This window comes from Thamnophis elegans, chromosome 1, assembly GCF_009769535.1.
Source record: "Thamnophis elegans isolate rThaEle1 chromosome 1, rThaEle1.pri, whole genome shotgun sequence".
NCBI classification, from domain to species: Eukaryota; Metazoa; Chordata; class Lepidosauria; order Squamata; family Colubridae; genus Thamnophis; species Thamnophis elegans.
This window is the reverse complement of record NC_045541.1, coordinates 146,631,082-146,703,170: the sequence shown is the minus strand read 5'-3', so window position 1 is coordinate 146,703,170 and position 72,089 is coordinate 146,631,082.

Genomic DNA, 72,089 nt, shown 5'->3' with positions numbered 1-72,089 from the left:
AGATCTTCTTCCCTGATTCTTTTGCCCATGAAAATACCCTGAAGTATTTATTATATATTCTCATTTAGCATGACTTTTTAATTTCTACTTTCATCCAGGAGCTCAAAGTAAGGTAAAGGTAAAGGTTTCCCCTGTCCAGTTGTGTCCACCTCTGGAGGGATGGTGCTCATCTTGGTTTCCTAGCTGAGGGACCCAGCATTGTACAAAGACATTTTTGTCGTCATGTGGCCAGCATGACTAAATGCTGAGGCTCCTGGAATGCTGTTGCCTTCCCACTGAAGTGTATTTCTCTACTCTCATTGGCATGCTTTCAAACTGCTAGATGGGCAGGAGCTGAGGTAAGGAATGGGAGCTCACCCTTATCGTGTGGTGCTTGGGACTTGAATCTGGGCTGTCAGCTTTCTCCCTAACTCCTGGCAGTTGGATAGTGGAAAAGAGTTTCTAATGGTACAAAGTGCTACATCTGTGGTACAGTTGACATATCTGTGGTATAAAAGTTCAATCCTGACCAGTTCAAGGTTGACTCAGCCTTCCATCCTTCCCAAGGTTGGTAAAATGAGGACCCAGTTTGTTGAGGGCAATAAGCTGAGAGCAATATAAATCATTTAGAGAGAGCTGTCAAGCATTATGAAGCAATATGTAAGTCTAACTGCTATTGCTGTTACTATGAGAGTGAGGCTCCAAGTCTCATCAAATCTTAAAATGCTTGAATATTGTTCCAAAAGTGCTCCAAATTTCCATAACTGTAAAACAGGGCTGGATTACTTATTTACAGCTTAATTATACTAATTGTGTTTTGACTCCATGCTTTGGACTACAGCCCGAGCACACCAAGATGGATTTGGTCCCCCAAAGGTACAAAGTAGAACAATCTGCCCAGAAAAGCATTAGATTCTTTTTTAAAAAATATTTTTTTCCGAATGGGGATGAATGATGATCAATCAAGGAATGCGATAGCAACACATTTCCTGAATCAGATGTGCCTAAGATTACACGATCTTTGTGGTAATTTTAGGATTTATGGTTTTAAAATTCGATATATCTTCCTCGGAGAAGGATTTTTTTTTTCCTGAGGAAAAATGCAGCAGGTGCATTTCTTCAGCAAAGAAGCAGATGGTTGAGGAAGAAATGCCTGTCTAGGAAGCCCAAATTAAGAAAATTCTAGCTCCTTTTAAAAGGATGGGGAATGAAAGAAAAATCTTCCCTTCACACCATTCAACAATTCCCTCCAGTTATTTTTCATTCTATACATCTTTCCCTTGTGAAGAACTCTATGGTTTATGCATAGGGAAAGAAGGGTCTATTTGATGCCAAAATAAGCGATAATGAATTAGCTGCCTTAAAGTCAGTGCTTCTGCTGTGCTGCTCTGAAGATGAGAGATCTGCTAATTTACATTTCATCTCCCCTTGGGTAGAGATGGTGTTATTCTGCTAGCACTCTTCCTCTTGTCTTAACCCAGTGTTTCCAAAGTTTTGCCTTCAGCACCTAAAACCTCTTATCAGAGAGGCCTTTTTTATGGCTTATCAGAAAGCTATTCACTTACTCATTCATTTATTATCAAGCTTGTATACTGCCTATCTCACCAAAGGGGGCTCTAGGCAGCTTACAGACAGTGAATAAAGTGCCCTATAAAATAGGAACAATAAATTTCAAATTCAATTAAAATAAAGCTAACCAGGATGGGGAAGAAGGGAGCAAAGAGCTCACAGGGAGGAAATGGGATGTTATCTACTCCATTACAGTGGTGGGTTCCTACCGGTTTGGACGAATAGGCAGTAAATCGGTTCTATTGGCCATCTTGTTTTTTTTTTAATATTATGCATGTGCGTGTAGTGTGCATCAAGCATGTGTGTGCCTGAAGTGCGTCCCTGAGAGAACTGGCAGCAGGAGAAGCCGGAACCCACCCCTGCTCCATTAGCCACCTCCAAAGTGACACACACCCCATTAGGACCCCCAGCTGGTTAGCAGAGCCATGTCTTCATGGCTTTTCGGAAGGCCAAAAGAGGAGGAGCAGATCCGACCGCAAGGAGCAAGATGTTCCAGAGGGCTGGAGCCTTGCCAGAAAAGGCTGTTTTTCAGGACTTCACCAGCTGGAATTCGTTGGCTGATGTTCCTTGGCAGCATTCCCCTTCTGCCAGGGGTAGTACAGACTAATCCCATTGGGTGAACTAGTTACACAAATAGCCTGCACCCATATCATGGAGGGTTTTAAAAGTGATAACCAACACCTTGAATTGGACCTGTAAGTAAATTGGCAGCTAGTATTTGTGGAACAAGTGGGATGTGGTGGCTCAGTGGCTAAGATGTTGAGCTTGTCGATCAGAAAAGTCAGCAGTTTGGCGGTTTGAATCCCTAGTGCCACGTAACGGAGTCACAGCTTCTTGTCACAGCTTCTGCCAACCTAACAGTTCCAAAGCATGTAAAAATGCAAGTAGGAAAATAGGAACCACCTTTGATGGGATGGTAACAGCGTTCCATGCACATTCGGCATTTAGTCATGCTGGCCACATGACCATGGAGATGTCTTCGCACAGCGCTGGCTCTTTGTCTTTGAAACGGAGATAAGTTCCAGCCCCTAGAGTTGGGAACAACTAGCACATATGTGCAAGGGGAACCTTTACCTTTACCTTACTTTTAGTTGGGGAACAGGGATGTAACATAGGCCACCATAGGGCTACTCAAAACTGTTTTCAGGTTTCAGGTTTCAGGTTTCATTTTATTTATATGCCGCCCTATTCCCAGCGGGACTCAGGGCGGCTCACAAACCCAAGAGGGGAAGGGAAACACAAGAACTACAAATACAAGCATTTAAAATAACTGACAGACACACAATCGAGAGGGGAAGGGAACTCATCAACCCCAGGGCTGCTGACACAGCCAGGTTTTAACGGCTTTTCGGAAAGCCTGGAGAGAGGTAAGGGTCCGAATCTCGGCGAGGAGTTCATTCCAAAGGGCCGGCACTGCCACAGAGAAGGCCCTCCCCCGGGTAGTAGCCAGATGGCATTGGCTGGTAGACGGAACCTGGAGGAGGCCAACCCTGTGTGATCTAATGGGTCTTTGGGAGGTAATTGGCAGCAAGCGGTCTCTCAAGTACCCAGGTTTTCTGCACCAGCTGAAGCTTCCAGATACTCTTCAAGTGTAGACCCATGTAGAGGCATTGCAGTAGTCCAAGTGAGGTGACAAGGGCTTGAGTGACTAAATGCAGGGTGTGCCAATCCAGGGAAGGGTGCGACTGATGCCCAACATGAAGTTGTTCAAAGTCTCTCCTAGCCATCACTGCTTCCTGCTCATCATGCATGAGTCACCAGGTCAGCAGAACCCCAGATTGCACACTGGATCTGTCTGGGGAAGAGCTACCTTATCCCGAACAAAAGATGTTAAAGTCCTGGAGCTGGAAGCTCCATGGACCCCAAAACACTTGGGTGTTACCAGGGTTAGCCAAAGTCTGTTGTCTCCCATCCAGATCCCCACAATCTCCAGGCATTGGGGGTCCTCTAAAGCTGCCAAGCAACCACTCATCTACAATCTTTCCTTAAAAAAGGAGATGGGACGTTGGATGGAAGACAGATAGGGTCTAGATTATTTTTTAGTAAGAATTTTTAAAGCAAGAAATGTCTTATTAAATGTACCTGTTGTGACTGGATAATAGGTGTCACCGAAAGATAAAGCACTTTTATCCAAATTTTGGATAATTTACCCAGGTTTACAAAGCACTGCTTTAACCCTTTACTGGCTGAATCCATGAAGTCACATTGACTGCTGAACTGAGCTTCAAGCAAGTGAAGACACCTGGGGGGGGGGAGATTATTTTCCCAGGAATTGCGAATCCTTAGTAAGATTTGCTTGTTTCTGAAGTGGAGGGTTCTTGTTTTTCTGCCCTTGCTTTCTCATCTAGAAGCCTCATCCTACATTTCGGATGTGGAGGGATGATTTTTGGTAATCGAATGTCCCCTGGCAATGATGTTGTCACCGGCAAATCCTGTAAATTCAGAAGCACCTTTCGGGCTAGCTTTGTAAGTATTTCTGACACGAATACAGGCAGCCATCAGAGGAGAAATAATCCTTTTTTCCTGGGCAAAGGCTTTTCAGATACAGCCTTTGAACAAGTTACTATGTTTGTCGAAAACAACGATTAAGGATACTTTTGGTAGTACCTATAAGCTGAACTGACTGAGAGCTGCTTCAGCTGCCAATGTCCTCAAAGCTATAGTAAACCCTTCTTTTTTTTAACTTGAAATGCTATAGTTTTGGAGACTGCATGTGGCCAGTCTGTTTCACATTTGCAGGAGCTCTGTCTCACTATGCCTCCTGGGAGCATCAGATCTTTTCACATAGGAACTACTGAGACCTATTTGCATTTAACAAGATAAATATGCACAACCGAAAGAAAGACCCTGGTGGAGGTCGCACATGCAATCTATTGCATTTTTTTGGTGTATGAAATGAGGAAGAGGAAGTTTTTGTTACTGCAACACTTGCAGCAGCTTAGGCAACAAGAGAGAGATTTACGCTCTTTCCTCTTAATAGATTTGCACATTATCTTTTGAAGGACTGGGGAATGTTGTGGATGGCAGTGCCCTATTTTTTTTCTTCATTTTCCCTTAAAATAGGATAAGGATGGTGTCAAGTTCATTGAAAACATTCAATGAAGGAACTACCAACAACAAAATAGCACCCCCATCCTAGAGGTGGGTTCCTACCAAGTAGGTAGTAAGATGGCCTGCTACGCTTCCAAACTGGTTCTCTCGGCAATGCCATAGGCACTGCCATCTTCTTTTTTGCCGCATTACATGCTCAGAAGCATTTTTAAGTACTGCACATGCATGTGGAGCACACATCAAGTGCGCATTCATGCATCCTTGAGCAAACCGGCAATAGGAGCAGCTGTAACCCACACCTGTCCCATCCCAACAACTACTGTAGGATAAACCCCTGTATATAAACAAACTCTGCTCCCTTTTAGCACTAAAAATGTTACTTGCTCTGGTAATGAAACATCTGCAAGCAAACAACCAACATTGGAGAACACCAAGGATTCTGCAGTTGAAGGAGCCGAGGTGGGCGCAGTGGTTAGGGTGCAGTACTGCAGGCCACTTCAGCTGACTGTTATCTGCAGTTCAGCGGTTCAAATCTCACCGGCTCAAGGTTGACTCAGCCTTCCATCCTTCGAGGTGTGTGAAATGAGGACCCAGATTGTGGGGGCAATTTGCTGACTCAATTTGCTAAAAATCTGTAAACCACTTAGAGAGTGCTGAAAGCTCTATGAAGTGGTATATAAGTCTAATGAATGAATGAATGAATGAATGAATGAATGAATGAATGAATGAATGAATAAACCCTGAGCTACAAACATTCTCATCTATTGGTAACTGAAACATTCTCATCTATTGGTATACCTGAATGTAAGTCTTATAAGAAGCAGATTCACCGATCAACTGATTAGCCAATGGTAGAGTTACATGCCTCTGTCCAAATCTCAATTCCAGCCTGCACTTTTTGGAGAGAGAGGCATTTAGGATTTTGCAGTTTCACTGGGTAAACAAGGAAGTTTTGCTACGGAGTTGAATACAGGAACAGAACACAGACCTTCTACTTCTAGGATCTCAGTATCCAGGCAAATTAATAACTGAAGGAGGAAGCCATGGTTTTAAATTCTGTAAAAATACAATCCTTTACATATAGTTTTAAATCTGACAAACCTAAGGGAAAAAACAACCCCAAGTTATTTAACTTCTATGAAGCTAGAAGGCTAGAAAAGGATAGAGTGCATTCCAGTTTACTCACCAACTATTAAATGCATTACTATTTGCCCACAAGCTGTGCTTGGTGCAATATGCTCCTGGCTGTCAGGGAACTAAACCATACCATTGAAATTTGGGGTGAGGGGGAAATGAGCTAGAAATGCTTAGAGAGAAATACATAGATGAGACTGTCTATCATGAAATAGCTTTATCTCACTTCCAGAATGATAGCTTACTAGAGCTTGTGGAAAGAAGACATCACTTGGAGGATAATGGAAATAGACCTTTAGAAATAGCTCAGTCCTTTGGTTGTAAACACATTTCATTGTATCAAAAGTAGCTAGAAGATGGAGGGATTTGCTTGTGGGTGATTTAGAGATCTACAACAGTATAAATTACATGTGACTTGCTTGTCTGATGTGATGTCCTTTTCCATCTAGGTAAATCCTATTTATCTAGATATGCTTCCATCTAGATCAGGGATGGCTAACCTTTGTGATGTTGTGTGCCTAAAGTGTGCACATGCGTGACAGCCCCCCTGCACCTATAATGCAATGCACGCACAACCCCCCTGATCTCCTAGGCGTGCATTGCATATCTGTTCTCCTCCTCGACCATTTTTTGCTTCCAGGCAGCGTGCACGTCTCCCCGTGCCCCATTTTGGGCCCGCATCAACCTGGGAGCCAAAACGGGGCATGGGGGGGGGCTGTGCAAAGCCCCAAAATACAATGCGAGCACCTATGTGCCCTGCTCCCATGCATGCATGGCAGACACCCGAAGAGAAGCTGGTTGGCAGGAGGTGCGCGTGCATGCATGGGCTGGAGCGATGGCTGGCGTGCCTGCAGAGAGGACTCTGCATGCCACCTGTGACATGTGTGCCATATGTTCACCATCACGGATCTAGATAAACTAATTCTAGATCTAATTCTAGGTATCCTGTTTCATCTAGATAAATAGTGAAGAGTAAGAGGTTATAGGCCAGCAACATTAGGAAACCTAATCAGCTAATCATGGAAGCCAACATTTAATTGCTAGGAAGCAGAATAAAGTCTAACTTTTTCTGAGTATAGGAAGCTCAACGAAGGATCAGACAGTGATATTAGGTACAGGATATGTTAGACACTAGAGAAATTTTCGGGAAAAGAAAAATAATGGGGTCTGTTGAAATTGAAGTGAAATGAGGCTATTGGCACATAATATCAAAAGGATGGCAGAGAAGCTATTAAACAGATCTATGTTCAGTTCAGAGCTATAACCACTAAAATATTGTAGGTATTTTTTTAGAAAACATTATGAAGGAAGAAGCAAACATTGGAAGTGGAAATGAGACTTAGGGGAGGAAAAAGCGGAGAGAGAGTGAGATGAAACAGGCTAGCATAAAATTTAAAAAAGCCAGTGTGTTATCAATATTTCTTGGGAAATGCTAGGAATCTCCAAGTCAGGATGTAGAAATATTATGCTGGATTACAACTGTAAAAAAATTACAACATTTTTTAAAGTGGTAAAAAAGTAAGTACTAAAATTGTTCAAGGACTAACATGAACTTTGGCATAATCCAAGTAGCATTGTTCTTTGGCATACTGCTTTTATAATACGATTGATTGATCGATCGATTGATAGATAGATTGACTAATTATGTGCCATAAAGTTGATAATAACTCTTAGTTACTATATACTGTAGGTAGACTTCTCTAGGATGTTGTAGTATTTATAATCATATAATAATACATTGTTCAAGATGCTGTTACTGGGTATCATTTATGGAAGACATCAATTAGAACATCTCTACCTAAAGGGAAACAATACTGAACTTGACTTTTTTCACACTATATTCATGGATGACAGAAGGACTCAAATTCATGCATGCAGACAATTTTAATTTAACGTTCTTGATCTATTCTATAGCATTTAAGTATTCATATAGGGAAGTAATATAAAGGTGGTCCTTGACTTACAACCAAAATTAAGCTGAGAATTCTGACAAAATCATGCATGTCATTAAGCGGGTCACCATGTGACTATGCCCAATTTTATAATATTTTATACAGTGATCAATTTTTTTTGCCAGAAAGCAGAAGTAAACACCGTTTTCTGGAAAAAAAATTATTCATAAATTGCAGTCATGTAACCGCAAGATCCTGCAAATGGACCTAAGTTCAGGTCAGTTGCCAAGGATGAAAATGTGATCACGTGATTACCGGGTGGGGGTGGGGGTGGGGAAGGGGTTGAGCTGCGGCCATCAGAACTTCGAAACTGGGGTGTAAGTAACTCTAGAGAGATCTGCCGAAGTTTTAAACGGTTGTTATGCTATCAGTTGCCAGGCAAGGACTACCTGTAACTTGAAATCTGAAAATTACCTTAAATTTAATAAACTTCAATTATCCTGTTTGTTTTTTTAATTTGCAAACTTAATAATACCTTTTGAATTGCCATTTCCTACTTCATTTTAAAATTTGACATTGGAGATAGGAAACTGTAGGTCTGTTGTACCAAAAGGAACACATGGGCCTGCTAGTTAGAAAGGCTTTCTGCTACGCAAGTGCCTACATCGCTTACTTTTGATTTTTCAAAGACATTAGTTAATGCACATTATAATTATGCCTGTCTTAACACTATTCAATTGATGCCTAAGCATACATAATTATACCTTTACTATAAGGTTCCTGCTTGCAGTAGTTTTTCCAGCAGGAAGGCCACTGCACTGCCATCAAACTCTCAGATGGGAAATTAGGGTTAGCAAGTCCTTATTTTTATGTTAATTTGATTTTTTAAAAAACTGAATATTCAGTAATGGTGCCCGCTCCTATCAAGCAACAGACTGTTAACTGCCTTGGAGAGGATAAAGATGTCCATACTGAGCTATAACTAATTAATTTTTTCTTCCACTTTGATCAAGTTAAATCTTCAAACGACAGATTTTTCTTCCAATATTTTCTTTTTTCTTTTTAAAGATAATCTGTCCACAAAAGGAGATTTCCAGAATGACTTGGTGGTGTGGCCATCCAGTAAAGAAGTATATTAAGAAGAGGATAATACACTACACACAAATGATTTGTGAATGACTTGTGACTGGTTTTTATCACTCAGCTGTTTATTAGCAATGTACTCACCTTTAGATGCAAAAATAATGCAGAATTTATATAGCTTTTCATTGATCAATTGCTTGTTAGCACCCCGGAACAGGACTAATGCTTACTAAAGTGTTACCTATCACTAACATTTGTTAGTGAAGCTACAGTAATGTGTTTTTAGACATAGGTGCATTTTCCTCCTTAATAAGTAAGTTTGACTTCCCCTTAGACAGAGGCCATGCTAAATATTTAAATATTTGGATGTCTTTTTTAAGGGCAATACAATGGTTTACGTTATGTGAATTGAAAATGATATCTGGGTGTTTTATATATGACAGCCCCCCTAAGCACTCAAAAAGATGATAATTAACAGAAGGAGTATATCTGTATTTCTCTCTCCCTCTCCCTCCCTCCCCTCCCCCCTCTCTCCCTCTCTCCCTCCCTCTGCCTCCCTCTCTCCCTCTCCCTCTCTCTCCCTCCCTCCCCCCTCTCTCAGATTTCCTGATTTGAGAAAACTCTATATTTGTTAATGAAGTAAATATGTGAAAATCACATATTTTTGCAAATCTTTGAGAAGCTAAACAATGCATTTACTAAAAATGTATTCAACACAATTCAAATGAATTCCAGGATGGCATGATAAGCATAAGAATTCCAGGATGGCATGATAAGCATCTCCTCTTTAATAATCCAATTTCCAGGAGAGGAAAAACCCAGCATTTTTAGATTTAGATGCACATTTCTCTTTGTTTTGGGTTAAAATCTACAACATTACCAATAAGCTTGCAATATTAATACAGTCACATGACATTTATTCAGAAAATTTAGACATTAGGCACAGTACAGGGGATTATAGCAAATCAATGGGATGAGACCCTAGGTTTACTTTTTAAAAAAACGCTAATAAGAGCTTATATGTTTTTTAAATGCCTGATTTTCTAAGTGTAAAAAGGTAAAGGTTCCCCTCGCACAGATGTGCTAATCATTTCCAGACCTCTAGGGGGCAGTACTCATTTCCATTTCAAAGCCAAAGAGCCAGCACTGTCCAAGACATCTCCTGGTCATGTGGCTGGCTGACTAAATGCCGAAGGCGCATGGAATGCTGTTACCTTCCCACAAAGATGGTCCCTATTTTTCTACTTGCACTTTTACATGCTTTCAAACTGCTAGGTTGGCAGAAGCTGGGACAAGTAATTGGAGCTCACTCTGTTACGCAGCACTAGGGATTGAACTGAGGAACTGCAACCTTTCTGATTGACAAGCACAATGTCTTAGCCACTGAGCAGCAAAGGCAGAAGTGGTTTGCTCCCAGTTTGGCCTGGATCAGCCGAATCAGTTAGTAGCAGCAGTGGGAGGCTCCACCCACCCACCTGGACGCTTCTGCACATGCACAGAGTGTCGTGTGCATGCCCCGAACCGATAGTAAAAAAATTGGCAACCCACCACTGAGCAAAGGGCTAAAAGATCAGAACAATATAAAATCTGTATAATCTTGAGAATGAAGAGATTGAAAGACTGATTGTTGCTGCTGAATTCCATTCCCATTATTTGCCAATCAATAGAATTTCTTCTATAAATAATGGGTGTATGGGATTGTGCTGTCCTAATTTTTGGGGGGCAGTATGAGCTTCAATATACAATTCAAAGGCCAAATATGGTCCTTGACTTGAAAAACGGTTATACATTCCTAGTCCAGACTTGAATAATGGCAATCAGGGATATTGGGAATTTATATCTCAATTTGTTTACTTTGCTTGTTTATTTGATGAGATAAACTTTCTTGGTAATCATATGCATCATCCTTGATTGGGACAGTGGAAGGTCTAAAGCAATCACTGGGTTTGGGGTGGGGGGGTCAAGATGAATTCCAATTTTATATGGCTGAAATGGCCAGTTTATAAATGGTCCTTGAAGGATGATTCAGTTAATTATTTTTCATAATTGGAATGTGCATCACGGTTTCTCTTTGTCTTAACTTTCTTTCTCTGGAACATGGCGGATTCAATGAGAAATGAAAGCAGATTCTTTGATGTCTCTACCAAGATACCTTCTGAATGCTAACTAAAAACACGGCACGGTACTAATTTTCATCTCATTGATGTTCTTCTCCTTTTTAACGAGTGACAAAACAGTTCTAGTTTAGGAAATATGTACAAGGAGGGTGTGGAGGAGGGGGAAGGAAGGAAAGAAGTATTCAAAACCTAAGCACTTATTACTGAACACTGCTTTCCATGTAACACAAATTGAAGATGTACACTGAGGTTTCCTCCCCATATATTTACTTTAATTTAATTTAATTTAGAGAGAAGGAATTGGGATAGTGCTATATGTTTCTGGTTTATATGGTTCTGATCTTTTAGTTTCTCATCTGTTTGTCCTTGAGGTGGCCTTAATGGCAAGATTCCCTCCTGTCATTATCATATAATTTTGTGCAGTGGTGGATTCAAATAATTTAACAACTGGTTTCTGCCCTAATGATTTCTTCCAACAACCAGTTCACCAACTACTCAGAAAGTTAACAATTAGTTCTCCTAAAGTGGTGCGAACTGGCTGAATCCCCCACAGATTTTATGTATCAAAATATTACAAGAGCTGTTACAAAAGCAAAAGGAGGAAGAAGGTAACCCTCCTCCCCCTCAAAAACCTGCCAGCCCAATCATTAGCATTTGCTGGAAAAGAGCTGCTATACAAAAGCAGATAAAGACAAATTTGTCTATATTTTCTGCTTAAAGCACTCTGTTCATGAGATATAGATAAGAATCATGGTGGCGCAGTGGTTAGAATGCAGTACTGCAGGCTACTTCTGCTGACTGCTGGATGCCTACAATTTGGCAGTTTGAATCCACCAGGCTCAAGCCTTCCATCCTTCCGAGGTGGGTAAAATGAAGATCCAGGATTGTTGGGAGCCTGTAAACCACTTAGAGAGCCTGTAAATCACTTATAGAGGGCTGTAAAGCATTGTGAAGTGGTATAGAATGTTAAATGTTATTGAATGCTATATGAATATATCCAATGGAGGAATACATAGAGTCTCCCATTGCATGTTCAGCAATATCAAAAGATGGAATCATATTAAGATTGTGTACATTTGATTAGGAAAGGTTATATGCACAAGATTTGCAATAGGGCAGGAACAGAACCAATGTAATCCTGGAAAAAAGTAATTATATCTAGAGAAAATCCACATATTGTTTTCTAGCACGTTTTCATTCAGTTTGATGGAAGAGTACTCACAAGAGCAGGAAAGAAAAAAAGAGAGCCACCTTGAGCAAGGTGGGCAGCATACAAGTTTGATAAATAAAATAAAATAAATGGAAGAGCTGAGGTTTCCTTAATACATTCTTGGTTAAATAATAGTCAAGTGGGTTTTATTTTATAATGATCTCTCAGTCATCTGCAAGCCTTTCTAGCTTCTCACACCATTCAGGCATGAGGAAGGACATCAGAAGAGAATTCCTTCCCTAGTGGTTGTGCTATTAACACAAGTAAAGGGGATTTCTGCTTCTGAGACATTATTGGAGAATTCTGGAAAAAATGGCCACTCCATTTCTTCACCACCATTTCAGTAGAGCACTTCAAAAGACAATGCACAGCTCAGGGGTGAAATCGAGCAGGTTCTGACAGGTTCTGAAGAACTGGTAGCAGAAATTTTAAGTAGTTCGGAGAACCGGCAAATACCACCTCTGGCTGGCCCTAGAGTTGGGGAGGGCATGGAAAATTTGCAGTATCCTTCTCCTGCCATGCCCACCAAGCCACACTAGCCCACTGAGCCACATCTATAGAAAAAAAATTGAATTCACCACTGGCACACTCCCAAGAAAATAGGCTTTGGAGAGATTTAGAACCATTGTATCTGTGCTGCATAATTCAGATAATCACCGAATGGCAACAATGGGTTTTTCTGTATCTCCAGCCCCGATGTGATAGTCCTACATTATTAATGCTTTCAAGAGAATTTGAGTAGTTCAGTTCTTTGGGTTTTTTACAAGTTCACCGCTGGGCTATGTTCTCTTCTCTGAAATGAAATCCAACTATATTTTAGCCGTTAGTGGAGAAGAAAGTTATATTTCCAATCAGAAAGGCATGTAAATGGTATGATTAAGATGGTGGTGTATATAGTATTGTGTATGATACTCGGAAATGGACAGGGAGATAATCACCAACTAGAACAGGAAATTGGAACATTGACAGAGGATAAGCCTCCCTCTCCTTATTATCCAGTTATTCCATTTTATCATCTTCTCAGAGCACTCATAGTATTATACCTAGGCATAATCATAAAATGAAACCACCACTCTCAACATAAAAGAGCATACAATCCATGTAACATATGTAAAGAATGCAAAAAAAATGTTCTCACATATCTTTAAGTTGCAGATCAGTAAAGGAAAATAACCAATCAATAAGTGAAATTTATTGTCCTTTCCCATTATAGAAAGGCCTGTCAAGAGTTAAAGGTTGGCAAGTCTTATTATAAATTGAGACATGATGTTGGCATTAAAATGATACAACTACTTTGGCATGAACTACACTGAACAATACTCTATTTAGGTCCACACGACACAGAACTATTATTTTTAACAATTCACCTCATTTTCTGTTTCTGGTGCAAGCAGAGAAATGTTATGACTCACCTATGTTGAAAAGGTATCATTTAGCCCAATAACATCTTTGCTGGGTGGGGGGGGAGGTGGAGGAATAGATTGTGCCACTCATTCAAGGCTATCATTCATGAATCATTTAAGCCAAAACTCTTAATCCTATTTTCTTCTTTTAAAAGAAATCAAAATTACAGAAAAGAAAAGAATAACATGCTCCAATGATTATACAATGGCTAATAGTAAAATTTAATTGCCCAAGTCTATGTGCTCTAGCTCAGAAATAGACATATGGCTCAGCTAATCTTTCTCCCACTCTATTTCCCTCTTTTTTTCTTTCCCCCTTCCTCTAGAATCCCCTGCCTTCACTGACTAGTTTTTGTAGAAACGACATACAGTTAAAGAACTTGGAGTCCAGGCATTTACTTTGAATATCAGGAGGATTGGAACACTATGCCCTTTTATGCAAGAATCTGCTTTTGTTCATGTCACACTTTTTCCACTTAAACTATATTGTTTAAAGGTGTGCAGAAAGGGATCATTTTCCTGCTTTTATTATTCAAAAATGGCGAATCAGAAATTTTCCCCAATCTGCATTAAACTATCCAGATAGCTTGCATTCTGTTTATCTTAATATTACTCTGACATATTTGACTTAGGGTCAGGCTGCGTCCTTTCTATTTACTGGTTAAACACTTAGTGTTAATTAGTACTGAATAACCGAATAATAGAGTTGGAAGGGGCCTTGGAAGTCTTCTAGTCCAACCTTCTGCTTAAGCAGGAGAACCTATACTATTCTAGATAAATTGCTGTCCAATCTCTTCTTAGAAACCCCCAGTGAGGGAGCAACCACAACGTCTGAAAGCAAGCAGTTCTACTGATGGCTTGTTCTTATTAACAGAAATTCCTTCTTACTTCTAATTGGATCGCTCTTTAACAAGATTCTACCCATTACTTCTTCTCCTGCTCTCAAATGCTTTAAAGAACACCAGTAGTTTGACTTCCTGTGGGAGGAGCCTGTCGCCAAGGAGCTCAACGGAGCCCCTCTTAGAGTTCTGGTCTGTATATCTAATTAAGATCAATAGATATCATCCCTTTCTGGCAGAAAGGGACAGGCAGAAGCTCAGGTGTTAGGATTTATTCGTAGTTCACAGCCCTTTTTCCTTTTTTTGGGCTGTGAATGAAGAAGAGTTCTAGCGTAACTGAGCTCTATCTCCAGCCAGTTCTTCGCAGCTGCCTTTTTGCAGCCCTAGACAGCCGACTCCCTCACTCAGGACAATGATAAATTGTTTTTAAGATAATACGAGCGGGTCTTACTCCTGTGATGTTTTTTTTTTTTTATAACTATCTAAACACCAGCCTTGTTTTTTCTTTGAACGTCTCTGCGCAATTGGGATACAAAATGGCGTTTTACTGTGTTGGTGATTGATGACGTAATTAACTGGCTTTATTTCCCCGGAGACTGCTACTCATTAACAAGCAAAATCTACAAATAATTTAGTGAGAACTGACCAGCTGAAGACACTGTTTATCTGTCTATTCTCAGATTTTATCTATAATGTCTCCCAGGTCTAAACAGGCAAAAAAATCCTCCCCGATTGTGCTTAAAGAACTTGTTAGTAAATCGCTGCCTTTGTCTCCTACGCCACCTACTGGAGATTCTTTGACACAGGAGCTTTTCTTTCAAATAATTAATGACTTTAAGAAAGAAATTAAAGAATTTGTGCTGGATTTATGCGATAAAATACAGACCAAAATTGCCCAAATAAATGCGGATATGTTTGAAACCACGTCTATTTTGACAGATTATATTGAAGAAATGGAGACTAAATTGGAAACTTTGGAGGGGGCTAATTTTAAATTGACTTCTAATATTCAAGCCTTACAACAAGAGATTATGGACACTCAAACACAACTTACAATGATAAATTATAACAGAAAGGCGTCTGCAATAAGAGTCAGAGGACTGCCTGAAAAGAAAGGAGAAAACCTGAAACAGACTTTTGTAGAAGCTTTCAGCCAAGCGGTGGGAGGTCCGGGACTCAATTTTGATTGGAATATTCGAAAAATCTATCGCCAAAATTCGCATATAGCAGAGCAACGACAGCTTCCAAGAGACATAATTATACTTTTTCACAAAAGAATCCAGAGATGCGATCTCACAAAAGTTTCACAATAGCAGGCTTCGAATCGATGGCCATGATTTGTTCGTCTTTAAGAAATTCCGCTCCGGATGCTGCAAGCAAGGAAAGGCTACACTTTTTTAACCCAAGAACTCAGAAATCGTCAAATAAAGTATAGGTGGGAGGCCCCAGTTGGAATCACAGTTACATTTGAAAATCAAAGATTTCGCATCAATTCTGTTTCGGAAGCCTGGGATTTTATTATAAAACTCTGAAGGCGGGGCTTCCTGACTCATTCGGAAACGCGGAAGGACAAGGTGAAGGAAAGACAAGCAGCAAGTTACTTGGTTACAAGAAGGAGGGAGGTGTTCTCCCCCTATTGGAGAGACAGAAGAGCGGAAACTGAGGATTTAGTCATATTTTCAAAGCAGTGGGACATGTGGTTACAAGGGAGAGGGTAGCCTTCTCTTTCCGAAGGGCAGAAGAGTAAGGAATATAGACCCAGCGATGTTCTTAAAATACCTTCTAAGCTTTTGGACTGATTATTTCTGTTTGGTAAATGGTAAAGCTGTGCACTGATGAGGAATCGCTTATTGCTTATTCCAGACAGACATTATACGGGACTTTTATAAGATGTACTTGAATCTTAATCCAGACTGCGCATGAATTGTGGCTTGGGAGGAATGGAGGGGGGAGAGTGTGGTAGAAAGGAGGTGGAATGGGATATTGATGAAGGGATCTTGGGATTGAATGAACTGGTATGGATTTTGGGTACACATTTTACCGATTTACATGCTTGAAGTATAACATAAAAAGCTTAGGATTTAAAGTGAAGAGCGAGATCCTAATCATATGTAATCTCGCTTGGGTGGAATGGAGATGTGAAATGAAGGGTAGGAAGATGAGTAGCGAAAGTATGACTAGATTGCTCTGTATTTGAAGATAAATTGATTTTTGTATAAACTAATATTTGAATATAAGGTTAAGAAAGGTTTTTTTTGGAGAATTTACAGGAGATGGGGGTAAATATCAAAGAAGTAAGGGACAAAGACAAAATAAAATGGATTGATTCACAACTGATTAATTTTAAGAATGATGGGAGGCTGAGCATAATGCAAAAGATTTTTAAGAAGTAAGGGAACGATGACAAAATATAAATGGAATGATTCACACTGTTTAACTTTAAGAATGATGGGAGGCTGAGCATAATGTAAAAGATTTTTAAGTTTTTTTTTATTTACTTACTTTTCGTTTTTTTCTTTTTTTTTTTTTTTTTTTTTTTTTTTTTTTTTTTTTTTTTTTTCTTTTTTTCTTTTCGGAGTGTTCTTTTTATTTTATTTTCATTATTATTGTTAATAAGATATTTTGAAGGTGAAGGGTACTGACTGTGCCGGGTGTGGGACCTGGGAAGTCGGAGGGGGTTAGGGAGGGGGGTTCATTGGGGGTGGGTGGGGTGGGTGAAGATATAGTTTCAATATAGAACAAGAAGAATACACTTGTATACTGTTGATTTTATATTTTCTTTTTCTTTTTCCTCTTTTTTTTCTTTTTGCTTTTTTCCTTTCTTTTTTCTTTTAGCGTAACTGAATAGATTAAGGAATAGAATACACCATAGTGAGAAGTAGAGGAAAGGAAGAGGGAGAAGTAAGGAGGGAGGAAGAGGGGAATGTAAGGAGGATGAGAGGGGAAGGGAGGCGAGAAAGGAAGAATAGGAGGGGAAAGGAAGTAGGAGGGGTGATTGTTGGAGGGAGAAAGGAAAGTTGGAGGGGGAGAAGAAGGGGTGTATGAAAGCGATAGGTTGGTTTATGAGTTGTCTTTAGGTTGGGGTTTTTCTTTTCCTTACTATTATATTATTCAATATCCAGTATATAAGTGAATGTACAAAATTGAAAATGAAATGAATAAACATTAAATTAAAAAAAAATAAAAAAAGAACACCAGTATTTACTTTCTCTTTATGACAGTCTCTTAAATATTGGAAGACTGCTATCATGTTGTTATAGCCCAATTCCATCAACCATTCATCATATATTTTAGCTTCTAGCCCTCTGCATGATTCAGATCTTGCATCATTATTGAATAGAAACAGCATGGGGAAAGCTAATGACCTCTTCTAGAATATCTCAAATTTCACTCATTCAATCTTAGTGGTAATTGTTTTACTTCATTGTTTTTTTAAGCCAACTAACAAAAGAAGAATGAGCAGAAGGAGAACAATTACGTCTCTAAAAATGGCACTTGAAAATTGAGCTATATAAGATAGAGAAATATCCAGTTTTGAAAAAGTCTTCTTTAAAAAACGACAACCTAGTTTTTGTTTGAATATTTATTTGTTTGAAAATGGAGGAGAACCATGCTGTGGTTGTGATCAGTTTTTAATTGAATGTTTTTGGTAATATCTGTCTGTCTGCCTGCCTGCCTATCTGTCTGTCCTACCATGTGAGAGGCTGCTTAATAAAATTAGGAAGTTGGAAGTATCATTAAAGGGCATTGAGCCTAACCTTCTGCATATACAGAATCCACTATAGAGCATCTCTGACAGGTGACAACATGTCTTCCTCCCAATGAAGAAGAACTAACTATTCAGCTGCACCTTATCATGCGACTAACACTTGTATAGTCAAGAATTTCTTGCTGAGTTTAGCCCCAACCTATTTCTTGCAGTTTAAACTCTTTGATTCTAGGAACCACTGATGGTTTTTTCAATAAATTGCTTCACAACCAAGAGACAATGCACTTTGATCTGCCACAAAGCAACACAGTTCCTGTCCAGGAATGCTTCAGTCACTCTGGGATTCTCATCTGCCAGCTCCATATCTGGGAGAAGCTTCTGCCCTACACATTGGAAACACAGTAAGGCAAACACATAAGGTGAGAAGACATACTGCAGCTTGAAAAGGTGGGTTGCATGACTCACTACAGAGGCAAAGCACCTGCCAAACAGCATTACATATATACATATACATATACATATACATACTACATATACATATACATATACATATATATACTTATATGTGTGTGTGTGTTTTATTTGTGCTGATAAATAAATAAAGGGAGACTAGTATAGATCTATTTCAAGCTATTTAGCGCTCATCAGCTAGCCATACCCTTACTGGGATTCGAACCTGTGCTGTATTGCACCTTAGGCAAACATCTTAGCCATCAAGCCACAGGTCTCCTTCTTATCAGCTGAAGCCAGGGAAGAAGGTATATATTAGTGTCACAACCCCTGGTAAGCCCCAATTATGGGAGGAAGCTAACTGCTTCCAACATCTGTCAATCGGTTTGTCACAAGAGTGTCGAGCTGTCATGATGGACTCTTGTGACGAGCCGATTGACAGATGTTGGAAGCAGTTAGCTTCCTCCCATAATTGGGGTTTACCAGGGGTTGTGACACTACATATATATATATATATATATATATATATATATATATATATATATATATATATATATATATATATATTATATATATATATATATATATATATATATATTCTTAATCTGTCCTGGTTTATTTTCAATATGATGGAAATCAGATTTAAAATAAAAATACAATATAATCTTCCCCTTTCTCTGATCATCAACTGTTAGCATATAGCACTTTTTCCCAATCCAAACTTTGTTTAATATGGATGACATTTAAGTGTGATGGAGATAGACTCATCACTTGGCTGCAAGCTATTTAAGATTCTATCATATAATATTCTTGGAGGATTTCTTGACAAAGCACCCAGTTGATCAGTTATGTCATCCAAGCCAGTCTAACTGAAGTGCTAGCAGTGACATCACATTACCATATAAAATCCCAACTTGGCATTTGTCAATGGCTTTGAAAGCCAAGGGCTGCCTTTTGCGTGATTACTTTGAACCACCAGCTGAGAAAATGTAAAAATGTGCCCATTACCCCTTTTATGCTAAAGTATATGAATATAAATTGACTGTCTTACCAGGAAATTAAAGTCAAGTCACAGAACAATGTGGCATTTTAGTCCCAATATGATTAAGCTGCTTAAGAAAAATCTATTTTGTAAGATGTTGAGAACTGCATTTATCTCAGGTTGATACAATAGAACCCAACCACATCACATTATAACAGCAAAATAAAAGGGTGCTCATAAAATATTGGCATGGAATGGTTTGATACAAGTTCAGCATTGAAAAATCTGAAAAACAGCTAAGTAGAAAGGACAAGAGAAAATGGAATCCTAATAAAATAACTCAGTTTTCCTTGCAGAATATTACATATGCACAGACACGTACACACTAATATTTGTGCAATGTTGCAGAGATACCAAAAAAAAATACATTTATAGGAATAGTGTCAGGGTACTTGTTTTGCATGAAGAATTTCTTTGCACATCCCAACTGCTTTGTTTGTGCCAGTTCTGTCCCACTTTAGGCTGAGAAGACACAATTTAAGTATTTCTAGAGTACAAATGAAACGTTCAGTATTTATGCGTTTTCTTGAAGAAACTGAAGTCTCTTCTTTTTCTAAGAAATCTTCTCTGACATAAAGTTGGTTCTTGTATGCTAGTAGCCTTGAATGCATTGTTTACTTCGCTTTTTCTTTATTAGATTCAAAGAAAAAATAACACAATAGAAGAGAAGACCCAGTTTTAGGGCACTTCCAAATCCTGTCAGGCCATAAAAACCAAATAATTTAAACACAACATGATATGGAAACAAACAAAAAATATTACATATGTGTGTGAATGGATAGACCATGCCAAGCATAAAAATATATTTCACCAATAAGACTTCAAGAGAAGCTTCCTTTTGAAGCTGCTTTATAAAGCAACTTATGTCTTCTCTCCCATTTCAAAAAAAGCATTGCTTTATGACTCCTCTAGCAGGTCCCATAGCTGGAAGTTTCTATATGGTATGTTGTACATGGGACTCCCTCAGACTCTCAATGAGTTACTGGAAACCTCAAGGAAGGCAATATGACAACAGGAATGATCTCAACAAGGCAAATATCAAATACTTAAGCTCTGAAATCTTAAATTGAAGTTAATATGCAGACTTCACACTACCCTAAAATACATATACCTACACAGATACAATAAACCAAACAACTTAAACTGGTCCAATGCTAAATGTACAGAACACATATAATGATTCACTATTGCTGATGAGGAAGGTGTCAAGCCCGAAGCCAAACTGTTTGTGGGCCGTTTTCTGTGTGAGGGAAATCTTCCTTCCTATTAAGATTCTTATCACAAGGCTTTAGGCTGACACAACTTGAAGTGAAGGTGTGGGGTGTAGAGGTAGATGTGGGATTATAGTCTAAATCAGTGATCCTTGACCTCTCAGCGGCCTTCGATACCATCGACCATGGTATCCTTCTGCGACGACTGCGGGAGGTGGGGGTGGGAGGCACCGTCCTTCGGTGGTTCTCCTCTTACCTCTCGGACAGGTCGCAGTTGGTGTTGGTTGGAAGGCAGAGATCGACCCCTAGGCCCCTGAATTATGGAGTGCTGCAGGGTTCGGTCCTGTCCCCCCCCCTACATGAAGCCGCTGGGTGAGATCATTCGATGGCATGGGATAAAATATCATCAGTATGCGGACGATGATGAGTCAGGGACATTCCAATGGCTGCCTGGTCAGAGGAGGAGGAAAGGGGTAACCAGGCAACCAGCTAGTATCCAGATTAGACAATGTGATTTATTGTTTTGGGGAAACAGGAAACTTTTACTTTTAATGTAGTGGAAAGTGTGGGTACATTTTGAGTTGTTTTTCCATCAGTTGTGCCAGGATGATGTTTCCTAATACAGCTATTCTTTAAGGAATCATCCTGCCTCGGAGTTCTGTGTAAAATGGAGACATTACTTGGAACACTGACGGAAGGAATTTATCACTTTAACATTGCATAATCCATCCCTTACCTATAGCCATTTAGGGAGTGTCTATGTCTCTTTATATGATGATATAAACTATTTTGAATACTCAAGATAGCATCTAGAAAAATATGAACTTCTCTGAGAAGGAACGATCTGTGTAAAGTCATGCTAATAGTCCTATAAACGTAAGAGAAAATGAATAATGAGAGGATAAATGCAAACCATCTCCCAAAATCTATCTCAAGTTGGTTATAAACAGTTACAACCAACCCTTGCTACACACTATTGAGACTTGAGTAGATGTGAAATATTTTGTTATTGTACAGGAGAAGACAATGCTGTCATTTCTCTTCTACTTCGCTTTTTCCTCACAATATTTTCTCTGAGTGAGTTATTGTATGGACAAAGCCATTTCATGCCGGCATTGAAATAGATAAAGAATATTCCAAGTACATTGTCCCAGTGAAAGCAGCCAGAGTCTTTCTGGAAGATCCCATGCCTGTTTCTGAAGAGTTTTCAAAGTGAGGAAGGATCACCAACCATATCAGAAAGGTCTACAAGCAATTTCCCTATGATAGGAAACATGATAGCAGGGAAATGGCCAAGGCAACTTCTTGGTGCTTGTCTGAGGTCTTCTTTTGAAGAACACAAAGCATTGATTTGTGGAATTCAAAGAAGAAGATTGAATCTCCTGGTTATGATCAGTGAGCAGGTTTGTTAAACCATAGCAGAGCGAAGAAAGGCTACTCCAAATTCCAGCTATCCTTTCACTTATTCAGCCTATTGGAATGTCCTTGGTAGTATTCCTTTTGGCTTTCTAAGAATCCATTTCAGCAAATAGGCTGTCTGTTGACCATCCTGTTGATCATCTTTATTTTATAAAGTCATAGATTTGGAAAGGACTACTTGGGTCTCCTCTATCCACAACAAGGTTTTGTCATAGATCTTTACTGATTGCAGCTAATTACTTTTGTAATGAAACTAAGGGGCACATGCAAATAGACTGAGTGCACTTTTAGTGTACTGAAGGTCATCATTCAGTGGGTAAAATGTTTAACACTTGAGACATACTAATTAAAAACCTGGGGTAAAGGTAAGCCAGTATTTTCTTGGAATTCCCCCCCACCCCGCCATATAATTCTGAGTCAGGCTGAAACATAAATTTCATACAGCAAGAAAGCCTGGAAGGAAAGAGAAGAAAGGATTATGTGGTGTTCCCCTTCACTGTATACCTGTTTTTACTATCAAGACAAGATCTCTCCCAAACACTTTTGTTAACTAAGAAAAAAAGCAATTGAATGAAGAACTAAAAGACAGAAACCAAATAGATATAATTCTTCTGTTAGTGGATAGCCCTTAGACCAATGGTGGAATTCAAATTCTTTTACTACTGGTTCTGTGGGCGTGGCTTAGTGGGCATGGCACTAAGGCAGGGAAGGGATACTGTAAAATCTCCATTCTCACCCCACTCCAGGGAAAGTTACTGCAAAATCCCCATTTCCTCCTGCTCAGCTGGGACTCAGGATGGCAGGGAATAGATGTGGGCGGTGCCAGCCAGAGGTGGTATTTACCGGTTCTCTGAACTACTCAAAATTTCTGCTACTGGTTTTCCAGAACTGGTCAGAACCTGCTGAATACCACCTCTGCCTTAGACCTTCATTTGTTTTGGGTTGTGATCTCTCTCTTCCTCTTTTTTACTGGAAGAACATAGCAAAATTGTTTCATTGGTGCTCATGTAACTTGTTTTATTTTATGGTTCAACCAACATTAAAACTGTTGTCACTTATGGAGCTAATCAATTTCTATGGAGCTAGTCTAATATTAGAAAAATACATTTGGACTTGAGATATATGAGATATTGCTTCATGCATTTTAATGTGGATTTACCTAGTATGAATGCATATGTGAATGCACTCATATCTCAATATTCATTTTTATTTAAATATAATGGTATAGTTTGCCAATTTAAAAATGGCAGTAAAATGCATATATTAAAGAGAGGTGTGAAGAAAAAAAAGACACATAAGTATGGCCAGTGTTTCATATTAATATGCTTGCATTTATTAACTTGAAACAAGTACATCTGGTCCTTTTAAATTCTTTTTAAAAATTCCCACAAGGTTACTCTTTTAAATTCCATAAAGAACAGTAGCTGACTGTGAGCCTCTCAGGTAAAGAAAAATTATTGCTATTTTCTTTTGTGTTTCTGGTGTGAAAATATCCTCACAATACAGGTGGATGCAGCATGCAAGAAAACACACTACCTTTTTAAAATTAGGTAATGTGACAATGTTCTGCACAAATATCTGAAAAAGGGATATTTTAAAATAAATGTAGAAAATTTGCATACTTTTTTTAAAAAAAATTAAAAACATCTCAAAACTGATACAAAAATAGGATGAACTAAATTATAGTTTGGAAAGAAAAGAAGCTGAAGAAAAATGTAACTAATAAACGTATTCATTCCTGGCTGTGGGATTTGTCAATTAGAGGTCAGGTGTCTATTATATAATCTTATTGATGGCTTGTTCTTTCTTGGGATAATAACTGGGTAAATAATTTTTTTTTCTGAGATTCTCAGCGCTGTTGAAATTCATCAATCTCAACCCCTGAGGTTTTAGCTCTCTTGTGTAAATCGTGAAATTTCATATAAGAACTCTGACATCTCATGAGGTTTGCTAGTCTGACAAATTGCTAGACATTTGGCCTCGGGGTGAAACATAGTTTTATTGTGATTCAGTTATGCTGTAAATTATAGTAACCACATGTAGATAACTTTGTTGGCAGATGTTTTGCAGGCAGGAATAACTCATGCATTGTGTGAAGTGTATGAATTTAATGGAGTCAGATACAAAGCAGAACATCCAACAGCTGAAAGAAGCTATGCTTGACATGGAGAGCACTTGTCTATAAAGTCACCAAGAGTCGGACACAACTGAATGGTTAAAACTACTGCTAAATGGAAGAATCATTCTTTTCTTGAAATGTTAGATCTAAGCAGAAACCTTCAAATTAATTTTCATAATAATTGAAATCCAGTGATGAATTACTCCTTAAAAAAATTCTAATCATTATCAGTATAACTTTTTTTTCAACTTTTGCCCATCTTGGTGTTTATTGAAAGCACATTATTTTAGCAGCAGGTAAAGCAAAAATAAGGGATGCAGTGGCTCAGTGGCTAAGACGCTGAGCTTGTGGATCAGAATGGTCAGCATTTCAGCAGTTCGAATCCCTAGTACCACATAACGGAGTGAGCTCTCGTTATTTGTCCCAGCTTCTGCCAACCTAGCAGTTCGAAAGCATGTAAAAATGCAAGTAGAAAAATAGGAACCACCTTTGGAAGGTAACAGCATTCCATTAGCCTTTGCCATTTAGTCATGCCAGCCACATGACCACGGAGACGTCTTTGGACAGCACTGACTCTTTGGCTCTGAAACGGAGATGAGCACCTCCCCCTAGAGTCGGGAATGACTAGCACATATGTGCTAGGGGAACTTTACCTTTAAGGCACACATATTCCATTCTTTGAAAGGTATTAGAGAAAGTAGAGGCTGAGCAGTTTCTGTATCTGAATGTATCTGGATGAAAATGATATTTTGTCTAACTTTACTCCATCTTTAATCAAGAATAGTGCTATTTTTGTATATGATATATGCTGGAAATTAAAGATGAGAAAGAGAATCAGCTAGTTTTTTTGGGCGTCATAGTATTCTTCTGAAGTTTTTGGCAGAAGTGGGCTTAATGGCACTTTTTATACTGGTTTTAGTTCTTCCTCTTGTAATATGCCCATAATGAGAAATACTGAGAAGTTCAACATCTAGCTAACAAACCCTTGACCTATAGGTTCCATAATGTCCCCTATGTTGTTAAACATTTACATGAAACTACTGGAAAATGATGTTCAGAGTTTTGAAATGAACTCAGTTCTACCACTGCTTATCTTCTAATTCCAAGGAAGCTAGTAATATTCTATAATGTTGCCACTTTCATAAGAATATAATAGGACAGGACAGGACAGGACAGAACAGAATAGAATAAAAACTTTATTGTCACTTTAAATGTATGTTAGTCAGCATACATTAAATGAAATTTTGTAGCATTCAGCTCTCAAAAGATAACATTATGCAAATACCCAAATGCACATACATATATGACGCAGGGTTCCACCACAAATCCGCGAAGCCCTTCTGTGCGGAGACATAAGCGCAAAGACTAATTCGCGCCGTTCTAAGCGCTAGGGAAAAACGCGACCCTACCGCGATGACATAATCGTGGAGGGCAAAATCGTGCATTCCCAAGCACTCAGTACCCTAACCCTAACCCTAAACCCAACCCTAAACCTAACCCTAACGCTAAACCTAACGCTAACCTAACCCTAACCCTAACGCTAAACCTAACCCTAACCCTAACCCTAAACCTAACCCTAAACCTAACCCTAAACCTAAACCTAACCCTAAACCTAACCCTAAACTTAACCCTAAACCTAACCCTAAAACAAACCTCTAAACCTAATCCTAACGCTTACCTTAATTGAAGTCGGCTTTCTGCCGCGGCGCCGTTTTAAAGCGCCCTTCTGTTGCCGCGCTGTTGTCGTGGCGGTGATGATGCGCGGTAATGACGATGCGTACTTGTCGACGCGTATTTGTCGGCGCTCTTTTGCCTAGCGCGGTTTTGTTGTGCCACGATGACGCAGAGAAACACCACAGTCTAATTCAAATATATACATATACATGGTGAAAAATGGAAGAAATAAAAGAAACTGATTAAATTCCTTTTAATAGACGATAGGAATTGTATTTATATACTGTACATTTTAAAATTAACTTAAATGAAATTATCTTTTTGATGTTGTTTTCTAATATTTTTCATATTGTTTTCTAGCCACATCCATATCTTTTGGGAGATTCTTCTCATTTCTAACATATTCAGCAACTGAATCTGAGACATTCTCGTTCTGTACTCTTGAAGACTAGATTATATATCTAGAGGGAAAGGATTTTATTGTGGTTTCCAAATGTTATGGACAGAAAAAGCAATATGCTTTACCATTTTCCTTCAGATTTAGTGCCAGTTTCAAGAGTGCAAGGAATTTGATGAATATTTGTCTTGACTTTAATAAGAGCAGGGATCAGTACTATGACGCCAGGCAATTAAATTAAATAGCATGATATTACTTATCAGAAAGATGAAGATATAAATCAAAAGATGGAGCGGCTCAGAAAAGTAAAAGTATTCAAGCAGGCTGTAGCTAAAAGCTGTTATAAATCAAACTGTAGGTATTCAGGTCTGAAGCGTGGTACTAATTTTATTGTCTGACTGTGGAAACATTCTTCTGTGTGACTGTACATGCATTTATTTTCATTTCATAAAGCTGCTTGTCTTATCTGGGAAAATATCCCCCATAATTCTATATTTTTTGCATTTAAATAATTTACGACATGATTAAACTTAATGGGTTTGTTATGGAGTAGCAATCACTCAGTAGGATATCAAAATCTATGGCACTCTCTTTCACACACTCAAATAGCAGAAAAATGGCAAAGACAAAAAATAGCACAGTATGTTGGTGAAGGAAATATACATTTAACAATAGTGGATGAAATTGTATCCGACAAAGTACCCCTGTTAGATGAAATAAAAGTGCATGTGTCATTAAGTTGAGGAGAGAAACATAGTTTAATATGAATCATTCTGTTTGAGAGAATTTAAAGGTTGCTAATACATAAAAGAGAAAGCTAGCTTGATGTGGCAAGTAGTTGGGCTAAAAACTGGGAAACCATGAGTTCTAGTTTTGCCTTGGACACAATGCCAGCTGGGTGACCTTGAGCCAGTCACTCCCTCTCAACCCTAGAAAAAACACAATATCAAACCATCACAACCTACTTACTTGAACATTAAGAGAGTATTTTTGTTGCTGCTTCCAATAAAATCTGGAAAAAACCTCAGTGTGATCTTAAAAGATATGTGAATTGCCTTATGCAAAGTCCAACAGCAGGTAAGACCAGCATTTCCTTTAGTTCTTGTTTTGCATTTGTTGTTAAATATTTTCCTCTTATTGCAACCAATAGGATAAACGTTATGCGTTCAGGGTCTTACGTCACCTCATCTCCCCTGTCCTCCACACTGGGGAAACATCCTGGTCATCAGGAACAGACCCCCATGAATGTCATGTGCCTATTTTGTACATTTATGTTTTTAAAAAACTGAACATATCATTACTTATTTCTTTTTAATCCATGCAGGTAGTTTTCAATTTGCAACCATGCATTTAACAACATATTGAAGTTATGATGACACTGAAAAAAATGACTTGTTATTAAAATAAGTAAAATAACTTACAACCAGTCCTCACACTTACAGCTATCACAGTGTCCCATATGATCAAAATTCTGGCACTTGACACCTGGCATGTATTTATGACAGCTGCTGGAGGTTCCTGTCCCAATTGTGGTCATAAGTCAAAGTGTACCTATACATAAAAATTCAGGTAGAACATAAAAATGTGAGATCCAAATCCCAAGTATATTCCTTTTAAAAAATTCTTGAATTTGAATGGAGAGATTATAGAAAAAGGTTTGAATGGTTGAATATTACTGACAGTCCTTGTGAAATGAGGTTGCCTGAAGTACCACATGACAAAAGAAATGATAACTGAGATATATATCCTCAGATTAGGGAAAGTTGCCATAAATACTGAGTTGTGGGATACAAAGGTCCCAATCTTTTATATCTTTCTTTTTCTTTCTAGCTTTCACAGCATCCAAAGTTTCTCCAGGGAGCTAGGTCTTCATATATTGTGTCTAAAGTGCAATAATTTTATCCTGGTCATTTGCGTATGAAGTGATAACTCTGAGTTGATTTGAATAATGATCCATTCATTTGTTTTCTCCTCTGGCTGTGGAATTCTCTGAAGAATTTTCCAACATTAAAGTTCAAAAGCATCAATTTTTAACCAAATCTAACCTTTGTTTCCATTGAGCTTCATAGGAAAAACACCATTGCTTACATTATTGTGATCTTTACTTCTCTAGTAGTTCCTTTAAAGGCTGGATAGAATTCTTGTTATGCTGCCAATTTCTTGTTATGCTGTTAATAAAATGCCACAGAATTTATGCCCTGAGTAGAGAAAGTAGATTCAAAGTTATACACTGCTGTGCCTCCTTATGTTCTCCATTCATTTGCAATAAAACACAGGGTCAGCTTGTTAGAATAACAATTAGAACCTTGTCACCTCTCATGTATCAGATTTGTTATTTTGCATTCCAAAGAATGTTTCTGCATTTTTTTCACCGGAGGTGGTATTCAGCAGGTTTTGACAGTTCTGGAGAATTGGTAGCGGAAATTTTGAGTAATTTGGAGAACCAGTAAATACCACCCCTGAATGGCTCCACCCATCTATACTCTGCCTCCCGAGTCTCAGCTGATCAGGAGGGAAAGATTTTGCAGTAATCTTTCCCTAGAGTGCGGTAGGAATGGAGATTTTACAGTATCCTTTCCCTGCCATGCCCACCAAGCCACGCCCACCAAGCCACACCACACCCATTAAACCATGCCACACCCATTAAGCCACGCCAACAGAACTGGTAGTAAAAAAAATTGTATCCCACCACTGGTTTTCACACTATGAATTGTACCATATAGCCCTCAAAGTTATCTTGCTTCCTTATCACTTATAAAGCAATTCTCTCTCTTGAAAACTATTTTTTAATATAAATCTTATTAAAAGTTTTAAGGGGAACATTAAAAACTAACTCTAAAACAAAGAAATTAGAGAGAGGAGAGAGAGGGGGGGAGGGAGGGAGGGGGAGAGAGAGAGAGAGAGAAGAGAGAAGAGAGAAAGAGAGAGAGAGAGAGAAGTGCGGAAAGTAAGAATAAAAAGAAATAGGAAAAGCTTCTAATTTCCTTTATAGCAAACTTAAGTCATAAGTGCATTTTTTCCTTGTTTAATGCAAAATGTTTAAAACTGATTTCCAGTCAGCCATAAATGTAGATAGCTTCTTTTCTCTACCCAAAGAAGTTTATTTAGCTACCTCCATAAAGTCCACCATCTTCACAAGCCATTCTTCCATTGTGGGTAGTATCAAACTTTTCCACTTGATCTTATGTAATCTTGCTGCAGTTATCAGCAAGACTTTTTTTCTAGTTGCCTGTCCATTACTCCCAAATGAAAAGTCCTGGTTAGGAAAGTCTTTTGAATTAATATATCCATTTGTATTCAATTCTTTAGCCTTTTTACACATCCAGCAAACATGATAGAATGTCCTTCACATTATTAAATTCCCAGCAAAGATTTGAACTACCTGTATGCATCCTAGACAATTTCTCTGGTAACAAATACCAAATATACATAATTTTGTTAAAATTCTCTCTAATGTTAGAAGAAAATGTAGAGTTCAATCCTTTCAACCACATGTTTTCCCATTAATCCAGTTATTTATTGTAATTAATTTTGGAGCCAATTTTATCATACATTCTTTCATTCTCTTGGGATTTTCTACTAATATGCATACAGGTAAAGGTTTCCCTTGCACATATGTGCTAGCCATTCCCAAATGTGGGGGCAGGGGTGCTCATCTCCATTTCAAAGGCGCTGTCTGAAGATGTCTCCGTGGTCATGTGGCTGGCATGACTAAACACCAACACGGAACACTATTACCTTCCATCAAAGGTGGTCCCTATTTTCTACTTGCATTTTTACATGCTTTCAAACTGCTAGATTGGCAGAAGCTGGGACAAATAACAGGAGATCACTCTGTCATGTGGTGCTAGGGATTCGAGCCACCGAACTGCTGACCTTTCTAATTGACAAGCTCAGCATCTTATCCACTGAGCTACTACGTCTCTTAATGAATATGTATAGACACTGTCTTCAAACAACATTCTATAAAGGCTAATGTAATTTGAGGCTCTTGTTCTTATCTCGTGTGGGTATAAGAAACCAGTGATTTACTATAAATCTCCAATTGTTGGCATTTACTGGGTGAGTTTTCCACCACATTTTGTTCTGTCAGTACTAGCTAGTAACTACCTTTCAGAAGGTCTGAATAATGGATGTTGAATATATTTGATATTTTAGGATACTTTGCCAACTCAGATTTTTCCAGTTGTATTAATATTACAATTTACAAGATGTATAGGCTATGTGGCTTCAACTACTGTCATTGAAATGTCTTAAGATTGGCCATATAGATTTTGAATTCTGAGAACATGAGTTCCAACACATATAGAAGGTCCCAGGTTTGAGAAACTGGTGCCAATAAACTGAGGTATGGGCATAACTAAGGTGACCAGACGTACCGATTTCAGTGGGATGGTCACGCTTTATAACAATTTTTCCCGCTAAATAGTCTAAGACAATTTTAAAAAAGATTCTATCCAAAATACAAAATACCAGCTGCATTTATTCACTTAGAACTGTGGCAAGAAAGGTGGTACAGTGACCAAAGTTACAATGGCATTGAAAAAAGTGACTGATGACATTTTTCACACTTAGCGACCATTTTCACACTTAGCTACCATTGCAGCATCCTCATGGTCACGTGATCAAAATTTTGATGTTTGGCAACAGTTACAATTTATATTTGTAAATTGTAGTTATGTTGTAATAAAAAAATATATTACAATACTAGTTTTGCGTTGTATGAAAATTTTTGTTGCTCCGTATAAAATTTTTAATCAAGTCCCCCCCTCCCCCCGGTCAAAGGTGTCCCTCTTTACCAATCTGAAAATCTGGTCACTTTAGGCATAACTGGCTGTGCCAAATGTGTCTGCAAATAGCTAAAAAGGATGGTGTAGTTGATGAGTTAGTAATGTATGTAAGTAAGAGTACATTTGATTTCTTGCAAGAGAAATAGTTGATCCCAATAGATTTTGTTTCAAGAGATGAAGTAGGAAATGATGCCCATCTCCATAATTGCAAAGGAATATCTGAAGTAGAAAAACCTAAATTGTCTTACTTCCAGGTGGCAATGAAAATACAATAATACTGAATTCACAATTTGGTGGTCTTTTGCAATACTCAAAGCCAGGTGCCTAAAGCTTTCATTTCACTATTTCTAACAATAGGGTTGAGCTACAAACTTAATATAATTTTATCCCAAGTAAGTGTATCTGTATTTTGGGGTTCCGGTATCAAATTAAATAGAACAATTCAAAGAAAGATGGGCAAATCTATCAAATTCTATTCTTTATTTTCAAAGTTTAAACTCATTCATGTTTCCAGATCAATTTTATTTTTTTTACAAAAAAATCTAGGTGAAAAGCTATGTATTTTTTTAAGATGTGTTTTTTGTCCTGATCCATGAGCATTTTTGGAAGCAATCCCCTTGTAATACAGTACACATTTTATGCAACTTTTACAGCTGTTACTGACAGTTATGTTACCAAGAGCACATTCTCCAGATATGAGCAACTGAGAAAAAGTTCAGGGTGAAAAAGCTGAAAAATAATTTCAGAAAGGACAAAAGCATCCAGGTGCTGAGAAATCAGGGAAAAAGTGATCCAAGAAAATCTGCCTTAATTAATTCACTGATACTGAGCTGGAAAATTCCTATCACTGACTTTGAAATTCTGTATTTACTCCACAGACATAGTATTAAAGATTTCTTACTGAACTCCTTGTAATTCTTCAGGGATATTCATAGGATGTGGTTAAACTCATGATGGTGACTATCGTGGTGCAAACGAATCTTTGTCTATTTTTGTTCGTGTTCCTTATACAAGTAGTCATTCATTTACTGACCATTTGAAGTTAGTTTAAGTTACATTGGCACTGAAAAAAAGTTACTCTTGACAAGTTAGGTCAATGGGGAAGCCAGGTTTGCTTCACGACTATGTGATTCACTTTAACAACTGTAGCAATTCATTGAACAAAAATAGCAAAAGGGTTGTAAAATTGAGAGTGACTCACTTAACAACCACCTTGCTTAGCAATGGAAATTCTGGTCCCAAATGAGGTCAAAAACCAAGGCTACTTCTACAACAAACGTAAAAACAGATGGAGCTTAGATTGCACTGTCACAGCTGCCATCTTGATTCTTTTTACTTTACCCTTATTTCTTCCTTGGTCCGGCCAACTACATGGGCAGGTTAATAACAGGACTCCAGGTTTTCCATTCCGCAACACCCAAAAGTGTGCCAGGAGCTGTGGCAACTCCTCTGACACTCTCCCAAACCTGTTTGTTTCTCTCCTCCGTTTGGCCTGGCAGCTTTGTTTCCCAATAGAGGCATTTTTCTCTGCATTTTCGTATTTGCTTGGAAGGGTAGTGCATAATCCAGAAAAGGGTGAAAATGAAGGAAAATTGTATTTCAGATCACATACTGTTTTGCAAAGTGCATGTTCATATTAAAGTGTATGTGGAACACATTCATCCACTACCAACCCTGAGAAGCAATTAAGCCGAATATGGACAATTGAGGACTACATGTGATTCAGTTCAAGTTACAGACTGTGCAATACTTTAATGGTTTTCATAAAAAGTCCCTCTGACCCTGCAGCATTCACACACCCTGATTATTTCACCAGAGGGAACCGTGCTGAAAGCTAAATGGCCGCAACATTTCAAATGGACCTCACCGACCTTTGCCTGGTTTTTCCCCTTAGGATGTGATTTGGGATTTGATTACCTACCATTAAAGTTACATTATTAGTCCTTCTGAGCAGGAGAACCTGATGGCAGTGGAGTCGGTTATGGTTCCCCTGAAATAAACTGGTTTTGGGCTTCCTCTAATCTACATTTTCTTGTAGAAGATTAGATACATTCGCTGCCACCTCAGTCCTTTTCTATCTCTCTGGCTGATTGCAATAAAGTGAAGCCAACAAGATTTTGTTCCCCAGCATGAATTGCTACTTTTGACAAGAAATGCCTTTTATCATTGTCTGATTATTTGCTGCTCCCATTTCTCACTGGGCTCTCGGTCACTAGTTGGACAGATGATTTACTTATGATTTATCACATGCCTATAAAGGTCAAACTCCTCCTATCTTTCTTGTTTACATTCCCACCCTCCTTGACAATGTGTTTTTCTACAGTGATCACAACATAGTGGCTGGTGTTTCTGATCATCAGACACCCTAAATGTTGTGTATCAAACAAACAAACAAGGGGAGAGGGAGTTTTTTCACTGTGAATGTCCTGTCAAGGTTAATATGGGAATAACAATCACAGAAATCCCTAAATTATATTTAATCCTCACAAAGGTTTCTTGAGTATTTGGAAATACTGTATCCATTTTAATTAAAATTACCTGATCAGTACTGTATTTGTAAAATACATTACATTTTGATTACACTGATCACAATCAATAAATCAGTTCTTTATTGTTGGGTTTTACTGTGATGTTTTTGGAGGGGGCTCAGGGCTCAGTGGTTAAAGAAACATATCAGCTGGAAAGCAGAAGTCTGACTTGGAGACTGCGCAATGGAATGAGCTCATTTTCTTGCCCCAGCTCCTGTTCACCTAACAGTTCGAAAGCATGCAAATAGATAAATAGGTACTTTGTTGGGAAGATAACAGTATTCCATATGCCTCAGCATATAGTCATACTGACCACATGACCATGGAAATGTCTCCAGAAAATGCTGACTCTCTTGGCTAAGAAACAGAGATGAGCACTACCCCCTAGAGTTGGACATGACTGGACAAAATAACTTTTACTTTTATTCTGATTTTAATTTGTTGTTTCACATTTTTCTTTTCCTTTTTGAAAGGGTCTATGACTGTAAAAAAAATATTTTGTTTTGTCTGCGGGCTCTTAGGCAAGTTATTAGCAGGAACATGGAATTATTTTGTACCGTGGAAATAATACATATAGTATTATACAATAGTATAATATGTGTTATTTTAAGGAATTTTGAAATAATGCCCCATTTCAGATATAGATAATAGGGATAACATATTTTTCTACGAGCCAGGAGACATATCTAACATGGCAGATTCTCTTGTGCAGAAAAATTTACACTTTGGGGTCTGGAATAAATGGTATTTGCTTAACTAAGGAAATGCCAAGAGAGTTTCAAGAGCTTACCTTCTTTCGTCTTCCAAAGAAGGAATGTGCTAAGACAGAATGAAAATAGGAATTAAACTGACAGCACACAATGAGTGGCAAGAGATTCTTAGAGCAGAAAAGTGGTGAATATAACATGCAACAGTCACTGACAACTGAGTGGGAGATGTGTAACACAAAGATTCTGTGACTTGGAAGGAAATGCAGGGAAAGAGTATACTGGATTTCTATCAGGAGCAGGAGAAGACAATATGAATTCTGAATCAAGCTTGTGCTGCTGGACAGTTAGTTCCTAGCTATAAGAGCTTCCAGAGGCAAAAGGGAAGTGCTCTGTGTAGTGTATGACTTACTGTCTTCAAAAGTTTGAAATTTATATTATGTAAGAATAAGATTTACTTTTGCTAAGTTTTATAAGTAAATAATAGCATATTATGGAATAATGATTTTATAACATGTATGCATCAGTGACAATCATGAAAAGTGGAATAAGGAGCTCCATTGGGCTCAGGTTTGACAGAGATAGTTGAGGAAAATTAAAGTGCAGGCAGGAGATGCAGCTAAAAGATGCCAAGCTGAAAGAGGTTGGCAGAGAGCATGGTGAGACAGGCTGTCCACTTTCATAGTATCTGGTTCTGTGATAAGGAGCATTTTTTAAAAGACCTTGTCCAGAAGGAAGCTGTGAAAGAAATGAAACTTGCAGTCTTTAGTGAGTTAAGAGCAGCAGCAGTTCTGGAGTAACTCTATTTCAACAAATCGCTCCCTCAGAATTACAGGGGTCTATCTGACATTTTCATCGAAAATGAGTTAAGTGTGTGACAAGGTTCTATATACCATGACTTAATTTTTTAACACTTATTTGTAAAATTTCTAAATAGATTAGTCAAAAATAGCAAAATTACAAGGTTCTACTGTATCTACACTATCACATGAAAACTCAGAACTACAGGGTTCTATTTGCAGCAGCCAATTGTCATGCTTGGCTGCTCCCATGTGACTGAGCAAGGATGGAGACTGCAGCGGCTAGCGTTGCCTCCATTTCTGGACACGTGAATACCGAAACATTGTCTCTTTTCCATGATCTGGAAGCAAGTTCAAACTTATATGGACTGAGTGGATCTGGGTATGTTCCAGAAACTGAAGGTGACCAATCAGATATGGAACTTTTAATTGAAAATGAGTGAGTATTCTGTCCTTTAAGTCTATACCATTTGCTAACACTATTGCAAAGGAGGCCCAGAACCAACTATTGCCAATCCTCCTAGGTCAACTGAGGATCAAGTAAACACTGACACACCAGTAGTAACATGAGAAAAATGTATGAGGAAGAGACAGAGATGACCCGAAACTTGGGCAACCAATATTAGGGGGCGGGAGTGCCAGAGTGGTGAAGAATGTGTAAGCAGATGAGGGAAAACTGTACCTGTTAAAAAAAATTAAGTCACGGAAGGACTATATGCAAATTTGCTTGCTTTACAACAATGACGACTGAGGAATGTGAAGCAATATTTAGAGCATATAACGCTAATGAAAAGTTACATTACATTGGCAAAAGAACATACATGGAATCAATGCACTGTCCCACACCAAAAACAAAACCTTCTAGGTGCAAATTCAGTTTTTTCTACCATTTGTACATAGGAAATGCAGCAATTCGTGTTTGCAAGGATTTTATCTAGAAACATTGGCAATCAATCAAAAGCCAGTGAACAACTACCATAGCCAGAAAGATTTAGTAACAGATACCTCACCTACAGACAAGAGGGAGAAGCACCCTCAGAAGCATTTTTTTGCTACAGCCAGACAAACAGTAATTGACCATATGTTCTGAGGGTGGAGTCACATTATTGTCGTGCTAGAACAAAAAAAGAGGATCTTGAATCTTCGTTGAATGCAAGCATCATGTACGAGCTGCACAAAGAAAAAAGCAGCGAAACGGGAACTGAACCAGTCAAACTCTCTTACTATCAAACTATATTCAACAATGAATTTAACCTATAACCTATGCTACCAGCAGAATTCTTTTCACCAGTTTCTTTCCAAAGATTGCTAAAAAAAGCCAAGCGATGCCAGCTGTTCAAAATCATCCAGATGAAGCGCACACATTTTAAAAATTACTCCATGTGTTCAAAGCAGTTTCAGTGCAGTAATGTGCCATACACTAAAATTCACAACTAAAATTCACCCAGACCCATTCTACAGTAAGTTTCAAGACCCACCTTCGCTGTGGAAGATTGGAACATGGTCACCTTTGAAAAGAAGACAAGGCATGTTTGCGGGAAACCTGCTTCGCCAGCACCGCCTGCTGCATTTGTTACATTGCCTGTGCCTAAGACAGTGTTACAGGTACACACACTATCCAAAGCAAAACAAGATGACATAGAAAGTATGCTTAAATATATGCCTAAAGTCAATAATGACTATTACTGCACCATTTTGAAGAAACCGTTATGCAAAACTGGGGTTAAGTAGTAATTCTCAGTATTAAGACATGCATTTACATTCTTACATTTAATGCTGAATCTTCAAATAGTAATTTACAAGCATTTTATGGTCACAAAGACAAATTTGAGTTAATATCAAATTGAATTCAGTGTTTTTTTTCAAAAAGAAAATTTATTAAACTTCGTAATTCTCATTTTATGGGGTAGCTTAGTGTGACAAGGTTCTATCTGATATTCGGAGCCTCCAGTATGACACCAAGATGAGTCACCATCGGCCTCATTTTTTTCCTTGCATGCATTATTTGTTGGTAGGCCCACATACCAAAAGTTTTCCTTCTATGTACAATGGGGTAACCAGTACAATTTTTCAAACGTTTAAGGCTCATTTCCCCCAAAAATGGTTGCGACATACATAGAACCTTGTAATTCTGAGATAGCAAAATGTTATTTATAAACAAACCAATATTTACACATCAATTCCCTTTTAGATAAGGTGTGTGAGAGTGTGAACATACACAGATTTTACCCACAAAGGAGAATGAGTCTGCTTGATATAAAGCGGATGTTAGGTAATAGGGACTGTTACTTTAGTCATCCAGGTTAACTCTGTGAAAATAAAGTGAACTATGCCTTGATGTGTATCAGGAATATTAAAATGTTCAGCCTGGCTTCATTAATTTCAACATTGCATAACAGATTTAAAGAAACATGCTACAGAACTGCCATTAAAAAAATTAAATAAAATCAGGATAGCAGTAAAGAAGCAGTGGAAGAAATCAAATCCATTCTGTAAGATGCATAATAATCTCAGCTCTTATATTAAAGGCAATTGAGTTGTGGAATAAAGAAAAGAGATGAAGCATTACATCCCATGATGAGAATTGTATCTCTTAATATTCATCTGTCCCCATGTGAATATAGTCAGTGGAACTAGTCAGGTGAAATAAGCAAGAGAATGGAATTATCTAATAATCCAAACAGTTAGGAAGAATAGGTTCTTAATAAAATTCTCTAACAGCCAAATCCAATGAGCTACTCTTCTATAAAGCAATGACTTCACTGATATTTTTCTGTTATGGAATCAAATTATCTTCATTAACCATAAAGAAATTTCACAGGTTAAAATAAGAATAAAATTTACACCCCTTTGTTTTTATACTCTTCTATTGCTATGCTATTATCTGTTCTTAAAGCTAGATGTTTGTGTGTGTGTATCAATTCAAAGGTTGTACTATACATTTTAGATTTACAAAAGAGATCTAAGTGCAGGGTACTGCAAAGTCTGTTGCATTGAGGCAATGCAATTTTCTTTGTTAAGGTGAAAATTAAAGCAATTTGCCTCAACAAAAGTCTTTGTGTCTCTGAATCATAACTAGCAGTTCCAGTAGTTAACTGAAGCAAGTGGCTTCTGAGGAGGAGACAGCTTCGGTACTCATACAAATGCCTCTTCTGATTTAGAGAAGGGATGTTGGTTTGGAGACAGAGAGCAATGATATTGCTATCCCTCTGCACCCTTGGTCTGTTCCTGTTCTGTGATGGAGGTTGAGTTTGCTGTGAATGAAGAGCACAGAACAGCATTTCTACACTCCATAATTATGCAGATAATGTGCATGGTCCTTTATGCATTTTTTTTTTAGAGATTTTATTAATATTTATAGGCCGCCCTTTTCCCTGAGGGGACTCAGGGCGGCTTACATAAAATAGGGAAGGGAGGGTACAAGACAATAAACGCAAAACAATACATAAGAGTAAAATAGTACACAACATTCATTCATCATTCGGGTGGGGACAGATTATAATCTTTATCCCCAGGCCTGACGGGCTAGCCAGGTCTTAAGGGCTGTGCGGAAGGTCTGGACGGTGGTGAGGGTACGAATCTCCACGGGGAGATCGTTCCAAAGGGTCGGAGCTACTACTGAAAAGGCTCTCCTCCGTGTGGTTGCCAGTCAACACTGACTGGCAGATGGAACTCGGAGGAGGCCTAATCTATGCGATCTAATTGGTCGCAAGGAGGTAATTGTTAGATTGAGTGATGTTCTAGTTGATTGATTGATTGATTGATTGATTTTAGAGGTTGGTTGATACCAGATGTCTCTGGAAAACATACATTAAAAAAATAAGAACAATTACACAAGAAGTTTATCATGAGCCCAACAAAGAGACGTTAAATAACAATAAAGAATAAAATAACCTAGAGGGCCTCAACATCCCTTTCTGCCACCCTGTCCCAAGCATTGGGATAACAGCTAAGTTTTCAATGACTTCTGAACATCATCATAGTGGGAGCTATATGGATCTCTGGAAGGATAATGTTCCAAAGTTTCTAAGCTCTTTTGACATGGAAAGAAATTAATGTGTTTCCATGACAACTAGCTAGTACAATGTAGAAGATGTGGAAGAAAACTCTTATAGCTATAAAGACACAATAGCTGAGCTCAATAATCAACTATTTTTGTTATAACACTTCAAAAATACCCCATTCCAAACAGATCTTTCTTGACAGTATCTGCTTGATCCTTTTTGCTTAAATCTAAGGTTAAAAATAAAAACGTAAGATTGTAAACTCCAAACAGTATGATTTGCACTTAATGGATTTTAAAAAGCAACACATCCAGGAGAAATTTTGTTTCTGCTCATGTTAGACAAGGATCCTTTAACTGTTCCTTTCCAGGTCTTCTTCCTGAAACATTCACATATAACCACAAATATGCTAATTCTGATGGGAGATTTGGTTCTATCATTTTTTTTTTAGTGCAAAGAAAAAGGACTACATTTTTTCAGGGTGTAGTAAGAAAAGAAACAACCCCCTTTTCTATTTTTTGTTCTTCCAATTTAAATAGCTATGCTGTAGTACAGGGATGTCAATTTAAGGCCCGGGGGCCAGATCCGGCCCGCAGGGTGCTTAAGTCTGGCCCACGTGGCTGCTCTGGAAGCAGAGAAGCAGCGAAGGATTGGCCTGTAGTGCCTCTGCCAGTGAAAACATAGCTCTGGAGGGTCACACATGGCCCTCCCAAGCTCCTTTTTCACTAGCAGAAGGTTGCAGGATGGCATCACAGTCAAACATGGAGCTCAGGAGTCCATTTTCTCTGCCTGAGTGCTCAGTCCACCACAGGCATCGCTGACATGAGTGACATCAAGCTGGCCATGCCCATCCCGGTGACGCCCACCTCAGCCCCTCAAGGTCAAACACAATACTGATGTGGCCCTCAATGAAATCAAATTTGACACCCCTCCTGTGGTACATTGAGTATTATATCTATATAAAGTGATAAGAAGAGTATTTTTTTTCTGACCAAAGAAAGCATATATTATATTTGACCAATTTCTCAATACTAAAATGTGGACTGGCTTATCAATGCCCCTAGATGGACCTGATCAGCCTGAATTCACACTGTTGTGTTTCTGCAGGAGTTTTTTACACAAGTGGGTAGTGAGCCATTGTGTGTGAGTTGGGCAGCCATATACATTTGTTTAATAAATGCATTAAATATGAACTGGTGAACTTCGTCAAACCCTAATTTAAAATACCTTCAGCACTGATGCACCTTCTAAGCCATGCCTATGTACAATTATGACTTTCTCTGCAGCATCATTTTGTGTATCTGATACTTTTTCTCTCCAGTGAAGCAATCCATTTCAGATACAGATTATTTCCAGCACTCTTCTCACTTTGAATGTGATCCTTCTGTGAGATAAGGTTCATTTTCTCTTAGAGTATTTCTAAGGCTGCAGTATTAAAGATATTTTCTCATGTGCATACATAAAGCAGACTGCCCACATTTCGTATCTCTACACTGCCTTGACAATGAGGCAGAATAGGGTTTCTGTCTGCAAGAAGGATGCAGAAGTAGCCTTGGAAACATTTTCTTTAGTCCCAGTTATTAGCAGAAGACCCATTTCGCCTCCTTTTCTTCCCCTTCTCTTCCCATACGGAGAAAGGAAGAGGATAAATGGCCTTTCTGCTGTAATTTTACCAAGTAGAATTGGTACCAAATGTGTCATTCCCTCTGCTTTTATCCTACTCATGACAAGAGAGTTTGGTCAAACGAAGGTGAGACATGGATCCTCTTTGTATCAGTCTTCCCCTTCCTTGGAGAAATCATTTATGGGCTTTGAGAACTAGACCCAGTTCTGCCATGCTTTACTCTAAGTGTGTGGTTGCTGAATAGCCAATTTCTCCACTCTTCTTTTCAAGTTGAGATAGAAGTATTGCATTAGCCGTTACTTTGTGGCTTAAGAGGTACAGTCAGGCAAGGCTAATGCAATGGTGCAATTCAGCTGATTCTATCCAGTTTGGGCAAACTGGTAGCAGTGGCAGGGGGAGACTCCATCCACCAACCCGGACATCATCACGCCCCATTTTGGATGCTCTGCACATGTGCGGAAGATCCAGTGCATGCATGGAGGTGGCAAGTGCTCACATTTGCGAATCGGTAGTGAAGGTAAGTTGATTTCACCCCTGGGCTAAGGCATGGCCAGCAGCCTTCTGAAAGGCACAGAGTACATGTTGAAAACATTTAGGTCTATATGGGCAGGTTTACTATGGGGGTTGGCAGGTAAAGAGCTGTTTCCATGCTTCCATTTCTTTTTCGTTTTTGTAGGATTAGAAAATGGCTGGCTAAAACTGCACCACTTTCAATGATTTTTCGTGCCATTTATCCATCTATCATGGCAGGATGGGCAGAAATAGTAGGGAAAGTTGGCTCTTGGGTTCCTTTGGCCCCAAGGACCAGGAACCAGTGAAGTTTTTGATAGCCAAATGAAGCAGGATAAGTAACTGACCTTCCCTTTATATTGCAACAAGATGCTATTGCATTGCAACTCATCGAGAGAGGACATACAACAAGTTCTTATTGGCAGAATGTGGAAAACATCTCTTTAAAAGTGTTATAGGAAAATGAATACATGTTGTGAGTCAAGGATGAATAAGAGCCAACTTCCAGTTGTGTCCTCTGTTAATGAGTTAATTTCCTGCTATGCTTTCAAGCACCCACAGATTCCTTTAGAAGCATTTCCAACTTTCTCCTCATCTTTGTTGGTCCTCGGCTTCATCTCACCATCTCAACCCTTCCTAAGGATGCTCTTTTGTTGTTCCAAAAGATCTTCCTTTCCTCCTCATGCCCTCCCTGCAAACATTGAACTAAGCTTCAAAAGTCATGTTCTGCCTTCTCTGGTCGCACCCAGCCAGCTTATTCTAGTTTTACAAAGGGCCTGGTTGTTTTTTTTATTTCAGACAGACAAGCAAATAGGTCATGGAGATATGTGCAGCGAGTGGAAGAAACAGCTAGTTTCTTTTTTCTTTTCTTTTTGTAAATGAAGGCGGGCTTGTGACTATGTAATCTTCACAGCTTCTCACATTCCTTTTCCAGTGCTTCCAAAAAGACTTGTGCAAGTGACTCACTGTCAGTCCTATGAAGTAGAGCAGATTGGGAAACAGAACTCCTGAACAGATTGGAACTAAGCCCTTCTTATATACCATGGATTAGGGGGAGTTACTTGGATTCCTTCTTCCTTCTTTCTGCACCTGCCTTAATAACTTTTGGATGGTTCTGCCAAAGTCATCTCCATGGCTCCTTACACTCGTTGTGTAGGTTCACGTTCTTACCCTAAGGAGAAAAGGCAGGGATTTCAATCAGTGGTGGGATTCATTTTTTTTTACTACTGGTTCTGTGGGCGTGGCTTGGTGGGCATGGCTTGGTGGGCATGGCAAGGGAAGGATACTGTAAAATCGCCATTCCCACCCCACTCCAGGGGAAAGTTACTGCAAAATCCCCATTTCCTCCCAATCAACTGGGACTTGAGAGGCACAGAATAAGTAAGGGCAGGGCCAGTTGGAGGTGGTATTTACCGGTTCTCTGAACTACTCAAAATTTCTGCTACTAGTTCTCCAGAACTGATCAGAACCTGCTGAATACCACCTCTGATTTCATGAGTTAATTAGTTTGGGAACAATCAACATCTAAATTTACCTGGGATCTTCACTGTTCCAAGTGAAACGCAGCTCAGCACAGCTCAAGAAGTGAATAATCATAAATATCAATAATCCCCTATAGCATCTGAGTAACAATTGGGCCAGATTGTGACTTATGGGTCTTAACAAAGCAGACACAACACATTCAGACTGGCAGCAAGAATTGTTCGTGATGGGAATTACAGCCCAATAGCATCTGGAAGCCCATAAATTACACTATTTAGTTGGATTTTATATACAACACTATTTCAAAGTGAGACCATTATTTCCTCTGAAGCCAAGAAAAGCACATATCATAAAAACAAAATGGCATGCACCACTTTTTTTGAAGTATGAAGAATAATTGTTACAATCGTAACATAACATGTATTACGCTATCTAAAGCTGTGTCAAGAACTTTAATGCCTCTTTGATGAATTAGAGCCTGGCAAAATGTATTCCATTCCAGGACTATGATTAAAATGAGTGACTCAAATTTTCTTGATGACAAATGCTTATTCACAATTATCACCTACCCAGTTAGAAAAGATTCTCTGAAGCATCACTGGCTAATTGGCTTCTCTAGAAACATAAATCTTGCACAGCTTGTCCCAAAGAGCTGATATAATGGTCATATTGGCTGAGAGAATGTTCCGTATGCCTGGAGGGGATCACAGTATCAAAGGTGTTGGAACTTTACATTCTGCAGGAAGCTCTTTTGAGATGAAATGTTCCTTTAAAAACAAGAAGACTTTTATTAATTGTTTTAACCTACAATAATAAAAGATAATGCAACCTTAAAGAGAAAAATATAGAGAGACCATAAAAGATTCAAGAAAGAAAAAAGAAAGAAATGAGTGGTCCAATGAAATTTGGAGTATGGCAACAAATGGTCAATTAACAACAGAAATTAAACCTAAAAGGGATGATTAGAGTAAATAATTATAATGAAATATGGGGAGATTTTATAAAATCAGTGTTGAGGCAAGGCAAAGGGAATAAACCTAGTGAAGAATATATGTTGTTTTTGAGGGTATAAGGGCACAATTGGAATATATTGTATATCTAAGAAATATAAGGGGGAAAGGGTCTCCAGGGAGTGAGGGTGCACTGTAATCTGTGGTTTCCCCCTTTTTTGTATTCAGATGTACCATATTTTGGGAGTATAAGATGCACTGGAGTATAAGACACACCAAGGTTTTGAAGAGGCAAATTAAAAAAAAAAGTTTTTTGCACTCTGCAAACCTCCCCCAAACAGCCCATTTTTCGTGAAAATAGGCCCGTTTCCCACCCCTAAAGGGAATTGAATAGCCCTTAGGAGGCTTGTAGAGTGCTCTGCCCATTTTTGCTCATTTTTGCCCGCCCCAGCCCCCAGGAGCTCTCTGAAAGCCTCCTAAAAGCTATGCATGGCCATTTTTGTTAAGGGGCGGGGTTTTGGGAGGCAAAAAATGCTGTATTCAGTATATAAGATGCACCCTGATTTTCAGCCTCTTTTTTGAGGGAAAAAGGTGCATCTTATACTTTGAAAAAAATGGTATATGTACTGTTTGTACAGTGTTTCCTCGAAAATAAGACAGGGCCTTATTTTCTTTTTTTTAATAAAAAATATTTAATTTTTAATTTAAAACAAATACAGCATCCTTCTTTATATGCTATAGAAAGTGTATCAGTTGGTTACAAAAAGACTTTTGTGCATCTCTTCCACAGTCAACAAACATAATTCATATTAACTTAAGTATTTTAACTCAAATAATATGTCACCATTATTATATTTCCATTTTCATTTGACTATAATTGTTTAAGCGTCCTTCCACATAAAATATAGCAAAATTTAATACATAACCACTTACTTGTCTTTCAAGTACTATTTTTAAAATCCTCCACTAACACTAAATCCTTATGTCCTATTCTAGCTAAACATCCATAATATTTAATAACAAAGTTTTCTAATCCTCCTTTCCAATCACTGTTTAAAGTTTACATCCAGTTTCCTTATGTTATACCCATATCTATATATACGTTGTTATTCTTATCCTTCCTTTCTTTAGCTATATCCTGTATCATAACATTTTCCCACTAATAATCAAAACTTTAATTTTATCTAACTTAGTTGTTGTTATTATTATTATTATTATTATTATTATTATTATTATTATTATTATTGTACAATTGTATCACAGCGGCCAGTTGTTTCGCCGGATTTGGCATTGATTACTAGTCAGGCCCCACATCGTAACATATTTTCGTAATATGTGTGCGGATCCAAGAAGTGTGGCTTTTTGCATTTGACTGATGGTGATTTTGCCCATTTTTAACTGTTTTAAATGTAATTCTAGTGCTTTTGGAATAGCACTCAGTCTGCCGATTACCACTGGAATTACCACTGCTGGTTTGTGCCATAATCATTGAATTTCAATTTTTAAATCCTGGTATTTCATGATTTTTTCATGTTCCTTCTCGGAGACCCTGCTATCACCTGGTATTGCGATGTCTATGATTGTAACCTTATTTTTCTCAACAAATGTGATGTCTGGTGTATTATGTGCCAGTATTTTGTCCGTTTGTATACAAAAATCCCACAAGATCTTGACCATCTGATTTTCGGTGACTTTTTCAAGCTTATGTTCTCACCAGTTTGTTGTTGTTTTAATATTATAATTTATGCACAAATTCCAGTGATCATTTGTGCTACTGAATTGTGCCGCAATTTAAAATCAATCTGGATGATTTCTTTATGGCAGCTGAGTATGTGATCAACAGTTTCATCAACTTCTTTGCAAAGTCTGCATTTGGCATCATCACAGGATTTTTCGATTTTGGTCTTAATGGGATTTGTGCAGATAGCTTGTTCTTGCGCAGCCAGGATTAGTGACGCTGTTTCTTTCTTTAATGTACCTGTTGTTAACCATAATCAAGTTTTTTCACTGTCCACTTTATCTTTTATTTTTCCAGAAATTGGCCATGCAATGCTTTGTTCTGCCAACTCTCCGTTCTTGATTTTATCACATCTTTTCTGTATTCTTGTTTCATCTGTTGGACCTTCAGTAGATTTTTGTTCTTTACTTCAATTAACAGATGTTCTTGACTTTCTTTAAATAATCAGCTAGTGCATGTTTTTCTTCTTCAACTATTTGCTTCACTTGTAGTAATCCTCTGCCACCTGATTTTCGGGGCAGGTACAGTCTATCAGTGTCACCACGTGGATGTAAACTGTAGTGCATTGTCATTAGTTTCCTGGTTTTTCAGTCCAAAATGTCCAAATCAGCTGTGTCCAGTTAACTATACCAGCTGTGTATCTTACAGCTGGTATTGCCCAGGTATTCATGGCCTTGATTGTATTTCCATTCAATTTACATTTCAAAATTTTCCTAACTCTGTTGGTGTACTCTCGCCTGATAATAGTTTTTACTTCTCCATGCTTGATGTTATCCAACTGCAGAATGCCTAAGTATTTGTAGGCTTCATTTTTGTTGCATTTAATTAGTTGGCCATTGGGTATTTCAATTCCCTCACATGTAGTGATTTTGCCCCTTTTTATGGATACAGTGGCACATTTTCCCATGCCAAACTGCATTGAAATATCGGTGCTGAATACTCGGACTGTGTTTGTCAGTGATTGCATTTCTATTTCTGACTTTCCATAGAGTTTCAAATCATCCATATATAATAAATGTGAATTGTTTTCAACTTCTTTGGCTGTTTGATAGCCTGATTTCATTTTTTTTAAAGATTACTGATAGTGGGATCATCGCGATGATGAAGAGAAGAGGTGAAAGTGATCACCCTGGAAAATTCCTCACTTGATATTAACCATTCCGTAGTTCTCATTCCCTACTGCCAACTCAGTTCTCCATTGTTTCATCGCCCTTTCAGTAAAGGATGTAATATTTTTGCTAATGCCAATTATTTCTAAGCATTTTATGATCCAACTATGTGGCAATGAGTCAAATGCCTTTTTGTAATCAATCCAGACCATATTCAAGTTCGTTTTTCTGTTCTTACAATTTTCTATATCATTTTATCAATTAGGAGCTGATCTTTTGTGCCCCTGCTCCTTCTTTTGTTACCTTTTTGCTCTACTGGCAAGATTTTTGTTTGTTTCCAAATAATCCATCATGTTATCTGCAATAATGCCTGTGAGTAATTTGAAGGTTGTTGGCAAGCATGTTATTGGTCTGTAGTTTTCAGGTGTTGTTCCTTTAGTTGCATCTTTCTGAATCAAGTATGTTTTCCCATTGTCAACCATTCATCAATTTGACTATTTTGTAAAATTTCATTCAGTTGCCTGGCCAATATTGCATGTAAACTGGTCAGATATTTGAGCCAGAAACCATGTAATTGGTCATTTCCAGGTGATGCCCAATTCTTTACTTTTTTTACTCGATTTTTGACCATCTAAGTTGTTATTTCTAATACTTGCATTTGTTTATTGCCAATGCGTTTCTCAAAGTCATGTATCCACTTTGCTTCTTTATTGTAGTCCTTTGCATTTTCCCACAATTCTTTCCAGAATTCATCTGTGGCCTGCTTTTCTGTTTTTTCACTTTTGGTGTCACCATTCACATTAAGACTTTGATAAAAACGCAGTTGGTCTGATCAAAATTGCTGATTTTTTTTGTATTGGATGATTGTTCCTCATATCTTTCAATTTTTCTAGTTGCTGCTGTTATCTGCTGTTTTACAATCTCTACAGCTTCATTGATGTTTCTTGTATCCAATCTATATCTTCTGATTAGTTGATCTCTGATTTTGCTGTTTTTAAGCCTTTGCTCATGCATGTTCTTAAGTTGCTAGCATCGCCGTTAATTTTTGACTTTTTGTTCTAATCGGATTTTCCACTTTGGCTTTGAGGCTTTTTCTATTATGTGACTAGGTGCTTTGGTTTTAATGTCTAGTTCATTAGTGACTATTACAGCTGCACTGTACATTAACTGATTCATTTCCAGATGGATCCCGATTCAATTGTTGAAAGAACTGCATTAACCATTTTCATGATAGGGGCCAAAATTTTCTTGGGCACAGTTTTTAATGATGGTAAATGTTGCCTTTTCTCATTAGACAGAGAATGCTTCATGATCTTGTCCTTTAATTCTTTTTGTTTTTGAGTTAGTTCATCAGTTGGTTCAATGATAACTGGATCTGGTGGTAGTGTTATTATTTCCTCCCTGACAGCTTCTTCTGGGAGTTCTACTACAATGTCTTTAGTTGTGTCTTGAGTATCAGTTATTTCCACTTGTGATGTTTTTTAGTTTTGCAATTTGCCTGAATTTCTTCAAGTTCAACTTCACTAACACTTTATTCCGTATAATAAATTGCCTTTGATCTGCTAGTCATTGTTCACTAACATTTGAATCTGGATATTGTTGTTTCCATAATTCATACATTCACTTTAAATAGTCTCTTTTTTCTGGCTATTGAGTTGTAATAACAGGCCATTATGGCACAATTTTCATCTGCACTATATTTTTGTCGTTTTGTTGGCTGGTCCATTTGTAGCCCACTTGTCAACGGATGCCCAGGAACCTCAACATTCGCTGCGGCCTTTGTTAACCCACACGACAACCGATGCAGTATAGGATTTTTATTTGTTTCTTTCACCATGTTGTATGCGTTGGTGGGTTTTTATGGGGCCAGGTTGCCAACCTGACCTCAACACTCCTCCTTTCTCATCTGGGCTTGGGACTGGCAACGGCGGAGTTGTTGTTGTTGTTGTTGTTGTTGTTAATGTATAATCCAAAGGGATTGCTAATCTTCCTTACATGGATACCATTCAATATTTATATCCAATTATGCTCATCATAACACTACACATTGTATACATTAGTAACATTATCAGTTGTTTACTTAAGCTATCTATTATCAATAAATTTCACTAAGTTTAACTAGTTTTAAATTATGTTCTTCCATCTATCAACCTGTGTCTTTCCAATAGCAAAGCAGTCTCATATCTTCTGCCATTTGTGGTGTCAGTCCTCTAATCATCTTCTTGATCAGCTTTGTATAGACTTCTCTTAGCAACTCTTTGCTTATAAGATCTCTCATATAATCTTGATGCCATCTTTCTGTTTCCTTATTCATCTTATCTTTGATTGTCAGCAGTGTTATGAATGCTTTTGCCAATAGAATTTCTCTCTTTAAATCCATAGATTCTTTAGTTTTTTCTTCTTTTGTATCTTGCCCTCTGGAATAGATTTCCTCTCCATTTAATTCCTCTTTCAGTATTCCATTCTTTCCATTTTCAGAAACAAACCAATTACCATAAATATCAGCAGGTTTAATCTCTTTATGTTCATCTTCCACTTTGATTTTTTGAGTTTCAATCACCCCGTTTTGCATTTGATAGACATCCTCAATTTTTTCATCATATTTTATTGTTATTAACTCTAAATATTCCAGTTTTTTCTCTATTCTTTCATATATATTTGATAATTTCTGTATTTCTGAAAGTATCTTTTGCAAATTTGAGACTTCTGTTTTCTTTTGAAATTGTGCAATTCTAACAAACACAGCTGCTCTAGCTTGGAAGGTTAATAAATTAAAGCATAGTTTAACAAAGAACGTTGTTTCCACTTTTACTTCAAAGGAACATCTGTGTGCCTCCCTTCTATCACTCTCTGTAGCCAAACAGTGAAACCTTGTAGTGCCAAGTCAAAAAAAGACTTGGCACTATAAAAGAAAAAAAGAAAATGTTCCATTTTCAATACACATACCCCAATCAACAAATCCTCCCAGCCTCTGAGCAGCAGTAACACTGTTGAAAATAGTTTCCTTTTGTATCTTTTTTGTATTTCAAGTTAGAAAAAAGAGTCCAATCTTTAAATGAATTAGAAAAATACCCACAGCAATGAAAGATGAAAACTTTAGTCTATAGGTTACAGAGAACAATAAAAAAGTAGAAGAAGAAAACTTAATCCATCCGTTTCAAAAGGCTTGCATAAATTCCATCCATGGAGATAGCATTTTAAAAAGTAAGATAACCGCTGCCCCAAACCATTCCCAATTTAATTCCGCTGCTTGATTCTTCTATTCTCCAATTTAGATTAATTTTAAGTTTTTATAGGCAGTCTCTTTTAAACAGTAAAAGTTCCTCACCATCTGGAAACACTTTCTCTTTCCATATCCTTCCATTTTGGAGCCACCCCGACTTTGTCAGCCTTGGCTGGATTTTTGTCGCCGGCTTGAATAACTTCTCTTGCTTCTTTCAGGAATTTTGCGATATCTCTGAGATCAGCAAGACGTATTCTTCCTGTTCACCATCTCTTCGGGATGGTTTAGGTCCATTGGACCACCCAGTGGCAAAAATATTGGCTGCGGTCTCAGAGTATCGAGACCGCATGACCATCTCGTCATGACATTGGCTCCTCCTTTCCAGGGCCTTATTTTCTTTTGACCCCCCGAAATAAGCACTTGGCCTTATTTCAGGGAGGTCTTATTATTTTTGAGGTGCAGGAGATGGCAAGTGTGGTTACTCATGGCTGCTGCTGAGTTGCAATATTTTTGGCAGGGCTTATTTTGGGGGAGGACTTATTTTAGCGCATGCGCTCAAAAGCCCGATTGGGCATATTATTCAGGGAGGTTTTAGTTTCAGGGAAACAGGGTATTATTTGTGTTTTAAAATTTAAAAACATTTTAAAAAAGAAAGGAAAAATAGAAAGAGAAAAGCAAAGGAAAAATCTACTTTCTACCTTCATCTTGACAAATACAAACTATTTAACTATTTCTTCACCTCCTCTTAATTAACAGATATTGAGATGATAAGCTCCTGAAGGCGAAGCAGAGCAAAAAGGAAAATTATATTCATAACATCAGTTTTCTTGGATACTGGGCCTGCCCCAGTATCAGTCAAAATAAAAGAAACTCACAGTATTTGAAGTAAAACTCGATTATTAAGATACATGAGAAGAGAAAAGCCTGGCTTCTGCCTCAGTGCATCCTGAAATGTAAGGAAGCGCAAGAGCGAGAAGGAGACAAAATTCCTGTCTCTTAAACACAAAGGCTCGTTTAACTAACCATAGGCCTGCTGAGAAAACAGCACAGTGTGTGAAAACCCTTCCCCTTATCTATCATTTTCCGTTTTCCTGAGTTATGGAAAGGAGATGATTTGGTCTCTTCAATATTCAGAAAAATCAGTGCATCCAGACAATAAAGAGACGGTAGTAGTGCATGTTGAGCATCTGCAGGAGGTATGAAAACAATCTGCTCCTCTTTATTTGAAATGTAAATAATACTGCACTGAAATGTGTCTTTCTGTTTCTTTGCTTGGTATTTGCACCTGGTTCTCAGAATGTCTTAAAATTCCTTTGGCGGTGTTTTTTAAGCTTACTTTTTTTGCCCCATGCTAACAAATTAAAGGTAAAGGTTTCCCTTGCACATATGTGCTAGTTGTTCCTGACTCTAGGTGGCAGTGCTCATCTCAGTTACAAAGCTGAAGAGCCAGCGCTGTCCAAAGACATCTCCGTCGTCATGTCGTAGGCATGACTAAACACCAAAGGCACACGGAATGCTATTACCTAACCTTGACAGATTAGAAGTAGGCAAAATTGACTGATCCAAGGTAACCAGTTCTTGATATATTTGAATCTAGCCATCGTTGTTTACTCTTCTGAAGTGATAGGAATTCAGGTTTAATCTTGCCTGGAATATCAAGTAGCTTCGTCAAAACAAAGAGCTCTGTTGATGCAGTTGTTTTCAGTCAGAGTCTTCACCCCAGTTTTTCTGCAGCCTCACTGGCTAGCTTGATTCCTGATTTCAAAACAGCTCTTTCCAGATTTCTTCCACAATAGACTTCATTTGGACTCATGAGTGCCTGCTATAGGTGTAATTGATTTCTATTGGCTATTACTCCCCTCACCCCAAGAGACAGAGAATTCAGGTAAGTTTTAGTTTGTCCCTGGTAAGAAATACATTGCAACTTGTCTACAATGATTATGGAAGTGAAAATAACTCACTTCCAAACAATCCATGCTATGCCGATTCTGCCCAAAAGTTGTATTTGGACACCTCTATGGACTCAGTCCTTCCAGTGAAGACATCCCATGTAGGGACTGTAGAGCCTTAGCATGCTTGTCAGTAAATGTAATATTCTAGGATAACATGCTGAATATTTCCCACGTTCATCTAGGAGGCTGCAAGATCTGTGAATGCCTTCTTCCATTCTACATCTCTGAATAGAAATCGTGGAAGCCTGGAAGGCTCAGAGATTACTGTAGATAGTTCACGTAGGGAATATTTCCAAACAGTTTCCCCAATGGTTTCAAATTTGTTTTTATGATATCCCTTTGGAATTATTCTTCCTGTTTGAGGATTGATTTTGAAAATCTGTGATACTTAAAACACTTTTGTTTTTGTTAAGTTTATTTTGCAACTTTCCCAAAAGTTTGATCCTTATCAAACTAGAAAAGGGCCAAATGGATGGTGAGAAGGTGAGAAAACAATGTGTGTGGAGAAAGCAGACATTTACCCGAGTTCTAGCTCTTCCCTTGTTCTTAAATCTTTTAAGCTGAATATTACCTAACGGTACATAATTTCTCTCAGTAGGCCTGAACCAAGAAATTTTTTGAATGTTCTAGGATAATCACTTCCAACAGCAAGAGTTGAGTACTTAACATTATTAAAATAAATTATAGAGGATTTTATAGCTAACAGCACCTTGAACAACAAAGTGCTATTGCAATTCCTAAAATAGTTGTAATTTTGGTTTTGTACAGAAGTTAAGACTATAGATGTTAACCATATAATTGTCAGACTAGAACAGAAGGTTTGCTCATTCAGAAATAGGACGTCTAAAACATTTAGTAATATAAGTGTATGTTTTTGTCCTTTCCACAGTTAACAGTTTTATTGTGTGATATAAAAATTAGATTGGGATGAAAACATGCCAATAGCATTCTTTATCTTAACAATGGTCAAGGAAATTAATATTTTATGGGTTTATTATTTTTACATAATACTTCTTTTGTAACTTTTCTTTTACAGTATAGGTGTCAATCCTTATCTTCTCTTATGCTTCCTATTATATGGAAAACCATATTTTTTGGTGAAACAGACTGTTTTGCATATGAAATAATTTTGATAAAGGTTAGACTTATAGGTAGAGATGAAAATGATGGACTGGAATGGAAGTATAAGAATTCCATCTATTGTAAAAAGAAATATTTATGGAGTAATGGCAAATAAATGATAGGAAACCACCAAGAAAAAATAACACTGTAACATTTGAGATGCAGAAGTCGTTATATCAGATTTATAATATGGAACTGTATCATTAATTTGACTGATGGATGATACCAAGAGAGATAATTGTTTAACTATATGAACAGTTTACAGACCACAAACTTTTAATACACAAAAAGGAGAAAGCCTACAAATTAGATTAGAATTGTATGTCTCATTTGATGTGAAGGGTCACCATACATCACAAACTTCAGGAGAAAAATATAGCTGTTCTATAGATGAGACCTTTTAAAGAGCCCTATATGGAGTAGCTATTATAATAGTAGCTATACTGCAGAACAGTGCACTTTGGAATAAAATGTTCTCAGGTGAGAAGAAATATGTAAAGGTAAGTAACCTTTACATCCTTTCAAAGCATAAAAAAATATAAAATTGATGCTGCATGTAAAAATGAAAGAAGAAAGACTTCTCAAAAGCTACATGCTCAAAAAAATTGCAAAGCCGGCATGACCAGAAGTGTTTGTTAACCATCTTCTCTTGTAATACAAGATAGAAAAGTTGGGGAATTTTCTGTAAAGGTGGAGAAAGCAAATCCTGCAATTCAAAGCAGAAGCTTTGAAGTGGCGGTCTGGAAATTTGTATCCACCTCACAGAGATCCATAATTTATAGAGGTTAGAATATGAGGTAACAGCCCTATAAATATGCATGACTTAGATATATTATTTTCCTTGGATATAAGATTGCATTTTTTCTAAAAATATACCATATTTTGGACTATAAACCAGAGTATAAGACGCACCATGATTTTGAAGAGGTAATTTTTTTTAAAAAAAAAAACGTTTGCACTCTGCACACCTCCTAAACCCTCTGCACGCCTTGTCTTTTGCAAAAAAAAAAAAAAAAAAAGGCAGGGGCCATGCTTGCTTGGGAGGCTTGTAGAGTGCTCCTGGGACGGGGGGGGGGGGGGGGGGGGGGCAAAAATGAGCAAAAAGTGGACTGTTTTTGCTCATTTGTGCCCTCCCCAGCCCCAGGAGCACTTTGCAAGCCTCCCAAACCCTCTGCATGTCCATTTCTGCAAGGAGGTGGGTTTCGGTAGGCCAAAATGCTGCATTCAGTATATAAGACGCACCCAGATTTTCACCCTCCTTTTTTGGGGAAAAAGGTATGTCTTATACTCCAAAAAATACAGTAGTTCACCTTCTCTGCACTTAACAAAGAAAAAAGTTCCAAGTTTTTGAGATAGCCTATTTAAATACAGGTGGTCCTCAACTTAGTGACCAGTTCATTTAGTGATCATCAAAGTTATGATGGCACTGAAAATAATGACATGATCATTTTTTACACTTATACCATAGCAGCATCCCTATGGTCATGTGATCAAAATTCAGATGCTTGGCAACCGTCTCACATTTATGACGGTTGCAGTGTCCTCAGGATCATATCATCCCTTTTTCAATCTTTGCCTTCTGACAAGTCAAGTCAAAGGGGAAGATTCAATTAACAACCTTGTTATTCACTTCACAACTACAGTGTGAAAACTGCACAATTATAGCAAGAAAAGTTGTAAATGGGGCAAAACTCATTTAACAACTGTTTTGTTTAGCAACAGAAATGTTGGCCTCAATTGTGGTCGCAAGTCAAGGACTTCCTGTATATGCAATCATGGGCATTGTTTGCAATTTGTTGAGTTTTCTTTTTTCTCTTTCAAATTCTGTGAACATTTGGTTTTTAATACTGTAAAACCAAATACTTTGCAAAAATGGCTTTATTTCAGTTTGCTTAGTATAGAATTATTGCCTCTTTTAAAATACAGAGATATGCATCAGAATGGGGAGATGGGCCTCCATGTTTGCCAAAATCCACTAGCTTTTTAACTGAATTGGTCGATCTCTGGGAGCAGGCACAAGTCTTTCTCATGCAGGATGTTACTGTTGGATACAAGAAAACTACAAGGACTTGTCTAGGCAATTGCCAGGAGCCAGGACTAATTGGAAAACACACACAACACACAAAATCCTGCTCACCAGTTTTACCATCTTCTCAAGCTGCATGTTAGGACTTTGCCGAACTCAACAATCCCACAGTGCCAAGAATTGGTATCTTAAATCATACAGAAAGAGCCCTGCTGGATCTGACCAAGGCCAGTATTTTGTTCCTATGGTAACAAGCAGATGTCAATGAGAAGTACGCAAGGAAGTTATAAGAGCAATTCGTTATCACCATAATATGCTAGATAACTGCCTCCATTATTAGAGGCAATATATCAACATGATATAAAAATTATAAATAGCCTTATCCTCCAAGAAACTTTCTACTATATAAATTCACAAATAAGCTGAGAATTTTTAAGTGCCAAAAGCACTCAAAAATACAGACACAAACTTAGAAGGGGAGGGGGAGAGAGGGAGAAATGAATTTGGTTTATCTGTGGATGGGCTTATCCATGATTAGGTTTTCCCATAGTCTGTAGAGATTCTCAATCATCCAGGTCATGACATTTCGCTTCTCATCCAAGAAGCTTCTTCATTCCCCACTATCCTGTCAGAGCTATCCTGAAGAAGCTTCCTGGATGAGAAGCAAAATGACTCCAAAAGAAAAAAAAATAAGAGAGTCCACTTGCCTCCTTAAAAAGCACCTTTGGGTTTTCCCCATAGCTTCTTTGTATCCTGTGTATATTCATGAATAAGTCCATCCATAGATCAGCTGATCCTTTAGTGAACTCTGATATATATTTCTAAAGGATCGATACAATGGCTATTGCAGGGGTGAAATGCTACCAATTCGTGCCAGTTTACCTGAACCAGTAGTAAAAATGCTACCTGTTCACCCGAACCGGTGGCAAAAAAAAAAATATTTGCTAGAAATCGGGTGGTACAGTTGATTATCGCACAGTTGATCATTGGAGCTTTTTAAAAAACTTTTTTAGCATTTTTTTTCAGGTGAACCAGTAGTTTAAAATGGGACATGCAGAGAGTTTGAGAGGCCTGAAAAGTGGTCCTAGGGGCTCAGAGGGCCAAAAAAGCAAAAAATGGTCCGGTTTTCATCATTTTTGCCTATCCCCAGCAACTAGGACCACTTTGCAGGCCTCCCAAACCCTCTGATGTCCATTTTTGCAAAGAGGGTAGGGTTTCAGGAGGCCAAAAATGCTGTATTCAGTGTATAAGATGCACCCAGATTTTCACCCTATTTTGGGGGGGAAAGGTGCGTCTTATACTCCGGAAAAGTAGTTGGCAGGTAAGTAGAATAAAGTTACATTAATCACTACATATTTGACATGGGGAAATTCAACTCCAATCCTTTTTAACATTTTCTGGTTTTTAAACAGATTAAAATGAAATATTTTAAAGGGGAATGATTGATTATGTGCCATCAAGTCATTTCCAGCTCCTAGCAACAAGATAGATAGCTTTTCTCCATGGCAATCTATTTTCAATCGGTTCTTCTAAATCTTTTAATCTCCTAATGGTTCACTCATCACCACTGTAACTGAGGCCATCCACTTATTGGTGGTCATCCTCTTTTTCTATTTCTTTCAATCTTTCCCAGTATTGGATCCTTTTCCAGAGAGGGAGGCTGACGTAGGTTAATTGAGCCTGGTAATTTGTGCAACATGTGAGCATACGCTGGGTAAATTTGATCCATTCATTTATTTATTTTTAACTGTCCATAGTTTTCTCAGGACAGAGTCTTCTTCACCGCCAAAGCTTAAAAGAATCAATACTAAGTTAGTAAACCTCTTAGATTTTCTTCCATTTCTGCCCCACCTCTCACACACACATTTTTTTGTTTCATTGAAATAAAATGTGCCTTTTTGTTTGGCATTTTCATGCATAAGTGAATGTACCACTAAGAGTAGAAGTAGGGATAATTATGAGGACAACAATGATCATAATACCATAACAATAATAATGCTATTCAGGATGAAATGTGCAGGATTAGTAATTATCTCTGCCCAGATCTCATCATCCTGTCAATTATAGAACAATTGCAAAGTGCAACATCAAGAATAATTTTATTGATTACAATACTACTCCGAGTTGCTACACACTCACAGATATTGTTTTCTGCAAGCTGAGGTTGACTTGAGCTGCTCACACATAACTGCCACTTGTAGGTTGTATCAACAAATATATGAATATATTACTATCCCGAGGTCTTTCAGAACAAGAAAAATAAATGGAGAATGTGGTCCATGTGGGTGTCGGTGTTGGTTGGTGTGCATGTAGGTGTATACATACACTCGCATGCATGCACGCCTAACTATATGGTGTCAAACAAAAGGGAGTAATTCCAGCATATTTTGCCGAATTCATTTGCGGTGAACAAGATAACTATACATTCTGCATATTTATCAGCCTTCTGTATTAGTCCACTCACTGGCAACAAATATGATTTCTTGTTAAGAAGGCAGCTTCAGAAGTTAAAGGAATAAATTAGCTCCACCATCAAACCTATTGAGCAATTTGCAGACTTCTAATAAATAAATTAGGACTTGGGGGTTCTTAATTATTTTCATGAATAAATCGACTCTGTGTCAATGTCACAATTCATTCTCTATCCAGGCAGGTGAGGGCTGGAAATCTGAGCAAAAATACTTAAGCCCAAAGTTGTGCATCTTGGGATGCATCTTGATTAGTGATAAAAATGCAAATGTATGCCACTTTTCATATCTGACTCAGTGCTGGTGGGACTGCAGAGGAAGCCTGGCACTAGTGTTTTCAACCATGAGCATATCTATTCACTATTTTTAATATATGCTCTGCTTCAAATGTCTTCCAAGGAAGTCCTCATGGGCAGACAACAGTAGGTGAGCACTGGGCATAATGAGCTATTTGGTGACAAACACACAATTCTCACTACATTATTTTCTGCCATTTGGGGGATGGGTGAGAATCTCCTCTCCATGTAAGAAAAGCAAGAGTAGGGAGAGGATGTTGAAACATAAATACTGGTAGAAGAGCATATTAACATGTCCTACATTGCAAGAAATAGAGAAGGAAGAGAAAGCCCAAACATGTTTGTAATTTTAAAAAAAAACATTTGTTCTCTGATGACATTTTTAACTAAGAAAACTTCATTTTAACTTAACCTTGTTTGCAGAGAATTCTATTACATTCAGGAGCCAGAGGGACAATGGAAGTGCTCATTAATGAAAATCAATAAGACTAAGAGTCTTAACTGTAAAACAGAGTATCTACAATCCTTGCACATCTGTTTAATTTATTTATTTTTTCTCACTATTGGCATTTTAATGTTGAAATTATTGTGTAGACTTGTAAATAATTATTTTCAAAGTTAATACAGTATATCCCAGTTGTTTCTATGGGGACACTTTTCTCTATGTGAGTACGAACAAAAGCAATAACTGAAGTATGTTTGCAATGCCATATTGCAGGGATACAAACCCAGACACATCTACCTTCTGATTAAAAGATCCTCAAAATACCACAGTTGCAGAAAATTTAACCCGAACACCTGAACACTTTTAAAAAATAATAATTATGATTCGTAAGATATAAAGGGATTGTGGTTGGCTCAGTGGCTAAGACGCTGAGCTTGTCAATCCCAAGGTCAGCAGTTTGGTTAATTCAAATCCCTAGTGCTGCATAACGGGATGAGCTTCCGTTACTTGTCCCAGCTTCTGCCAACCTAGCAGTTCGAAAGAATGTAAGTAGAAAAATAGGAGCCACCTTTGGTGGGAACATAACAGTGTTCTATGCACCTTTGGAGTTTAGCCGTGTCAGCCACATGACCACGGAGATGTCTTCTGACAACGCTGGCTCTTCGGTTTTGAAATGGAGATGAGCACTGCCCCCTAGAATCCGGAATGACTAGCACATATGTGCGAGGGGAACTTTACCTTTAAGATCTAAAGACTGCTATCTTCATTCAGCTTTCTCAAAGCACAAGTATTGCAGATATGCTCATCTAACAAAATGGAGGAAAAGAGACTAGTAAAAATTGTCAGGAAAGAAAATAAACAGAGAAAAGGAACATGTTGTGCCAGTGCCTGAGTTGATTAATGATTTCCCTTCCAGGTAAGAACAAGGATTGTAGAAAAAGTTAATAGCCCTGAAATCATGCTCAGCTGTCTTAATTTCACTGAATATGGTGTCTGAATCACCCTAGGAAGCTCTCATATTTTATTTCTTAATATAACCAACTAAGCAGAGGTCATGGCTGCGGTTCACTGATGACACCCACCTTTGCCACACTAAGGACCCTAAATTCCCGTTAACCTCTTTCCATTACATTCCATTCCATTACAGGAGTGAGTTGTATAACCATTGGGCCAATTTAGGGAATCAGAAAATCAAGTAGTGCTTATTTCAGCGTTCTTCAATTTTAAGATGTCAATTTAAGCTATCCCCAGATAGATAGCTGAAAAATTGTGGGAGTTGAAATACATACATCTTAAAATTAGCAACCATGAGAAACACTTCTCTGTTTGAAAGGCTTTGACAACTGTTTTCTGTCTGAAAGCACGTAATATTTGAAGGACTATTGCAATCATGCCAGTGGTGGGTTGCAGGCGGTATGCCCCAGGTACCATTCCAGTATGGTACTCCGTAGGGCCCACCCGCCTTCCCGCCATCCTTACCTGTATTTGAACTCTTCGGTGCTTCCGCACATGCTCATGGCGCATACGGCGCCTGTGTGATGCTCCGCCAAGTAGCCAGAGCGTCGTGGAGGCTTTGCTGAAGGGTGGGATGCATGTGCGCACTGTGCACGTTCATGTGGTGGATGCTGGGCCCCATTGCACCGTATCAGTTGCTACGGGATACGGAACCCACCACTGAATCATGTCCACATTAAAAAAGGAACTTTCAGAAAGGGAGATGGTCATCAACAGTCCTGGGACAGGAAACTAAGTGAGTACAGTGTTTCCCTATTTGGATAGCTGTAGATTTCTATTATGCATATATAGCGGATCTCTGCAACAATGTTAATGCAAATTACTGTACGGTTTTTGACCACACATATCATTTTTGGACACTTGCATAGGATGGCCACCTGCTATCACACTAATCCATAATCTTGCCTTCAGCTTTATGTCACACTGTCAACTTTAATTCCAATTAAAAGGGGAAAAGGGAATATGCTTTGATAACCAGATAACACATTCAGATAATGAGTTCTTTTAATCTTGGAGACATATCAAACCATCGTGAAGAGTATTGTTGTATTTTGGCATACAGTATTCGTTGTGCAGTTATCTGTAAATAAATGCCTTTTTCCATTTCTTCTCCAGGGTGAATAGGGAAATGGATGCAAACTGGTCTTGTGTGAGAACCCAGTAATTATTAAGCATATTACATATGCTTAATAATGCATAGTGGAGATGATCATGGAAACTAAAGATGATCATGGGAAACTAAAATCTGACCCAGGTTGGAAAGATGCCAGTAAAGCATCTTTACTCCAAAAAGCGCTCCATCACTGGAGGTTTTAAGAAGACATTGGACAGTCACTTGTCTGAGATTGTATAGGTTCTCCTGCTGAGCAGGGGTTGGACTATAAGACCTCCAAGGCACCTTCCAGGTTTCTATTCTGTTCTGTTCTATTCTTTTCTACCCTGGGAAAGAGTGGATTGAAATGGCACCAATTAAAGTTGCCCATTATCCCAATCTCTCACTGATTAGTTCTATAGTTTTACACATGCTTTTGAGTGATGCCATGTCCTTGGAGGGCATACTTGAAGCATGCCCATGCAACTGAATAACTCCATGCCCATTCCATTCCCACCTACATTTCCAAGAAAAAGCCGTCTTTTATATATATATGGGAAATGCTATAAAAATAAATTTTGAATTATTTAACTTTTAAAAACACTGATTTCACTCTGGAACAACTTATTCTTTTTTAAAGAAGCTATAGATAGGTTATAGTCAATTTTCCATTGAGGGTAAAGAATTAATCAGCAATGCATATTTACTAAGCTGTGACTTCCACAGAAAGGAGTGAGTAGCCATCAGGCCTTGGAACTACAAGGGGCCAGTGAGATGGTGCGGTGGCTCCATTATTATTATTAACATCTGTTCTAATCCTAATATCTGTTCTCAGCCTTGTTAAAAGTTTTATAATATTAGTTTTATATCCTCTTGGTTGTATGCCTCCCAGTGTCACAAACCAACTGTGAGGTGCAAATCAGGTAACAAGGCAGTTCAAATAAATGCAGGTTATTACTTGCTAACTCTCTCTACAAGAATCTGAACTAGTAAAGATCAAAGTAAAGTGGTGATAGATGAGAGTCAATGGAATTCAAGGTGGGCCAGACTTAGATCTCTTGTGGGTGGAAAGGGACTCAAGACTGATGTCGCACCTGACTCCTCTCTCTGTCTCAGCCTTATCTTCTCCTACATCCATAATGGCGAACCTATGCACGCGTGCCCGAAGTGGCACATGGAGTCATGTCATCTGTCATGCATGCTGTTGCCTGTTCTTCTAGGTTTCTGGTGTGCAATGATCAGTTAGCCTTTGTGCATGCAGCAGTGCCGGAACTGGAAGAGCTGGTCTTCCATTTTCCAGCATGAGCATGGGTGCCGGTCAGCTGATCATTGTGCGCACATGCACACCAGTAACTGGAAGACTAGCTGGCCAGTGCACATGTGCACGCCAGAAAATCAGGAGTTCATTTTTCTGGCATGTGCATGCCCCCTGGGCGGCTCCTCTTCTGGGTTGCGGCCCTGATGAGCACACAAGTGTGAAGCAAGCGCATGCACTCTCCCTTTCGGTGCCTAAAAGGTTCGTGATCACTGTCCTATATCCACAAACAAATAAAGAATGAATCATGCTAAGCTTCAGAAGACACAAGTACAGACTTCCTTCTTCCTGTCATTTCGTTCAGGTTGAAAAAGGTTGGGAATTTGTGGCCCTCCAAATATTAATCTCATCTTCCTTAACTATTGAGATCAAACATAATTTGGAAGACTGCATGCTCTATGCTGCCGAGTTCATCTTTTTCTCCAATCCTCACTGGGGGAAAAAATCACTAAAAATATTTATGTTTTCTTCTTTATTACTTTCATTCTAAAGATTAAGTAAATGAAAACGTATGTTACATCATCTGATACAGATTTATAACTCCCCAAATATATATTTAGTTAATTCAATGTGAAAATTTAAACTATAAACTATAAATGTGGTGCCACTTTAGTTCCTTTGTTTGTATCTGTTAAGCTGCCTAGAATGCCAGGTATTGTTTAAAGAAAGAAGCACAAATCACTTTTTCATGAGTTATTAGTTTATATAGTTTACCTGTGTATGTGGAAGAATTAAAAGAAGCTTTCACAGGGACTGATCATAAAAAATATATTTTGAGTTAACTGGGATGACAGCAAAAGAGAGCAGGAGAATCAAAGATCAAATGTGTTTATAATTTAATTTTTCCTGACTTTAGAGTTTGTACCAGCAGAGGCCGCTACACACCTCATAAACTGTTCATTATAATAGATAAAATTAATTATGACTAATAAATCCATAATTATGAAAATAGAAATTGGATATGTACGTAATGTGATGTTCTGCTTACTAAGCTAAGGGAGCAGTTTATTATGGAAGCTTGCTGATACAGTATAAGGCACATGTTTTGGAGACTATATGGCTATAGAAATCCAGCTAAGCAGAGATTCCAAATGCTACTCAGTATGAGAGCAGTAGGTAAATCTGAGGTACTTAATATGAAATGGAACAAAATTAACTAAGATTCCCAGAGCTAGTTTCAGGCAGACAAATGGCAGAGAATTTAAAATTCTCTCAAATTGAATTTAGAAGGTTTTTTTTTTAACTTATTCAGTCTTATAAGGTAGTAGAGAAAATAGCAATAGCATTAGCATTTAGACATATACCACTTCATAGCACTTTAAAGCCCTCTCTAAGCAGTTTACAAAGCCCCCAACAATCTCGGTCTCATTTTACTGACCTCAGAAAAATGGAAGGCAATCTTGAGCTGATCAGTATCAAGCTGCTGGCAGTCGGCAGAATTAGCCTGAAATACTGCATTCTGTCACTGTGCCACCAAGTCTTAGTGTATAAGCAATAGCAATAGCACTTAGACTATATACCACTTTACAGGCCTTTACAGCCATCTATAAGCAGTTTTACAGAGTCAGCATATTGCCCCCAACAATTTGGGTCCTTATTTTACCCACCTTGGAAGGATGGAAGCCTGAGTCAACCTTGAGCCTGGTGGGATTTGAACTGCAGGCAGCTGGCTGACCGACTCTGCAGGGGGGAGCTGGTTCCAAAGAGTCGGAGCAGCCACCGAGAAGGCTCTCCTCCGAGGGCCCATCAGCCGACATTGTATGGCCGACGGCACCCGAAGGAGGCCCAATCTATGGGATCTTACTGGTCGCTGGGAGGTATGCGTCAGCAGGCGGTCTCGAAGGTATCCTGGCCCTAAGCCATGTAGGGCTTTAAAGGTGATAACCAACACCTTGAATTGAGTCTGGAGACCAATAGGCAGCCAGTATAGCTCATGGAGGATAGGTGTAATGTGGGTGTACCTCGGCACACCCACTATCACCCGCGTGGCCGCATTCTGAACTAACTGCAGTCTCCGAATGCTTTTCAAGGGTAGCCCCATGTAGAGCATGTTACAATAATCCAGCCTCGAGGTGACAAGGGCATGAGTGACTGTTAGAAGCACATCCCGATCCAAATAGGGCCGCAATTGGTGCACTAGGCGAACTTGGGCAAAAGCCCCCCTGGTCACAGCCGACAGATGATGTTCCAATTTCAGCTGCGAATCCAAGAGGACTCCCAAATTGCGAGCCCTCTCTGAGGGGCGTAAATTTTCTCCCCCCAGGGTTAAGGATGGACTGTCCAAACAGTCCTTCGGGGGCAACATCCAAAGCCACTCAGTCTTATCAGGATTGAGCACAAGTTTGTTCACCCCCATCCAGACCCTAACAGCCTCCAGACATCGGTACATCATGTCTACCGCTTCACTGAGATGACAAGGGGCAGAGAGATATAATTGAGTATCATCAGCATATTGATGATACTTTACCTCATGCTGTTGCATGATCTCACCCAGCAGCTTCATGTAGATGTTAAATAGGAGGGGGGACAGGAGCGAACCCTGCGGCACACCACACTCGAGGGCCTAGGGGTCGACCCCTGCCCCCGACCAACACCGACTGCGACCTGTCAGAGAGGTAAGAGGAGAACCACTGTAATACGGTTCCTCTCACTCCCACCTCCCCCAGGCATTGCAGAAGGATACCATGGTCGATGGTATCGAAAGCCACTAAGAGGTCAAGAAGCACCAGGATAGAGGAATGTCCTCTATCCCTAGCCTGCCAGAGATCATCGGTCAGGGTGACCAAAGCAGTTTCCGTGCTGTATCTGGGCCTGAAACCAGACTGACAAGAGTCTAGATCATAGCAAAACTGTGGGAAGGAAGACTTAGATGGTATGGACACATCATATGCGGTAAAGAAGACTCCCTGACAAGGACAGTCATGTAGCTGGACCCTGATGACCAGAGACCAAAGATGGTATTCAGCAGGTTCTGACCAGTTCTGGAGAACCGGTAGCGGAAATTTTGAGTCGTTCGGAGAACCGGTAAATACCACCTTTGACTGGCCCTGCCCCCATCTATTCTCTGCCTCCCGATTCTCAGATGATTAGGAGGAAATGGGGATTTTTGCAGTAACCTTCCCCTGCCACACCCAGCAAGTCACACCCACCAGACCATGTCACACCCACCAAGCCACACCCATAGAACCAGTAGTAAAAAAATTTGAATCACACCACTTCCAGAGATCCCTTTGCAGACCCAAAAAATTGTGGCTGGATCACATCAAGGAGATGAAATACATGGGAATCACCCTGAAGATGCCCTGGATTGAGCCAAATGGAGACAGCTTTGCTGACAAGCAGACCACACGGTAGCACAGGAATAATGCTATGAAGAAGATTCAGTTCCTGGGAAAGACATTATAAGAAAATGCCAATTACTACTTATTTCAGTTTGGTGCTGCTGTCATTGCTAAATGGGAGTCCTGTGCTTGAGAAATTGTTAGAATGTTTCTTTATAAAGGAAGAATGAAAAATGGACAATTTTGAAAATCTATTTCTGCATAGCTGAACTCAGAATAATCTAAGAACAAAGCTGTAGCATCTAAATACTTTCCACCAAGTTGATGTTGAAGCCATTTCTGCAGTTAGTTACAGGCTGGGTTTGTTCATTATTTTATAATTAACAGATCTATGTGTCATAATTCATTTTAATAAAGCAATTCAAATTAATGGATAGGACTTGATTTGATTTGCCTTAATGGAACAGGGCAGATTTAAATAGCTTCAGTCTACTGCTTCAATGGAAGTCATCTTTCCTTTTCATCAAAGTGATCCAACCTAGAAAACCTCATGAGGTAGTCTCAGGCTTCAGAACTTTAGTATATACTAAGCATAATCCTACAGCAGACCCTCGCTCTGTAAAGGACCTAGGAGTACTCATCTCAAATGATCTAAGCCCCAGAGCTCACTGTAACAGCATTGCCAAAAAGGCATTAAGAGTTGTTAACCTAATTTTGCAAACTTCTCCAGTAATATTGTACTGCTAACTAGGCCATACGAAACCTTTGCCGGACCAATTCTTTAATACAGCTCATCTCCTGGAAACCACACTGTTTATTGGACATTAATACAATTGAGCAGGTCCAGAAGTATTTCACAAGAAGAGTATTCCACTCTCTGCTCACAATAGAATCCCTTATGCCACCAGCCTCGAACTTTTGGGCTTGGACAACCTGGAACTACGCTGCCTATGGTCTGACCTAAGCATAGTACACAAAATTTGTCTGCTACAAAATTGTCCTATCTGTCAACAACTACTTCAGCTTCAACCTCAATAATACATGTGCAAACAATAGATACAAAACCAAGGTAAATAGCTCCAAACTTGATTGGAGAAAATACGACTTCAGCAACAGAGTGGTCAACACCTGGAATGCTCTACCTGACTCCATTGTTACATCCTCAAACCCCCACAGCTTCAACCTTAAGCTGTCTAACGTGAACCTCACCCCATTGCTAAGAGGTGTGTAAAGGGGACATGCATAAGTGCACCACCACGCCTAACATCTCTGTCCTACTGTTCCCATTGATCTGTACTCATTTCCTTTGTTCATGTCCATGTTTATACATACCTGTTACCTTGTACATGTTTGACAAACTAAAGAAAGAAAGAAAGAAAATAAAATAAACATTTGTGGAAGCCAAGAAGCTTTGAAGAACGTCAATCAGTTCTGTAAGCAAAGACTCCTCTCAGCCTTCCACCACAGCATTCTTAAAAAAAATTCCCAAAACCCTTTTTGAGGCTTTTTATAGCACTAGATTCTTGTTAAAAAGGGATGATCAGAAAAGTCAAGATGTATGAAAAAAGCTTTTTCATGCTGTTGGCCTCAGTCAGTAGAAGCTGAACAGTGTATATGTAGGATACCAAATCTGATGTGTTTTCAGTGATCCCAAAGGATATTAAAGGGGGGGATCTGATTTTAAAAGTTGGTACATTTATTACACCTTCTTGAGTTGACCTAACACATGGTACCTACTGCCCTAATATGGATTTTAGCATTGATATACTCATGTTTGGAGGTTGGCAACAGCCAGATTCATTCCCTTTATCTTCTTGCATGCCTTAATAAAAAGCAGGGTCCTACAATTGCCATAGTACACACACATATAGACACATACACATACACACATACACACACACGTGTGTGTGTGTGTGTGTGTCATTTACAGTACATCATAAATGGTTTTTCATCTTAAAAGAATGTTCAAAGTACTTCAAATCAAATTTCATGTGAAGGAATAAAAACACGATATACTTGTTATCATGTCTACCTACCCTGGGAAGATATTTGAACAACCATCCCTGAGTCTAGTTAGGTCTATTAGCATTTTAATTATTTGTTCCCTGTGGGAAGGCTTCTTCAATTATCATTCCTCCCCGCCCCCCCTCTCAGTGATGTTTGGTTTCTTTCAGCTCCAAATTTTAAACTCAAGTTACAACCTTTTTATACAGGACTTTACATAGGTAAGTATTCGGACCATTTGCTGTTCAATCTCATGAATTTCAGGCAGGTGTACAATTTGCATGAGATAACCTTTGAGAAGCTACCAAATAGTGTGCCCCCTCTACCCTTAGATAATGATGGTGATGGTTTTAATCTGGATTATGATGCCTGCTTTGCAATTGGCACAACATAATGTTGGTACAAGTATGTATAATCCCTTCTCACTTCTATGGGTTGATTTCTCTCAAACTAGGATCCTTTACTAAAGGCCTGGGATTCTGAGATTCTGCACACAATCACAGCTTTTCTGCTCTACCTTCTGGGTGGAAAACTCTGGCGCTGTCCCATTTTCGGAGTCATTCTTCCAGTTAGGAGCCATGGCCTTACATGCTCCTATCACCACTGGGATCACTTTGCCTTTCCTTTCTACATCTTCTCTAGTTCCCCCTACAGGTCTTGGTACTTCTCCAGCTTATAATACTCTTTCCAGAAGTCTCACTGTGTTGTGTTTTAGTCTTGTTTATTACCACAATGTTAGGTTGGTGGGCCTGGATCTGGAAGCCCTACAGGATCTGGATTTGGGAGGATCTAACCATATAACTGTGCAGGAGTTTTGGTACACTGCGTCAGCTATTTGGTTGTGCTATTCGGTATATGCTGTTTCTACCTGCATCTTACACTTTTGTCATTGTGTGTCAGACTGTCTCTGAGGCCTTTCTGCAGAGTCTTCATCTTGGGTCTTGACTAGTGCGGTAGACCTTTGTTTCTATGGATCTGGCGACTAAAGCTCATTCTTGCGCTGCTATGATCAGTGTCTCAGTGTTTTCCATTGAGCCGCTAGCAGGATTTTTCAATGTCAACCACCTCAGCTATCTGCCAATGGTAGATGCAGAATCTTGACTTGCCATGGTAGTAATAGCAATAGCCCTTAGACTTATATTCTGCTTCATAGTGCTTTTATAGCACCCTCTAAGTGGTTTACAGAGTCAGCATATTGCCCCCAACAATTTGGCTCCTCTTTTTACCCACCTCGGAAGAATGGAAGGCTGAATCAACCTTGAGCCTGGTGAGATTTGAACTGCCAAATTGCAGCTAGCGGTCAGCTGAAGTAGCCTGCAGTACTGCACTCTAACCACTGCACCATCTCGGCTCTTTTTAATGGCACTTCCTCTGCTTGATCTTCCTCCCATGTCTGCTGCTGCATCAATCATTTTCTCAGAGGTTCATCTGTAGGTGCTATTTTATTGATATACATTTGTGTGCTCTGGATTTTCTCCAGAACAATAGCTTTGACACTCACCAGATACCATCATCCTTGCTCTACATGGGGCAGCCCTTGAAGGGCATTCGGAGACTTCGGCTTGTCCAGAATGCAGCCGTGCACCTCGGTTCACCCACGTAACACCTATCCTCCGCGAGCTGCACTGGCTGCCTATTGGTCTTCGGATACGCTTCAAGGCGCTAGTCGTCACTTATAAAGCCCTTCATGGTATTGGACCTGGGTACTTGAGAGACCGCCTGCTGCCAATTACCTCCAATAGACCGATTAGATCCCACAGATTAGGCCTCCTCCGAATTCCATCTGCCGGCCAATGCTGACTGGCGACTACCCAGAGGAGAGCCTTCTCCATGGCTGCTCTGACCCTCTGGAACGAGCTCCCCATGGAGATTCGAACCCTCACCACCCTCCAGGCCTTCCGCAAAGCCCTTAAAACCTGGCTGTTCCGACAGGCCTGGGGCTAAAGAGCTGTTGCCCCCCCTCCTCGAATGGTATGACTGTCGTGTGTTTTTAAATTATGTATTGTTATGTTCGTCTTTTTTATTCCCTGTCTGTACCCCCTTCCCTGATTGAATTGTGAGCCGCCCTGAGTCCCCTTCGGGGAAAAGGGCGGCATATAAATGTAATAAATCCAATCCAATCATCCTTTTTCTGCCGATGTACTGTCTCTGAGATGTTGAACTTGTGATGGAAACCTCCATTGTGAGGAGCTTCTGGGTCTTCACACTGGTAGCTTTCATGTCCTCCTTTGACCAGCTCATTATATGATACGGGCAGAGCATGCATATTGATGGTATCGATCTTGGCTCTCCAAGGACCTTATTTTATCCTTTTGTGAACTCTTGCTGTCGTTCTTGCCTCCTCATGTGGTTCCCATGTGCCAATGTACTTGTAGCCAGTCTGTATGTCTGCTATATAGTCTCTTTTATTTTTCGCTATAAGAGTTGAAGAGAAGCTTAGTTCTGAAAAAGAAACAACATATATAAAAGTGAAATGTGAAACTTACGAATCTGGGCAATATGTGAATGCTTTCTATTTGTCTCTAACATATTGCTATTATTTCTATACTACTCTGTTAATTACTATTACTAAAACTATTAATATGCTCTATTACACAACTGTTTGATTGCTATAATATACAGGTATATATGACTATAGTAAACTGAAGTACAATTCTGTTATATATTACAGCATTTTCTCTTTATTATTACTTTGCTACACTCTGTAGTATTACTAGCAATGTTTTCTTCTTACCAATTCCTATACTGTCTTTCATTTGTCTCCTTCTCTTGGATTTCTTCTGCTTATTTTCTTCTCTGTAAACGAGCATTTAGAGTACTTGAACCTTTCCACATTGTACTTTGCTTGCTTCTATATTTCTTTTTCCTCACAACCATCCACCCTTTGAAGGAAAGGTATCTTCTTTATTCGGCTGATTTTCTCTGTTTGCTAATGGCTGCAGAGTTTCCAAAACGCAGATCTCCCCTCATACCTGTTTACAACTTTATTGTTAACTCTGCCATGATAACAAGGCAGTAGTGGGTTCCATTGTTTTTAATACCGGTTTTGCTTGTGCGGGCTCACGCAAAGCTTCCTGCGCATGCACAAAAGCGTCCAGGTGGTGGCGGAACCCTACGCCACCGCCACTACCGGTTCTCCTGATCCGGGCCAAACCGGGAGCAACCACCTCTGTGACAAGGAGCAAAAGGCTCATATGGACGGGAGGAAGAGGCACAGATGCCTGAAATTCTTCTAAGCAGGCAGCTCTTCCGTGGGTTTAAGAAATGCAAAGCTAGATCACTGTTACAAGCCACAGTTGGATGAAAAAAGTTTCCTTCTTAAGCCAACAGAAGACCGAAATTCTTATGAGAACTCCTGCAGAAGCTTCTTGCAGCCAAGCAGGCTCCACACACATTTGCACCATCCAGGTGAGACTGAGGATACAGATAAACCTCCAAGTGGCCTCAACTCAGGGGTGGGTTTCAACCGGTTCACGGCGGTCCCTGCGAACCAGTTGGTCGGTGAACCCGGGAAGTAAGTAACTTCCAGGAACGGCGAAGGGCCCACCCACCCGCCCGTGCTCCTTACCTGGTTTGGCAAGTTCTGCACTTCCACGCATGCGCAGGACGCATACAGCTCCTGCGCGATCCTCCAGGAGCAGCTGGAGCATCGCACAGACGCTAGTACGCATGCGTGCACTGCGCGCGTGCACTGAGGACGCCGGCTGGCCCCGTTCCAACCGAACCAGTTGGAACGAAGCGAGAAACCCACCCCTGCCTCAACTGCTCTCTAAAAGAATGCAAATGACCAATTGTATGCAAGCAATAAAAATCCTTCCATTTCCCCAGTACTTTTTGGTTTTTTTACAGATTTTTTTTTATTAAACAAACAACAACACAAAAAATAATCATCTTACATTACATCTTGTAGAAAGTGTGTCAATTGGTTATAATTAGCTTTCGTGCATCTCTTCCACATTACTTACATTCATATCAAATGTCAAAGTTCTTAACGAGTCTTACTTTCAACATATCATAGTTCTCATTTGACTGAAAATTGTTTTAATGTCCTTTTGCCTAGAATGATCCATAGTTAAAAACACAACCACCTAATGGAATTTCATTAATTATTACAGAGTCATCCAGTAGCCTTAAGAGCCGAGGTGGCGCAGTGGTTAAATGCAGCACTGCAGGCTACTTCAGCTGACTGCAGTTCTGCAGTTCGGCTGTTCAAATCTCACCGGCTCAGGGTTGACTCAGCCTTCCATCCTTCCGAGGTGGGTAAAATGAGGACCCGGATTGTTGTTGGGGGCAATATGCTGACTCTGTAAACCGCTTAGAGAGGGCTGAAAGCTCTATGAAGGGGTATATAAGTCTAACTGCTATTGCTGCTATTGCTATTAAACCTTTATAACATATTCTAAACAAAAATTAGTTGACCAAAATTTCTAAGCCCTCCCCCCCCAAATCACTGTTTACAATTGTTTCCAGGTTCCTTTTGTTATGGTAGTGTACACACACACACACACATACACACACAAAAACATATCATTAACTGTACCCCTTATCTTATAGTTGTTATAATTAATATGGTTAACAAAAAATCCTTTAATCTTATATCTATTTTCTTCTCATCAAATCAACATATATGTATACCTTATTGCCTTTATCAATTATTTATTTAACATAACCATCTATAAATTACTAAATTACTACTTACTAATTATAAAACTTAGTTAAATTTTTTGTTATCTACTTTCATATATCCAATAACATTATACCTTTATAACATATTCAAAATAAGAATTGATTAATTAAATTTCTAAACCTTTTTTCCCAAATCATTGTTTGCAATTTATATCCAAATTCCTTATATTAAACCAGTACATATATATAGCAATAGCAGTAGACTTATATACCGCTTCATAGAGCTTTCAGCCCTCTCTAAGCGGTTTACAGAGAGTCAGCATATTGCCCCCAACAATCTGGGTCCTCATTTTACCCACCTCGGAAGGATGGAAGGCTGAGTCAACCTGAGCTGGTGAGATTTGAACCGCTGAGCTGCTGATCTAGCAGTAGCCTGCAGTGCTGCATTTAACCACTGCGCCACCTTGGCTCTATGCAGTATATGTCATTAACTATAACTCTTATCATTTCATTATTATTATTATCATTAATATTTGTTAACAAAATCATTTATTACTTATATCCAGCTTCCTCACTTCCAGCCAACATAGAAATATACCTTGTTATCATTATCAACTATTTCTTTAAGCAAGCAATCTAAAAAATTACTAAATTCCTACTTACTAATCATCAAACTTAGCTATT